Genomic DNA, 72089 nt, shown 5'->3' with positions numbered 1-72089 from the left:
ACATGAAGCACTAGTATGTGTAGACACATGCAGATAATACAGCTTTTAAGAGGTCCCTCCAATTCAAATTCCTAGTAGGGAAAGGGAACTTTCTCAATTGCTGTGTTTATTTGCAGGTTGAAATATAGAAAACCTGACGTGCTTTCCATGGATAGTGCTATTTTATAATGGCACTTTGTAAATAAATTTTCTTTCTCTTCATACCTTGTATACACAAGCCTTAATGTACTGTAAGTTGGGTTAGTTTTTTTCTACAACAGGCTGGTGTATCACACTTTATTGAGGCTCATGTAGTTCACACAATATATGTTTAAAGAAAAAATAAAAAGTATGGTTGAGGTAGTTACATGAAATATAAGGATTTTTGTTGAATAAATGAAGAAAAATATTAGGTTTCTTTACATTAGACTAGTTTAGCAAGGTTGGGCTTTTTATACACTGCACTTTAGGACCGTTAAGCTTTCCCTGTGAACACTGTTGTCAAAGCGTCATTGTGCCAGTAAATCCAAATTCATTTTAATTCAATAAACACTTGATTTTTAAAATGAAATACATAGAGCAGAGGTAAACAAGACATTCTATGCTTTGACCTAGAAGAATTTAATAAAAATAATGGCAGTGTGGAAGCAGAGGTACTACTGAACAGCATTTCTAAGATTTAAGATCTTGTAGTACTACTTATTGCTCTCTGGACAGTCAAAAATGCATATTCAAGTTTCTATGCATAATTTATCCGTGTGCCCTGGTGTTTCATTTGTATTCTTATAATGTTCTTCTTAATTAAGATTGTGTCTTAACTTGGTGGTTGAGGTGAATGAGGAAGGATTTTAAGATAATGTATAGTTTGTGAAGTCTGCAACATAAGTTTAAGTATCAATTAATAGAACTTCATTCTCGGCTTATTTCACAGATTCACCTTTGGGGAACAATGTAAATGAAATTTCTAACAAAATCATAAGAATGATAGACTGAATATTGAACTAAGCCAACTAGAATGAGATAATTTTCCTCTAATGTAGTAAATTATAATTTTTATAATAATTTTAAATTATAATTTTTATAATAATTTTCCTAACTTATAATAATTCCATTTTTTATAACCTGGTGGGGTTACTACAGCACAAAACAAAGTCAAGAGCGGTCCCTATTAAGAGTTCCAGAAGTTGGACCCTAAGACTGTAATGGTATGAGAGGGGCTCTGTGATCAAAATGAGCTGGATGCACTAGCTGTCACACGAAACTAGAATGATAAACTTGTCTTTGCTGTAGTTTACAGATGATCTGATCAAAATTAAAATGTTTGAACTATGTGGAGACCCAAGTGTGCTCAATTACCTCCAAACTGGCTTTATTTTTTCTCAGATGGAGGACTCATTGCTGTGACTGTTCTGACTGTACGTAAGTGTCCCAAATTTGGATGCCACTTAAATCAAAATATTAATGTGAACAAGTGCATTTTAATAACTTTTTTAGTTTCTATAGTTTTCATAGCTTGAAATTAAGTAAACCAGTCTTGAAATACCTGACCTTTCATATGATTCTACCCTGTGTTGGTATTGTATATTCTTTTGTATTCTACATGTCCATGTAGTAACAAATCTTAAATCCCAAATATGCTTTGAGTAATATTCCAAATTAGTGAGGACTCTTGCCTGACTTACTGCAGACCCTAAGTGATAACCAGGAGCTGCATTTAGACAGTGAAGAGTCCAGATAGAATATGAATGAATACGGGCTAAGTAAAATGATATTTATGCCCACTGAAATGTAGCCAACATTAATCTCTTCTCCTGGATTTTGAAACTTGGCGTTAGTTTTTAGGATTACATGTCACTTGTTTTCTGGTTTCTTGTAGTTGTTGGCGATGCAGTGGCTGGCACCTGTGTCTAAATGTCGTCACATCGGGGAGAGTAAATTAAACATGTTTCTTGAACCTGTTGTTGCTTCTCATCTTGATGTACTTGTGCAGCTTTTGCTTGCATCTGTATTGCGTGCTGCCTTGTTTTAAAGTGTGCTTGTGAGAGTGTGCTGTCAGAATTGCATTTCCTGCTAAAATATTTTCACCTCCTTTTCATCTTATTGTAACAAGGCTAATCTGTGCAGAGTTGTTTTAGCTTTTATGACCGTCAGAAAAATTCCTGTGGGGGTTTGAGATTTAAGTTCTACCAAAAATCATGGATCTTTAAAGTGCCTCCCCTGCCCTAGGTTGACCCTCTTCCTACAGTGGATCGGGAGCCAGGACTAAACTTACAATAGTTCACTGTGGAGACTTTGACAGTTCTATTCACTGCAATCTTTAGGATGAAAGCTTCCTTGTGTCTTTATAGCATAAATAGTTGTAAGAAGATATATAGGTGTCTTCTTCAGATTGCCAATTTGATTTCTTTTTATTTAGAGCTGTTATTTATGGATATTAAAGGGGGATTTAAAGCAACATTGCTCGACTTTCCTCTTTCGTTCTCTTAATTTACTAGCTTGTAGTAGTAAAGCTCAAGGTTGCTGAGATAAATTGACTTTTAAGATGGTTTCTACTTCAGACTATTTTTATATTTGAATATGTTTGCATGTGAGATTGATGTAAGTATAACTATCATTTATGTTCTCTTGTTAAATAGTCTCTCAATTACTGAAATATGTAGGAAAAGCAGTTCATTGTGGAAAAGGTTGTTTAAATGACAGAGATGGAAGGATATTTCCATTACAAGTTTCTTAAAACTAGAAGAATTGGGAGCCCCATGTATGGTTTATTTTCTGAAAAATATAATCTTCAAATCTGATAATATAAAAAGGAGGGTGGTTGAAGTGTGCTTTGTGTCAATGTGTTCATTTCCAGGGTGCCTGATTTCAAATCAGACTATGTTTCTAATGGGGTCCCGCCCTCTCTAACCTTCCCACTCTCAGATTCATGACTCCTGCTTCTCACATCTCAGAGCCTGACATACATCCGGGCTTCTCCACTCCCAGCCCATCGTGTGCCTCTCATGCTCACAGGTGTTCATGACACCTACAGCAGAAGTCCAAGTTCCTCAGCATGATGCTCAAGACTTTCTACAATTAAATCTCAAGTTTTCTCCCCAAGGCTCCTCTTTCTGCTGCATTTCTCTAAGGAACGTACTGTTGGTCAAGCTGTGCCGTCTGCCCTGTGCTGTATTCCTGCTTCACTGGTGCCTGAGAGGCCTGTGGTCCTGTCAGATCCTGGGCATCTTCCAGGGCCAGCGCCTCATGCCCATCGGGCGAAGCTTCTCCCGATTGCTGCCCAGGTGTCCTATTACCCAGATGAGGCAACCACATCTGAGTATCTGTGGACACTGTCTGCTAGGAGACATACCTTCCACATCAGCTTAATGTGCGGCTATGGCTAAGTACTTCAATCCCAAGTCCAACAATGAAATTATATAGTTTGTGTAACTAGGAAGATGTTTTCTTATTTATGCAAAATCTCTTACCCTTGGCATTAAATCAGATTGCTGAACCTCTGAGATCAGGCTCCGTGGGACTCAGCCATGGCTGCAATCACTGGCAGAGCTCCCTGGCAGCGTTTCCCAGCACAATTGATCTGCTCTGTGCCCTGGGCAGAGGGATTTTTTAAAGCTCCCCAAGGGCTTCTAATATGCAGCTAAGGTGGAAAACCTCTGCATTAGTGACTCTCATCCACAGTCCATTTCTACATGGAAACTTATAAACACAGGAGGTAAACACATATATTTACCAGAGAAATTTGAGTGTTTATTAAATCAGCCTATGAAAGAAATCAGAAATGCCTAAGACTCGAATCAAGCTCTTGTTGCATGCCTAACCAAACAAGATTATCTGTGGTTTAAAAATCTTTTTAATACTAACACTGAAGGAAAATTAGCTTGATGACAAGTAGGGCATTTTATCAAATTTTTTTTGGCTTCAACTTAAGGTTATTTTTTATCCTATATCATAATAGAGGAATATGCAAATTAGCCCAGATGCCATAACATCACAATGGGTCAGCAGGAGGCATGCACAGCAGGAGCTGGTGGACAGGTACTGCCATCACCTGGAGGGCCTCTGTGTGGCCCGGGGCGGCCCTCCTCTGGAGGTGGCCCCCCCATGGCCCAGCCTGGAGGCCACCCGGCCCAGGGGCGAAACCCGGCAGAGGCGTCCACAGGCTAAGGCACACAGAGGCTCACCACCCTGCCTGGCCCGTAGGCTGCCCAGCTGGTGGTGGCCATCAGGGGAGGCGGCCCCTGCGAGGCCAGGCCCTGAGGCCACTCGGCCTAGGAATGGAATCCGGTGGAGGCACGCACAGGCCCGCCGCACTGCCCATCCCGGAGGCCGCCCAGCCCAGGGGCGGAACCTGGCCGAGGCAACCAGCGGCAGAGGTGCACACAGGCCCACTGCACTGTCTGAACCAGAGGCTTCCTGGCCCACAGGCCCACAGGCAGACCCTGGCGGAGGCAGCCTCCCGCTGAGGTGCGCACAGGCCAGCCTTGCTGCTGGGCTTGGAGGCTGCCCAGCCCAGTGAAGGCCCACCCACCAGCAGAGACAAGCACAGGCCCACCACACTGCCAGGCCTGGGGGCCGTCCGGCCTGGGGGTGGCCCCCAGCTCTGCTATCTTGAGTTTGTGGTTTCCAAGGAAACAGCCAGAGGGATGATAAACCCTCTGCAAATGGCTCAGCCTGTGCCTATCTAAGCGGCGGCAAGTGGAGGCCTCGTTTAAATCGAGCCTTTCCCGCAGTGAATGACCCCAGCCCTCCCTGGATCAGGCAGTTTTATGTGGAGTGCAATCTCCAGGCAATACAACTGGGCCCCAGTTTCATCCCTGGTGATCTCATGCGCATTAGCTCGGGGCAGCTGGGAAGGAAGGGAAAAGGCATCACGTGGGGCAGCTCTGGTGAGTAAGCAGAAGGAAACCTGTAACAAGAATCAAATAAACTAATACAAACACCCCTCCCCCACCCTGGGAGAGATTCCAGAATGAGGGGCGTCCTGCCCAGGCATTGCGTACCTGCTTCCCACCCCCTTCATCCAAATGGACAGGTTAGGGGGTTAAAGGAGGAGGAGGAGCCTTGCAGGAAGGGGATCTCTGGAACCACACCCCTGCCCTCCCTCCAGACCTGACCTCTCAGAGCTCAGGGCTTGACCCTGCTCCCAGCAGATTAGCATATCCCAGACCCTCCAGTACTTCCAGGCACTGCGCATTCCGCGTCTTCCCTGCCTCCCAGCAGCTGACCCTCACAGTCTCCTACCCCAGAAGCACTCTGTCCTCCCCAACTTTGGGTCTTTATAGCCTAAATGCATGGTGGGCGTAGGTGCTTCTCCAGGGATTTTATTGGATAGGAACCCAGCAAAGTCACTTAGCAACTGAGCTGCTCAGTCTTCATCAGGGATAATGAAAGACACACCTTAGTTGGCTTTAATAGCAAAGCAATCTTATTTTATATTTTTAAATAGAGTTTTATTGATTTCAGAGAGGAAGGGAGAGGGAGAGAGATAGAAACATCAATGATGAGAGAGAATCATAGATAGGCTGCCTCTTGCACTCGCCCTACTGGGCGATGGAGCCCGCAACCCAGGCATGTGCCCTTGACCAGAATTGAACCAGGGACCCTTCAGTCCTCAGGCTGAAGCTCTAGCCACTGAGCTAAACCAACTTGGGCAAGCAATCTTATTCTTAAAGAATTGATTTTTGTCATAAACAAATGCATTTTAATCATATCAAACCAATATATATTATTTTATAAAATATCTCTTCATTTCTACTAATGCAATTCTACCTTAAAGCTTATGTTGTATAATCTATACTAATAAAAGGGTAATATGCTAATTACACCAGACATCCATCCGGATGTCCTTCTGCACAAAGCCATCATGGCAGGGGCCGAAGCATAGGCGGTTAGGGGTGACCAGGCCAGCAGGGGAGGGCAGTTAGGGGAAATCAGGTCGGTAGGCAGGTGAGCAGTTAGGAGCCAGCAGTCCCAGATTGCGAGAAGGATGTCCGACTGCCAGTTGGTTTAGGCCCGTCCTTGTGGGAGTGGGCCTAAACTGGTAGTCAAACATCCCCCGAGGGGTCCCAGATTGGAGAGGGTGCAGGCCGGGCTGAGCGACACTCCCCACCCTGTGCATGAATTTTCATGCACCGGGCCTCTAGTATTTTTATATTGGTATAAAATATACTGAGAGAACATTCAAGGTGATTAACAACACAAGTCTTCTGCAAAAATGCTAAAAAACCTGGGAGAGGAGGAATTTTTATTTGCATTAAGTAGATTGTTGATTTAAAGAAAATAGGTAACTGTGGTAATTTAAAATTTAGTAATATCTGACAGCTAATATTGTAACTCAGAATGAAGTTTTTTACATGTTTTAAGAATTTGCATATTTGTACTTAAGAGCAGGATTAACCTGGTGTACTGACTTCCTGAAATCATGCAAAATTGAATGAGTGTACCCATTTTTGTTCTAACCTACATTGTTTTCATCATTTCCAGTCTCATCCATGAAAGGTGACACTGATATGAAGCTGTCCTTTAAAAAAACAACCGACAACAACAATGTTTTTTATTGAATTTTTACAGAGAGAGGAAAGGAGAGGGATGGGGAGATGGAAACATGGATAAGAGAGAAACATCACCATTGGCTGCCTCCTGCACACTCTCTATTGGACATTGAGCCCTCCCTCCCTGTATGTGCCCTGACTTGGAATCAAAGCAGTGACCTCTTGGTTCCTGGGTTGACTCTCAACTGCTGAGCCATCCAGTCAGGCAAAGCTGTCCTTTTTGTAAATCATAGCACTGCTGCCCTCATATAGATGGTTAGAGCATTTGACAATCCCTTAGCCTTTAAAATTGTCTTTATTCAGAGGTTTGTCATTACTTTCATTACTTTATAATGTCACTTTGAATGTGGTATTGACAACTCTTTTCTGGTTTCCTTTTGTGAAATTAACATTATAAAAGGTTAAACTGTCCCTTATGAATACTGGGGACTGTTGTCTGTAAAGTATTTTCCCTCTCTCTCATTTATATATTAGCAGAAAGTGAATAGACATGAGTACAGGTCACATTGAGAAAGTTACCCACCCTGGTTCCTGAATTCTAGATCAAGAAACATGCAGAGGGGTAGTAAAATCCATGTTAGCAGGAGGAGCCAATTGTGGTTTTATTATTTTATGTAGCTTTAAAAAATTGAATTATTGTATGTTGCAGTGGAAAGCCTTGTAGTGAATGTCAGAAACAATCAACAGCTCTGCTATCCTGAGATTTAGGGTATGTGGCTTCAATTCTGTAATCTACTGATGCTTATTTTTATTTATATATACATATATATGTAAATATATATGTATATATATATTTTATTGATTTCAGAGAGAAAGGGAGAGGAGGAGAAAGAGATAGAAACAACAATGACAGAGGATCATTGATAAGCTGGGAATTGAACACTGAGAATTGAACAGTGATTTCCTGGTTCATAGGTTGATACACAACCGATGAGACACACCTGCTGGGTATAATCTCCTGATGTTTAGATGAGCAGTTATTTATGGTGTAGGGGAAATGATTGGTAGTTGATCATCTGCTACCACATGAAAAGGCTCCTAGAAAAATACTCCTTCATCTGCATTTAACATGGGACTCGATAATGAGAGAACATTTGGATAAGATGCCATATTACAATGCTTCTCATATTCTAGTGTGTAGATCAGTGATGGGCAACCGTTTGAGCTTGGTGTGTCAAACTTCGCCAAAAAACTGAGCATAACTCGGGTAGTGTGTCACTTTGAGGAAAAAACATTATTTCGCAAATGTTTCATCCTCAGGAGCAGCAAATGTTTCATCCTCGGCATGTGGCTGCCTCAGCGGCCGCGTGTCATCAGAAATGGCTACGAGTGTCAGTGCTGACACGCGTGTCATAGGTTCGCCATCACTGGTGTAGAAGAATCACAAGTAGTTCTTCATAAAACGGCAGATTCTGATTCAAATGAGTCTCAGGTGGGGCCCTGTGTTTGCATTCCTGTGAGTCCCACATTCTGCAGTTTGTGGTAGGCTGCTGTATCATGGCCCCACAGATATCAGGGTCCTAACGCCTGGGACCTGTGATGTTACCTGCATGGCAAAGGGTCTTCAAAGATGAGACCTTGGGTGGGGAAATTACCCCAGATTATCCAGGTGGGACCCTAAGTGTAATCACAGTCTCCTTCTAAGAGGAAGGCAGAGGGAGATGTGACTACAGCACCAGGCAATGTGACCACTCAAGCAAAATGCTGCTGGATGGAGGATGCAGGCAGGAGCCAGAAAGCAAAGAAGGCAGCTCCAGAAGCTGGAAAAGACAAGGAAACAGCTTCTCTCCCAGTCCCCCTGGTGGACGGGTGGCCCAGCCCACACCTTCATTTCCACCCAGTGAAACTGATTTCTGACTAAAGACTTCCAGAACGAAAAGAATAAATGTGTGTTGTTTTGAGACACTGTGTGAGTGTCTGTGTTCCTCCAAAATTCCTGTGTTAAATCCTCACCTCCAAGGGGATGGAACTAGGGGCCACTGGGAAGTTATTAGGTGATGGGGGCTCAGGCTTCACAATTAGGATTAGTGTCCCTATAAAGGAATCCCAAGAAAGTCCCTCAGCCCTCTGCCACGTGAACTTACACTAGAAGGCACTGTCCATGAACCACAAAGCTGGCTCTCACTAGATGCTGACACTGCCAGGGCCTCGATCTTGGACCTCCCAGCCTCCTGAACTGTGAGGAGCTGTTGATCACCAGCTACCCAGGCTGTAGGATTTTTATACTGACCCGAAGACACTGAGACTCCCAACCTGCTGTGACTTGTTACCGCAGCCACAGGAAAGGAGCCACCAATGCCTTTTAGAAGCAAAGCCACAGAGGAGTGGTTCTCAACCCAGGCTGCACATTAGAATCACCTGGGATGAGTTTAAAAAACAGCGAAAAGCAATGCCAGGTCCCATTGCTGGAAGAGTCAAGGCAGAACTTGTAAGGGTTGTGGATAAGAATCACTCTGTAAAGGCTCCTTGGGTGAATCTGATCAGAAAGTAGACTGAAGCTGTGCCATTAGAATAAGCCTAAAATACAACATTTCTTGTGGGTTTTTTTTAAAAAAAAACACCTCTTAAGCGCCCCAAATTACGGACACACTATGTTCCCAGGACCCCCCTGAAACTATATGCCAGCTTCTCAGTGTGGCCTGGCCGAACACCTCACAGCAAGAATTACCAGGTTAGAGATTCCACACTTGATATCTCCCTCTCTAGGGTTGAAGCACAGCCCTGAGGCCTAAGCCCCGCCTTGCAGGCCGCATTGGCCCCGCCCCACCTCTATGACCCAGGCCACGCCCACTGGGTGTAAAGCCCTGGACACTTTGTGAGTCTGGGATTGTTGCTTCTGGGACCTGCACTCAAAGAGACAAATACTCACTGTCCCTGGGGTTTCCCCGCTGATTTCTGGGAGCATGAGGGCCTCTTACCAGCCGCTCAGGACATCTTCCCGCCACCTGGAGAGTCCCTTTTCGTGGGGCTTCCTGGGGGTCCTTCTGCTGGCCCTAGAGCTCCTGCTACCCATGTGCTCAGGTAGGGGAAGGGAAAGGGGGTCAGCTCTGGAGGGAAACTAGAGCGGGTAGGGGAGCTGGCCCACCAGAGCAGAGGGCGAAGGGAACTTTGCTTGGTGTGTGGGGTAGGGGATCAGGGCTTGGTGGACCCAGGTGATGCGGGGTTAGGGTAGCAGCCTTAGCCACAGATCCTCTGGGTTGTTCCGTGGGGGACCCAGAAGTGAGGGGGACTTCAGAGGGCCCGCGGTGAGGGTTGGTAGGTGGTAGGTACTGAGCCTCTCAGAGAGCTGGGTGCAGTCAGTGTGTGCTGGGGGCCACGCTGTGTCCCTAGCAAAAGCTTGCAGGTGTTTGGGGACTGAGCTGATCAAGATGTCAGAGATTAACCAAAGAACATGTATGCATATATGCATAACCCATGGACACAGACAATAGTGTGGGGAAGGCCTGGAGTGGGGCAGGTGCTGAGTGGATGAGGGCAAAGGGGTGGGGAAATGAGGGACATGTGGAATACTGTCAACAATTAACAAAAGGAGATGGGAAGCCCTGACCAGGTTCTGAAGGTGAGGGCTTGCTCTTCAATGCCCAGCTGTGTGTGGGGATGTTGCTTGGGGAGTGCTGGGCCCGTGGGGAGGCTTTGCCCTGTGTCGCTGGGCTTAGTGAAGCCTTGGTGAGTGGGCGCTGTACTCCACTGGGTTGGGCTGGGGGATCCCAGGACAGGTGAACCAGGTGTCTGCTTTACAGAAGGGTCCAGGCCTCAGGTGCAGGGTGTGGGGCAAAGAAGCTCACTGCTTGCTTTTTATGGGGTTTGGGGAGCCCGTGTTGCCCACAAGCCCTTAGTGAGTGAGAGCTAGCTGCAGGGCCTGGGATTTAGAAGGATTGGGAAGGACACGCAGTGCTTTTTGTACAAAAAGATAACCTGCTGTTTGTTGCCCCCAAATCATATTGGTATTGCTCTCCAGGCTGTTGCTTGTTTTTAAGCATGGAGACACAGTCCTATTGCCATCCCATAGAGATAATGCCCTACGCTATTCGCAAATGTCATGTGTGCAATCTTTTTCCTTTTTTATTAGCTTGGTACCCATTTGAGGGGAGATTAGAAGCAACTTGGTAGCCAAACCCAGTGAGAAATGAGTCATAAGGAATGAACAATAAATGGCATCCATGGGCTTTTCCCCTGTAGCTGATAACCTGAAGCTGAAGGCCATCCACTATCAAAATTCAAGTTTCACTGAATGCAACCAATACATATATACATACATATATGCTCACTGTATTAAACATATGTGATCAAAGGGCAACAATTGAATATTATGGTGTATTACCAACTGTTGTTGTAAGCATGTATATTTCTATACCGCAAGCGATTTTTAGTATCCTATTACATAGACAGTTTGCATGCTGCATTCTCTCCTTAGGAGAATTCATTTAATAAAGATTTGCCTTGTATGTGCCAGGCCCTGTGCTGGTTCTGGGGACACACTAGTGACCAATAACAAGCCATTCCTACTTTCATGATCCTTATTTCACTCTTGGTCTGTTTGCACACGCACACACATGAACATAAACAGCGACTGTGTTTTGCTCCCTGTTAGATCCCCAGTGCCAGGTGTACAGTAGGCAATCAGTAAGGATTTGCTGACATTTACTGGGACTGGTGGACAGTAACCAACCCACAATGCTAGTGTTACAGCCCCAGTCAGCTGCCCTGGAGGAAGGGGCCTGACTCTCTGAGAGCCTTTAACAAATGGCTGGTGGGAGGGAAGGCTTTTCTGCTCAGAGGCCACACTCTGCCACTTCGGGGCTTCTGCACTTGCTGTCCCCCAGGCTCCTCTTTTCTCACATAATTGGCTCCTTGTCCTTCAAACTTAGGTGTGAGGACATCCCCTCAGACACCCTCTCTGAGCAAAATATCTCAGAGACCCACACACTCCAGCTCAAATTCCCCTGACTGTTGTTCCTCTTCCCAAACTACCTTTTCTGTCCTAGCTCTATTAGAATGCAGAGATCCTTTCTGTCTTGTCTCACTGGTGTTTGCAAATGCCCCATGTTTTTGCCATGGTACCACCACTCTTTTCTAACTACTGAGTTCCAGAAAAATTAAGTATAATATTCAGGGGCTCAGCAGCCCAGTAAAAATTCAAGTCAAACAGGAAAAAAACACTTCCTTGAAAAAATGAAAATGACAAGCAAAACCTTACAAAATGTATGAGATACAGCAAAAGCAGTTATAAGAGGAAAGTTTATAACTATACCAGACTTCATCAAGAAGCAGGAAAGATCCCAAATAAACAATCTAATTTATGTCTAAAGGAACTAGAGAGAGAAGAGCAAACAAAATCCTAATAAGTATATGGAAGGAAATAATAAAGATCAGAGTGGAAATAAATGAAACAGAAAATAGTAAAACAACAGAAAAGATCAGTGAAACTAAGAGGTGGTTCTTTGAAAGGATAAATAACATTGACGGGTCTTTATCAAGAATCATAATGCATAAAGGGAGAGGACACAAAATAAAATCAGAATTGAAAAAGGAGACATTGCAGTAGACCACCCTAATTACAAACGATCATAAAGAATACTAGGAACAATAATATGCCTACAAATAAGATAATCTAAAAAAATGGATGAATTTTTAGAAACATACATGCTTCCATGAGTAAACCAGGAAGAAACAGAGAATTTGCATAGACCAATTCTAGCAAATAAATTGAAGCGTAACAAAACAAAACAAAAAAACTAACAAGAAACTGAAGCACTGGAACAGACAGCATCTAAGGTGAATTCAAACAAATATTTAAAGAAATAGTACCTATTCTTCTGAAACTATTTCAAAACATTGAAAAGGAAGGAACACTTCCAAACTTATGCTACCAGGCCAGCTTTAGTCTGATAACCAAAACCTGAGGGAGACACTACCAAAAGGAGGATTAGAGGCCAATATCACTGATGAATGTAGATACCAAAATTCTCAACAAGACTTCAGCAAACCAAATACAACATACATTAAAAAGATAACATACCATGATTAAATGGGATTTATAGCAGGGATGCAAGGATGATTCAACATCTGCAAAACAATGCATGGGATTCATCACATCAATAAAACCTATGGTGAAAATCATATGGTTATCTCAATAGATGCAGAAGAAGCTTCTGTGTTGCCACCACCTCCCTGGGGCCCACACACTGAAGTGTCATTGGTTTGATTCCTGGTCAAGGGCATGTATTTGGGTTGCAGATTTGATCCCCAGCCCTGGTCGGGGAACATGCAGGAGACAACCAATTGTGTCTTTCTCAGATCCATGTTTTTCTCTCTCTCTCTCTGTCTTTCTCTTCCCCTGGTTCCAGCCCTTCCTCTCTGTCTAAAAATAAATGGAAAAAAGTATTCTCGAGTAAGGATTAACAAAAGCAACCTGAAATAAACTGAAGAAATATTTGTAAAAGATACCTCTGATAAGGGGCTAATTCCCAAAATACATAAAGAACTCATACAGTTCAACAACAACAAAATCTGATTAGAAAATGGGCAGAGGACCTGAATAGACAATTATCCAAGGAAGACATACAGATGGGCTCCAACCAGTTTGGCTCAGTGGATAGAGCGTCGGCCTGCACACTCAAGGGTCCCAGGTTTGATTCCGGTCAAGGTCATGTACCTTGGTTGCGGGCACATCCCCAGTAGGGAGTGTGCAGGAGGCAGCTGATCGATGATTCTCTCTAATCAGTGTTTCTAACTCTCTATCCCTCTCCCTTCCTCTCTGTAAAAAATCAATAAAACATATTTAAAAATATATATATATATATACAGATGGCTAACCAACATATTAAAAGATGCTCAACATCAGTAGTTATAAGGGAAATGCAAATCAACACCAAAATAAGGTACCACTTCATACCAGTTAGAAAAGTGGTTCTCAACCTTTCTAATGCCGTGACCCTTTAATACAGTTCCTCATGTTGTGGTGACCCCCCAACCATAAAATTATTTTCGCTGCTACTTCATAACTGTAATTTTACTACTGTTAATGAATCATAATGTAAATATCTGTGTTTTCCGATGGTCTTAGGCTCTACAGCAGCGGTTCTCAACCTGTGGGTCGCCTCCTGTACCTGAGAGCTCCCAGATTGTGACAGGGGATAGGCCGGGCTGAAGAGACGACCCCCCCCCCCCACCACCACCACCACCACCACCTCCAGTGCATGAATTTTCATGTTCCGGGCCTCTAGTCTTTTTATTTATTTATTTATTTATTTATTTATTTATTTATTTATTATAAATATATGTTATTGATTTTCACAGAGAGGAAGAGAGACAGATAGAGAGTTAGAAACATTGATGAGAGAGAAACATTGATCAGCTGCCTCCTGCACACCCCACACTGGGGATGTGCCTACAACCAAGGTACATGCCCTTGACCGGAATCGAACCTGGGACCTTTCAGTCCAAAGGCCAATGCTCTGTCCACTGAGCCAAACCAGTTAGGGCATAATCTTTTAGAAAAGCCATGTCTACACCCAGCAGAAGCCCTAAGTGGAAAATAGCCCATGTTAATGGGACTACCGATTGGTGCACATTCTCACCATGTTTGTAATGAGGGGTAAGTTGCTCCTTAGAGGAATGAGGTAAATGTTGCTAGTTCCATTTTTGGTTTGGTGCTCTTCTTGTGTTTGAAACTGTGGAAGAGTAATCTGGTGGAGGGATATATACTATAGAAGTCTTAGGGGCCAGGTGAGTGTGGAATAAACTCAGAAAAAAATGGGAAGGGCACATATCTATAAATAAATTTTTAAACCAAAAATATTGATGCTCTCTCTTCAATTTACTGTTGAAAGAATATTCAGGTTAATCTCAAAGAAACCAAAGCTAATAGGATGTTGTTTAAAGCAAGCATAGCTCATCATCTGGTAAAAGATCTGGCACAATCACTGAAAATCTCACTAAGGACTTTCCATTTATTCTGTACAAGCTGCCTGCTGCCAGGCCATAATCCGTGGCTGGTGGAAAAGAAACTACTTTACTTTCATGTTCTTATTCTCTCATGCCCAGGTGCCTGTGGTGAGCCACCAAAATACAAAACTATGAGACCCAAGTATGATCTTATACCTCCTATTGGTGAATGGTTCGCAGTAGAATATATATGTAACCAAGGATACAAGCCTCTTGTTCCTCCTGTTCAACCCACTGCTACTAGTTGTCAGCCTGATGGATCATATCACCCTCCTCTCCAGGAGGCTTGTACAGGTAAGTACACAAAATTTTTATTTTTATTGCTCTAAAGATTTTCATACATTTTAGACTGCATATTCTACTATTACCATGATGGTTTTCTCAGATGGATATAGATTTTAGGTAGCAAGATATTTATTCAGGCTTTGAAGATCTCCAGGAAATTTTTATTTTGGCCATTGATTCTCTGGGTGAATGTGAATCTTTACCAGTTAACTACCAAGCATCCAAAATGAAAACCATCCCCACATGCCACGATACTTTGAATTTAATTTAAAAAAATCAATTTGCAATGAATATTATAAAAATATATATATTACTCACAGTTTGGGTGTTCTTGAATATTTTCAGCTGAAAATTCTCATGAAAAATTATGTTAAAGTTGGTCAGGGCTGCCACATAGCGAAAACATATTTTATAGACGCATGTGGCCTGGGGGAAGGTCCGCATCTTGCGTCTACAGACGCTTATGGCGTACAATGGGTTAAGTTTGGCCATTAGCAGCAACATGGATGGAGCTTGAGAATAATATGTTAAGTGAAATGAGTCAGTCAGAAAGCGTTAAGGACCAGATGCACGTAAAACTGGAACTCATAGACACAGACAACAGTTGGGTGGTTACCGAGGGAAGGGTGGGTGGTCGCAGGGGTAGTCATGAGTAAAAGGGACCAAGTATACGTGGAAGATGATTTGACGTTGGGTGGTGGGCACACACCCAAATAAAGTAATATAGATCATGTGTCATAGATGTGTACACTTGAAGCCTATGTAAGCTTATTAGCAATTGTCACCCCAAGAAATGCAATAAAAATAAATAAGAAAGTATTCCCATCAGTTTAATAGCATAATGTAGAATTTTTATTTTGATTCCAATCTATTTTGACATTGCATAAAACAGCAAATTTGAAATTTTACTTTTAGAAGCGTATTGTCCACAGCTAAAAGAACCCCCAAATGGCAAACTAGTCTCTCAGAATGGAACTTACAACTTTGGTGCACATGTTCAGTATGTTTGTACTGAGGGGTAAGTAAGCTGCTCCTTGGAGGAAGAAGGTAAACATTGCTGGTTCCATTTTTGGTTTGGTTCTCTTCTTAAGCATTTCTCTTATGTTCATTTCATCTTGCTGTCTGTGGAACAAGTTGTACTTACAGCCAATCAACCCTTGGGTTTTTTGTGGAGACTGAAAAGATGTGCAGTGAATAGAAAAAAATTTAACTTGAAGGAAAGCAAAATTGTATCATATGGTAAGTAACAATAAGCCTATCATAGACATTAAAAATGTAGTAATCCTGGTGACATGGGCCTACATTAAATTATAAGAAGCAGGAGGGTGGGAAAGAGAGACAGGGAGTTCATCAGTTAACAAAGCCAAAGGCAGAAACTAATGAAATGTATGTTGAGACTTTGAATGAACGTCCAGAGGTGCTTCAGAATCGTGTGAATATAAGAGCTAGTAGTGTAGCTGTCTTTCAATAAGGGCTAGCTGATCACCAGATTTCAGCGCATCCTGCTTCCACATGAACTTATCAGACTGTCCAGCAAACTGTTCAAAAGCAGCAAACACTTCTTCCTACCATCTATGCACTGATCCCAGAACTAGCCCCACTTACCCTTCTTCTGCCCCCTTATCTATAGCCCATGTAACTTACTTCAAAATAACTTACATCTTTCTACTCAAAGCTGTAAAAGGACCCCATTACACCAGGATGGCGGAAATGTTTGCCTTCATCTGTTCCTGTTGCTGGTGGTTTAGACTGCATGCCCCACAACCTGGTTCTTTTTTCTGGTGAGCGGATGGCTAGTCAGTAAACCTGTTCCTTCAGAAAATCTGGCTGTGAAGGTTTTTGTTTCACAACTTTATCCCATTGTGGTTAGAGAAGATACTTTGTACCATATTAAAACCTATTGATTGGCTAATATTAATTTGTGGCTCTTTGTATGGTCTATCATGGAAGATGTCCCATGTGCATTTGAAGTGAATGTATACTCTGTTCTATGGTGCTCTGTGTCTATGAGATCTAGTTGATTGTGTTGTTGAAATCTTATATTTTCTTGCTTATTTTCAATCTAGTTGTACTATCCTTTATTGTGAGCGGGATATTGAAGTCTCTACCTATTACTGGAGAAATGCCTGTTGCTTAGAAATGTGTATTTCTCTCTACAGTTGTGTCAGCTTTTGCTTCATGTATTTTGAAAGTGTGTTATTCGGTCCTTTAATGTTTATAATTATTACTAGTGTCCCGGTCATGAAATTCATGCACGGGTGCAGTCCCTAGGCCTGGCCAGCAATCACAACACGAGCGACTGGCGTGGAAGGGTAGGTCCCAGCTGATCTCTGGGCCCAGGGCAGCACCTGGGCCCCCTGGAACCAGTGCGCCCCCCTCCGCCTGAGTCATCGGGCCCCTGCCCGGCTCCCTCAATGCCTGGAAGCAAGGCAACTGCTTAAGTGATTACTGACAAGGAGGGAGCTGTTTGTTTTCTTAAAGCTTTTTCCCCCCTTTGTGCACATTCCTATTTTCGTTTGCTAGTTGATTTTTCTAATAAAGTGTTGGAATACCTTTCTCATTTCCTTTTGTGTGTATTCTATGGTGATTTTGTCTCTAGTTCCCATGGAGTTTGCACTTAACATCCTAGAGCTATAATGCTACAATTTGAATTTAGGCCAACTTAAATTCAATAAATTCCAATAATGAATGCTTATCAGCTCCATCCTCATCCATTTGGGTTGCTAGTGTCACACTGCCATCTACAAAAATAATTGAAATCCTGGCTTCTACGCTATTTATTTTCATTGTATGCTTTGTTTCTTAATTTACATAGAAGATAAACATATATTTGCATGCCATTGTTACAATGAGACTAGCTTTAATAATTACACATGTATATACCCACATTGAGATGTTGATCCATATGGCATGACTTACCGAAAGCAAACAACATGGGTTCGGCTGCCTGCTGCAATGTATGTCAAACTGGTGAGGCAGGTGCTGATGGAAAAGGAAAGAGGTTTTATTCAAGTGCCTGAGACCAGGAACTCCCAGCTCAAACACGACCCTCACCCCCTTTCTTGCTCAGGCCCTCAAGTCTTACATAGTTAGGGAGGGGAGGGCTTTATTTTCTATCCAATTACCTTGCTATCTTTGGCACACTTGTGCCTGTCCCTTCATATTTATAGGTTTTGGTGTGCTTAGGGTAAGAATCTCTCCCTATACCACCTTGGCTAATGGGCGAGACTCGGCAGCACTAGGACTGACTGTCCAGGTCATATTATTTACTCTCTAGTGTACTTTAGGACAGCCTTGAGCTTTTATTGTAGGTGAGGTATAGTGGTAACAAATTCTCTCAACTTTAATTTCTGGGAAAGTCTTAATATTTCCCTCAATTCTGCAGCACAGTTTTATTGTGGAGAGCATTTTTGGCTGAATTTCTTTTTATTTGTATCTGTTATTAAATGCCTTCTGGCCCCCAAGTTCCTGATGAGATCTCTGCTGACTATTTAGCCTCTTTTTCTTAGATTTGGCTTTGACATTCTCAGTGGTATCACTGGGCTCAACCTGGAGAGCGATGGTCTTGCCCATCAGGGTACTCACAAATACCCGCCTCTCTGCAGCTGCCACTCAGCTGCCCCATGAAGGAAAAGAGGAATATGGAACTGGAAACTGCAGATCTGTCCCAAGAGGGCCTGCAAAATATGTACATGCAGTTTCTCTGACTATTTTAGGGTATTTTGTCTAGTACGTGTTCCCTCTGTCCTTTTGCAGGAATAATATTTGTTGGTTTATGTTTTCCATTGAATGGGCCATATATTCCTATTACTTTATATACCTTATAATTTTTTTGTTGAACTGGACATTTGAATCGAATAATGAGGTAACTCTAAATATCAAATTCTCAATGTTTCCTAGGGTTTATTATGTTATGTTATTGTTTTGTTTTTTGACTGTTGAAGCGTGTCTCTGTGCTGAGGATCAGCCTGCCATGTAAACTGAGCCTTCTTCTGGGCATGCGCATTCCCTCTTCTTGTCCCAGAAATGTTCGGCATTGGGCCGGGGTCACACAAAACGGACGCGGGGCTCAGTATCATCAAAATAATATTTACTCCAGGCACCTGGGTGCAGGTGGTCTGACTCGAGAAAGAGTCAGCGGTGAATTGGGGAGGAAGCAGGCGTTTATGCGCTCAGGGAGAGCTGCAGATGGGGCTTGTCTTGACCCAGGTATCAGGACCGTCCCCCGTGTAGTTTCACGACCTTGCCCTTTGTCCTTCTGCTGGCTCCAGACGTCCTTTCTCCAGGCGCTGTGCAGGGGTTACGGTCATCAGGAATTTCTGTAAAATAACCCCTTAAGAGGAGCATGTTTGTGCAAGGCTTAGGCTAGCAGAATGAGCTTTCGTTTATTAGCCCCTGCTAAAGTAGAGCCCTGTATCTTCATTCACCCTTTCAGTCCCCATATATGCAGTTAGTATTTAAATTCACATTGTTATTGTCAGTCTCCTGAAAGGGGAAAAGTGAGAAATGAAGGATGGAGCGATGATCTCTGGATCTGTGATTCCCCTGGAAGGATGGTCTTGCAACTTTGGGGGAGGTGTGACAACAATGGCTGCCAGCCCCTGTCTGCCTCTCTGTGATCATAAACAGCAGTTGATTATGAGAGCACAGATCCCCAAGGACATGGTCTTTTTGCTCACCCTGGGTCCCTCAGGCTGCCTATAAGCTGCCAAAGGACACATGCATAGCTGCCTGCTGTGAGAGTGTCATGGTAACTGCCACTGTGCAAACAGCTGAAATTGACCAATGTTCCTGCATTCTACCTTTCTAAGAATTTTCTGGAAAGTGCAAGCCTTCAACAGACCTGAGGGTTCAAAACAGTGACATCAGGCAGATTCTAGCAGTGAAATTGTTGTCTATTGGAGAAGACATATGTTTGGTGCTTCCTACCCTGCCATTATTCCAGAATTCTCTCCTAATCCTATCTAATAAAAGGGTAATATGCAAATTAACCATCACTCCATTACAAAGATGGCGGCACCCATAGACACAATATGGTGGCGCCCAGTCCTCTCAGCCCCGCTGGAGTCCTCCAGTCCTGGTGGAGCGGCCCCTGAGAGCAGGCAGCGTGAGCAGCCTGGTGAAAGGTTTGCTTCATTGCCCTGGAGACAAGGCAAGCATTTCGTGCCTGGTCTCCGATGGGCCTCTGGGCCAAGGAGAGCCTCTGAGCAGCGAGCGCGGAGTGGCCAGGCCCCGCAGAGAGCTATTGGCACACGAATTCATGTGCAGGGCTACTAGTACATTATAATATAAGTCAAGGACTTAGCCTTGGAGGAAAACTCAGCTGGGAGCATGTACAGGCAGTTTTACTGACTATATTTTAACTTGATCAAGTGAGAATATCTAATCAATAGTTAGAGAAAGAGAGCCTGCTAGGCACCTTATGGAGTACCAAAAGGTTAGGACATAGACCAGAGCTTTTTGACTGGTGTGCCACAAAAAAAAAAAAAAAGAAAAAGAAAAAAAACAACATACAATACCTGACTATTTACTTGGGACACTGGCCTCTTTTCTCTTAGATGTTCAAATGAAAAAATAGCTACTGCCAATACAATAATAGCCATCCCATATTAATAAATCAAAATTATACCAGTTTCTTGCCAGATGGAAAATATATATATATATATATATATATATATATATATATATATGCCTCAGAATTTTAGTAATTTGTTATGTGTGCCATGAGATGAAACAGGTTGAAAATGGCTGACATAGGTTATTCTCAAAGAAGTTTTAGCTTCATTGAGAATCAAGATATATATAGAGAGAGGTGTCCAAGTACCACAGAAATAGGGTTATTCATGATCATTATAAGGAGAGTCGAGAGGGAGGACAGAGTTCTGTGAATTACAGTCATCACAGAATTCATCAAGGAGGGGTCTCCCTGAGCTGTACCTAGGAAGATACTCTAATCTGGAGTATTCATAACATCAAAAACTTGCCTAGCTCTCACTCTGTTTCAAATCCAAATTCACCTACTACTTAAAGCAACCCCACAACATATATACTTTTCCACAGATGAGGAATTTAAGAAAGGGAAACATTAAGGGTCTCTTCCTAGCTCAACAAGCAAGTCAGTCTTGGAGCTGGGACCCGAATGCAGTCAGTTCAGCTCTTGGGCCAGATCTCTCTGCTCAGTAGTTGCCCTGACAGAGCAGAATGGCATGAGCAAGGACATAGATGTGACAGTGTGATGTGCCTGCCAGAGGTAGCAATCACCAGATTGTCAGGCAAGACAAGTTTGTTTGTTTTTTTGTTTGTTTGTTTATCATTTTTAAAAATATATTTTTATTGTTTTCAGAGAGGAAGGGAGAGGGACATAAAAATATTAATGATGAGAAAGAATCACTGATTAGCTTCCTCCTGCACTCCCCGCACTGGGGATCGTGCCTGCAACCTGGGCCTGTGCCCTTAACTGGAATGGAACCCAGGACCCTTTAGTTCACAGGCCGATGCTCTATCCACTGCACCAAACCAGCTAGGGCATGACAGGTTTATTTAGACACTTTGCTCTAGGCCAATTTGAAGAATCTCTCCATTTCATTAAATTGCAGATTCAGTTAACACATTCAATACCTGTCACTTCAGAAACTTCTCCCTGAAGCTACTGTAGTGCAGAAAAACAACTGTATAAAAACTTCGTCATTATTGGCCAAAACCGGTTTGGCTCAGTGGATAGAGCGTCGGCCTGCAGACTGAAAGGTCCCAGGTTCGATTCTGTCAAGGGCATGTACCTTGGTTGCGGGCACATCCCCAGTAGGGGGTGTGCAGGAGGCAGCTGGTCGATGTTTCTCTCTCATCGATGTTTCTAGCTCTCTATCCCTCTCCCTTCCTCTCTGTAAAAAATCAATAAAATATATTTTAAAAAAACCAACTTCGTCATTATTATGTGTTCTTGTTAAGTGGTAAAGAAAACAATCATCATTTCTTTTCTCATTTAGTTATTATGTACTTGGACCAGATGTGCTAGTATGTCAAGACTCTGGTGGGAATAATTTGGCATGGAGTGAGGCACCACCAAGTTGTGAAAGTAAGTACATTCTCTCTTTAGAATTTACAGCAGCAGTTCTTAACCTTTTTGGCTTGGGGACCCCTGTATGCTTTACAATTAACAAAGACACCACAGGGCTTTTCTGTAGGTGGGTTAGTGCTACTGATATTCTTTACGTTGGGATTAAAGCAGAGTTTTTAAATAATTATTTACTAATTCATTTTTAAGAACAATAATCTCAATAGGTGTTAACAAATGCAGCATATTTTTGTCCTTAGATCAAACATTTCCAAAACAGTGGGAAGAGTGTCATTGCTTTACATTTTTCTAATCTCTTCAGTATCTGGCTTAAAGGAAGACCTCCAGATTCATTCTGCGGCATTATCAGTCTGAAGGCATAGGAAAATTTCACGGTACACTCTAAGGATGACAGTGAGAAAAGACAAAATCGTGGTATACCTGTGAACCACTGATTCAGGAAAGGATGTAGCATTTCTCATCTAGTACTGAGTTTTCCTAAGTCATAAGTTTATTTTCTCATTAAATTGTCAGTGTCCCTTATGATTAGGAAAACTTAGCACAGTATTACAGATAAATACAAGCGTTCCTTACAGGTATCTTCTATGGGTATTTAAGAAAATGGGCTTTATTTTAAAATTTTATTTTTCTATTTATAATTTGAATCGGGATAATACATTTTTTCATAGAAACTAAGTTTCTAATGAATATTAGATTTGCAACTAGATTGTAGAAATCATATGATAATGAACTTATTGAATACAGTTCATAGGACATTACTAATGCTATCTGAATCTTTCACTTTTTCTTTTGCTTTTCCTTTTCTCTTTTTAAGAGATTGTGTGTCAGCCACCTCCGCAAATATCAGATGGAAAATTCACCAATGACAAGAAGGATACATATGAATATAATGACACAGTTATTTATAGTTGTATGCCTCCTGATGGACCAGATGGATATACACTTATTGGAGAGAGCAAGCTTGTTTGTATTGGGTATTACCAATGGAGTAGTCATGCTCCTGAGTGTAAAGGTAATAACTTTTCCATTTCTTTCCCTCTCATTTGTAAATCGTGTGGAAAGATTTACCAACTTTAATTTTATTTCTTTAAATATATTTTTATTAATTTCAGAGAGGAAGGGAGAGGGAACAGAGAGATAGAAACATCAATGATGAGACAGGATCATTGATTGACTGCCTCCTGCACGCCCCTTACTGGGGATCGAGCCCACAACCCGGGCATGTGCCCTTGACTGGAATGGAACCTGGGACCCTTCAGTCCACAGGCCGATGCTCTATCCACTGAGCCAAACCAGCTAGGCTGATTTACCAACTCTTAAATACTTTGGCCAACACTTGAAACAAAAAAAATCCATATGTGTTTGTTTCCCCTGTTAAATAGTTTCTAATCTAATTGTTTATGTGTCAAATAATAAAAAATAATTCTACTTATAGAGTTTCTCACCCTTCATCCCACATGTTCTTGGCATTGCTGTTTACGCATTATTAATTACTATGTATATGCATGAATTAAATTTTCTTTTTGGCTCAAGAGCATCAAAAAACACATACTGGCTTTAAGAAAGATTTTTTCTTCATTTTTCTTTAAATCTTAATTGTTGAGAGCATTACAGCTATCCCCCTTTTTTGCCTCCATTGCCCCCATCAACCCGGTTTTCACCCCAAAATGCATAAACAATTACCTATTGTTTGTGTCCATAGGTAATGCATATATATTAATGAAAGGGTAATATGCTAATTAGACGGAACATCTTCCAGACGATCTTCCAGATGTCCTTCAGGACAAAGCCATAGTGGCAGGGCTGAGGTAGAGGCAGTTAGGGGCGATTATGCTGGCAGGGGAGAGCAGTTAGGGGGATCAGTCCAGCAGGCAGGTGAGTTGTTAGGAGCCAGTGGTCCCAGATTACAAGAAGGATGTCCAACTGCCGGTTTAGGCCCCATACTGCAGAGATTGGGCCTAAATCGGCAGTTGGACATCCCCCAAGGGGTCCCGGATTGGAAAGGGTGCAGGCCGGTCTAAGGGACCCCTGCCCGCACATGAATTTCATGCACCGGGCCTCTAATCTATATATATAAACACCTAAGTGACTGGCCAACCAGCCAGTACCTATGATGCCCAATGGCCACTAGGAAGCAGACGGTCCGACTGTTAGCTATGATGCGCACTGATCACAGGGCAGATGCTCAACACAGGAATTGCCGAGCTGTTGTGACTTGACAGCTGCAGTTCTCAGGTGACGCACCTAGAACCAGAGAAGAGGGAGCCTGATTCTGGAGTGGGTCACCCAAGAACCACCCTCTTGCAATCCCAGTCTCCTCAGGAGATGTCAGACAGCTGGTTTTGGCTCGATCCCTGCAGGCCAGGCCAAAGGACCCCACTAGTGCATGAATCTGTGCTCTGCGCCTCTAGTATGCATATAAATTTTTGGTTAATCTCTTCCTGCCCACCTCCCCACTTCCCTTTAAGATTCCTGAGTCTGTTACATGTTTTGATGTCTTTGGTTCTATTTTATTCATCAGTTTAATTTTTTCATTAGATTTCTTGTTCATTTAATTTGATTTTTAGTTTCAATTGTTAATAAATATGTATTTATTGTATTTCTTCTTATTCTTATTCTGGTTCTTGTTCATCTTGTTGTTGTTGTTTTCTTCTTCTCTTCTTCTCCTTCTCCTTCTTCTTCTTCTTCTTCTTCTTCTTCTTCTTCTTCTTCTTCTTCTTCTTCTTCTTCTTCTTCTTCTTCTAGAATATCCTTCAATATTTCATGTAATATTGGTTTGGTAGTGATGGATTCCATTACTTTTTTTCCTCTGGGAAGCACTTTTTCTGACCTTCAATTCTAATTCATAGTTTGCTGGATAGAGAGTAATATTGGTTGTAGAACCTTGCTTTTCATCACTTTGAATATTTCTTGCCACTCCCTTCTGGCCTGCAAAGTTTCTGTTGTGAAATCAGCTGACAGTCTTATTGGAGCTCCCTTGTAGGTAACTAACTACTTTTCTCTTGCTGCTTTTAAGATTCCTTCTTTGTCTTTAACCTTTGGCATTTTAATTATGATGTATCTTGGTGTGGGCCTCTTTGGCTTCCTCTGGTTTGGGACTCTCTGTGCTTCCTACACTTATAAATCCATTTATTTTCACCAGGTAGGGGAAGTTTTCTGTCAACGAAAAATGTTATGTTTTAATATCTGACAGAACACTTCCTTTTCAGAAATGTTTAAGCCACTCTCTATGCTAATTTTTGTACCTGAACTTTTATTGTATTTTATTTTTACCATTTTCACCCTTTTAAGTGTACATTTCAATGATATTAGGTATATTCATATGGTTGTGCAACCATAACTTCTATATATCCAAAACTAAAACATTGTACCCATTAAACAACTCTCCATTTCCCTCTCTCCCCAACATTGGCAATGGCTATTCAGTTTTCTATGAACTTGACCATTTTAGGTAGCTCATAGAAGTGGGATCACTTCTGGCTTATTTCACTTAGCATAATGTTTTCAAGGTTCATCTACCTTGTAGCAAGTATCAGCAGTTTATTGCTTTTTATAGTTGAGTAATATTCCATTGTCTGTTGTTTCCACCTCTTTTATTTATTTTTTAATCCATTCACCTCATGATAGACACTTGGTTTGTTTCCAACTTTTGGCTATTCTGAATATGCTTCTCTGAAAATTGACATTTGGGTAACTATTTGAGGCCTGTTTTCAATTTTGGTGGGTATATGCTCAGGAGTAGAACTTCTGGGTTATGTGTTTACTTTTTGAGGAGCAGCCATACTGTCTTCCATGGCAACTGCACCATTTTACATTCCTACCAGTGACCCAAGAAGATTCCAATTTCTCCACCGCTTTACCAATACTTGTTTTTTTATACTAGGCTTCCTAATGTATATGAAGTAGCACCCATTGTGGTTTTATTTTCATTTCCTAATGGTTAGTGATCATATTTTCATGTGCTTATTGATATTTTATATTGGTTAAAATGTCTCTGCAAGTCCTATGCACATTTTCTTTTCTGTCACTAAATTTAGGTGTTCATTATATCTTTTGTATATTAATCCCTTAGGTGATGTATTATTTGCTGATGTCTCCTCCTATTCTATGGATTGCCTTTTCACTCTATTTATAATGACCATTGATAAAAGTTTTAATTTTACTGAAGTCCATCCAATTTATCTATTTTTTCTTTGCTGCCTATGCTTTTGCCATCACACTCCAAAAATCACAGTCAGATCCAACATCATGAAGCTTATCCTCTGTGTTTTTTTCTGAGTTTTATAGTTTTATTTCTTTGATCCACTTTGAGTTCTTTTTTGTATATGATGTAAGGTAAGGATCCAACTTCATTCTTTTGTATGTAGATATTCAGTTTTCAAAAAACCATTTGGTGAAAAGATTGCCCTTTCCCATTAAATGTTCTTAGCACCCTTCCATACCATCATTTGCACATATATGCAAAAGTTTATATGTGAGCTCTGTATTCTATTGCATTGGTCTGTCTGTATTTATGCTGTAGCACTGTGTTTTGATTATTGTAGCTTTTGAGTAAGTTTTCAAATCAGAAAATGGGAATTCTCGCAATTTTGTTCCTCCATTTCAAGCTTATCCTGGCTCTTCCTAGTCCCTTGAGGTTCCATATGAATTATATGTTGGATTTTTCTATTTCCGCAAAATGCATATTCAAGAAGGTGAGGGGATTGCATGTAATCTGTAGGTTGCTTTGTGTGGTATCAACATCTTAACCATATCAACTCTTCTAATGTATGAACACAGGATGTTTTTTCATTTATTTATACTGTCTTCTATTGGCACTATTTGGTAGTTTTGCAGAGTAGGAGTCTTTCACCACCTTGGTGAAGTTTCTTTTCATGTATTTTTACCTCTTTTGTATCCCCCAAAAAAGATCAAACCAGAGACCTAGAATATGTTCTCTGACCAGGAATGAAACCTGTACTTTTGGTGTATGGAACTATGTTCCAAACAACTGGGCCACCTGGTCAGGGCAGTATTTTACTCGTTTTTGATGCTATTGTAAATAGAATAGTTTTCTTCGTTTCCTTTTGGTTTGCTCATGGTTAGTGTCATGAAACGCAACTGATTTTTACTTGGTTTCATAGACTGTAACTTTGCCAAATTTATTTATTAGCTCCAACAGGTGAGTGTCTGTGCATGTGTATTTTTGTAATCTTTACAGTTTTCTACTTAAAAATCGCTGATCTAGAACAGCGCTATAATTTTATTTCTCCCTTCCCAATTTGCTTTCTTTTCTTGCCTAATTGCTCTGATAATCATTGTTGCTATTATGTTCAATAGAAATGCCAAACACAGTCTTCCTGTCTTGTTCTTGATCTTAAAGGGAAAACTTTGTCTTTCACCATTGAGTATGATGTTACCTATGAGTATTGCATGAATGGGCCTAATTATGTTGAAATTTTTTATTTATTTATTTATTTATTTATTTATTTATTTAATACATCTTTTTTGTTCAGATTATTACAGTTGTTCCTCTTTTTCCCCCCATAGCTCTCCTCCACCTGGTTCCCACCCCACTCCATGCACTTACCCCCCACCCCTCATCCATAGGTGTATGATTTTTGTCCAGTCTCTGCCTGCACCCCCCATGCCCCTTTCCCCACAAGGATTGTCAGTCCACTCCCTTTCTATGCCCCTTATTCTATTATATTCACCAGTTTATTCTGTTCATCAAATTTTTTTATTCACTTGATTTTTAGATTCACTTGGTGATAGATATGTATTGTTGTTCATAATTTTTATCTTTACCTTTTTCTTCTTCTTCCTCTTCTTAAAGAATACCTTTCAGCATTTCATATAATACTGGTTTGGCAGTGATGAACTCCTTTGGCTTTTTCTTATCTGTGAAGCTCTTTATCTGACCTTCAATTCTGAATGATAGCTTTGCTGGGTAGAGTAATCTTGGTTGTAGGTTCTTGCTATTCATCACTTTGAATATTTCTTGCCACTCTCATCTGGCCTGCATAGTTTCTGTTGAGAAATGAGCTGACAATCGTATGGGTACTCCCTTGTAGGTAACTAACTTTTTTCTCTTGCTGCTTTTAATATTCTCTCTTTGTCTTTTGCTCTTGGCATTTTAATTATGATGTGTCTTGATGTGGTCCTCTTTGGATTCCTTTTGTTTGGGGTTCTCTGCACTTCCTAGACTTGTAAGTCTATTTCTTTCACCAGATGGGGGAAGTTTTCTGTCATTATTTCTTCAAATAGGTTTTCATTATCTTGCTCTCTCTTCTTCTTCTGGCACCCACATAATTCAGATGTTGGTATGCTTAAAGTTGTCCCAGAAGCTCCTTACACTATCTTCATATTTTTTTATTCTTTTTGCTTTTCCAGTTGGGTGTTTTTTTGCTTCTTTGTATTTCAAATCTTTGACTTGATTCTTGCAATTCTCTAGTCTGCTGTTGGATCTCTGTATATTATTCTTTATTTCAGTCAGTGTATGCTTAATTTCTAGTTGGTCCTTTTTCATATCCTCGAGGGTCTCACTAAATTTATCAGTGGTTTCTAGAAAATTCTTGAAAAACCTTATAACCGTGGTTTTGAACTCTATATCCAGTCGTTTGCTTTCCTCCATTTCTTTCATTTATGACCTGTTTCTTTGTCTCCTCATTTTGGCTGCTTCCCTGTGTTGATAGAGTGGCTTTGTGTGCTAGGTGTCCTATTGGGCCTAGTGGCTCAGCCTCCCCAGTTACCTGAGGTGGACACTCTTGGTGCACCCCTTTGTGGGCTGTGTGCACAGTCTTGTTGTAGGTAAGCCTTGATTGTTGTTGGTATCACTGGGAGGAATTGACCTCCAGGCCAATTGGCTATGAGGATCAGTTGTGTCTACAATGGGAGAATTTCTATGCAGGAGACACCCTTATGGGTCAGGACTTGCTTCAGTGGGGCTTTCGTGCTCACTGAGTCTGCCCCCTGAGTGTGTCCCTTATGGATCTGAGCAGTTGTAATCTGGATGGTCCCACTCTGACCACTGGGTACACTGGCTCTTGGATCTCCAAGGAGGTGCTAATTTAGCCTCTGCCTGAGGCCACCCGGCAGAAGCTATGGAGAGATCTGCAGATTCCTCTTCTTTGTTTGTATTTTGGAGGTGCCCAGATGAGGCCCAGCTGTGAAGCAATGCAAGCTGCTATGGGGCCTTGGGCCTTCTATTGGATGTTCTGGGTCTCACTGACTCAGCTGCAGTTTGTTAGGTAATTTCAGATTTCAAAGGACCAGGCCATTCATATGCAAAAGCCTCTGCGCACAGATTGGGTGGGGCAGGGTCTCAGGGCGGAGGAAACAGCAATTGCTTCCCGTCAGCCCTGCCCTAAGAGGCCCCTGGGTCTCAGTGTCCTGCAGTAATTGCTGCAAGCACCTCTGAGAGAAAGCCACCCCTGTGTTCAGCCCGATGCCAGACAGTCCAGTTTCTCCCCATATGAGTCTTGGTCCCCAGAGTCTCACCTGGAACTGGAGTTCAGAGCAGTCAGGAGCTTGTGTCTCCCTCCTGATTGAAAAAGACAGCTGTGTACTCAGTTACCAGTCCTTTCCGTGCATGCCTCCGTACCTCTGCCTTTACTTCCGCAGCTCCTCTGAGTCTCAGTGTGCTTTTCTCTTTCCTTCTAGTTGTAGAATTTCCACTCACCCAACCTTCCTGTGGTTCTGGATGATGTCCGTTTTGTCTTTTAGTTGTAGTTTTGAAGTGGTTGTGCAAGGCAGCAAGTTCAGGTGTTTACCTATGCCGCCATCTTGGTTTCTCATCTATGTTGAAATTTTTCTGCATTACAGAATACCCTCAAAATCACTTATTAAGCTCTCCTATATCTTTTAATTATAATTAGAGTCCCATTGAATCCCTAGGCTAATATTGAGGATACACTAATGATAAATTTGCATTCTGTACCACAGAATATTGTCACAGGAAATGTTACTGGAGAGAAAGAAGAATGCTGATGACTGAATATAAATTTATAATTGTTATGATACTACTTTAAATGAGAAACATTAACATTATTTATATAAGGAAAATAAATTATAAAAGATTTTGTGAAAAGACAAACACTGCAAACCTATGAATTTAGGAGTCTGTAAGCTTTAGTATTTTTTTACTTCTTTTAAAAATTATTCCTTTTTTTTTCTTCTAGAAAATAAAAGACCCTCTAATGAATCACCAACTACAGCCAATGATTTAGGTATTATTTTGGATATTAATAACCCTCCATTCTGAGACCTTAGAGTTCTCCATGAAAATATATTTCAAATATCTGCAGTTAGAGAAGAAACAACCTGTCATGTGAAAATTGGTGTTTGTATTTATTCTTACAGCACAGATATGATAAAGGGAAGCAGTGGTATGTGTAGATACATGTAGATAATACAGTTATAAGAAGTCCATCAAATTCCTAGTAGAGTGAGGTAACTTTCTAAATTGCTGTGATTATTTGTAGATTGAAATATATAAAAGCTAACTTGCTTTCCATGTGATAGTGTTATTTTGTAAAGGCAATTTATAAATAATGTTCTGTCTATTCATACCTTATATATACAAGCCTTAACATACCGTAAGTTAGGTTAGTTTTCTTCTACAATAGCTGGTATATCACACTTTATGTAGATGCACATAGTTCACACAATATTTGTTAAAGGAAAGGGTAAAGTATGGTTGTGACAGTCACATGAAATATTAGGATTTTTGTTGAAAAAAATGGATATTACTTTTCTTTACATTAGACTAGTTTAGTAAGGTTAATCACTTTAGGCCTATTAAGCTTTCCCTCTGAACACTGTTGTCAAAGGTTCATTGTGCCAGTAAATCCAAATCCATTTTAATTCACTAAAAAAATTGATTTTTTTAAATGAAATTAAAAGAGCAAAGGTAAACAAGACATTGTATGCTTTGACCGAATTTAATAAAAATAATAGTAGTTTGGGAACAGAGGTACTACTGAACATTTCTAAGGTTTAAGATCTTGTAGTATTACTTATTGCTCTCTGCACCATAAAAAATGCATGTTCAAGTTTTCATGCATAATTTATCCATGTGCTCCGGTTTTTTCATTCTTAGAATGCTCTTCATAATTAAGATCTTAACTTGGGGGGGTGAGGATGCATGAGGAAAGATTTTTACGATAATGTATAGTTTGTGGTCTGCAAAATAGATTTATGTAATCAATTAATAGAGTTTCATTCGTGGCTTATTCCACAGACTCACTTTTGTGAAGCAATATAAGTGAAATTTCTAACAAAAAAATCATAAGAATGATAGACTGAATACTGAACTAAGCCAACTAAAAAGGGCTAATACATTCTTAAAATGATTTTCCTCTAATGTAGTAAATTATAATTTTTATAATAATTTATTGTAATATTTTTAATAATTCCAATTTTTAAGAACCTGGTGGGGCTACTACAGCACAAAAACAAGTCAGGTCCTAATAAGAGTTCCAGAAGTTGGACCCTAAGCCTGGAATCATATGAGAAGGGTTCTATGACCAAAATGAGCTGGATGCACTAGCAGTCACACTAAACTAGAATGATAAACTTGTCTTTGCTGTAGTTTACAGATGATCTGATCAAAATTAAAATGTGTCAACTATGTGGAGACCCAAGTGTGTTCAATTACCTTCAAACTGGTTTTATTTTTTCTCAGATGGAGGACTCATTGCTGTGCTTGTTCTGACTGTACGTAAGTGTCCCAAATTTGGTTGCCACTTAAATCAAAATATTAATGTGAACAAGTGCGTTTTTAATGATGTTTTAGTTTCTATTGTTTTCATAGCTTGACATTAAGTAAACCAGTCTAGAAATACCTGACCTTTTATATGATTCTACCCTGTGTTGGTATTGTATATTCTTTTGTATTCTACATGTCCCTGTAGTAACAAATCTTAAATCCCAACTCTGCTTTGAGTAATATTCTAAATTAGTGAGGACTCTTGCCTGACTTACTGCAGACCCTGAGTGATACCCAGGAGCTGCATTTAGACAGTGAAGAGTCCAGATAGGATATGAATGAATACGGGCTAAGTAAAATGACATTTCTGCCCACTGAAATGTAGCCAACATTAATCTCTTCTCCTGGATTTTGAAACTTGGCGTTAGTTTTTAGGGTAACATGTCATTTGTTTTCTGGTTTCTTGTAGTTGTTGGCGATGCCGTGGTTGGCACCTGTGTCTAAATGTCGTCACATCAGGGAGAGTAAATTAAACATGTTTCCTGAACCTGTTGTTGCTTCTCATCTTGATGTACTTGTGCAGCTTTTGCTTGCATCTGTATTGTGTGCTGTCTTGTTAAAAACATGCTTGCATGAGTGTGCTGTCAAAATTGCACTTCTTGCTAAATATTTTCATCTACTTTTAGTATTATTCTAACAAGAGTAATCTGTGCAGAGTTGTTTTAGCTTTTATGACTGAAAAAATTTCCCGTGGGGGCTTGAGATTTAAGTTCTGCAGAAAATCATGGATCCTTATAGTGCCTCTCCTGCCCTAGTTTTACCCTAAATCCTACAGTGGATTGGGAGCCAGGACTAAATTTAAAATAGTTCACTGTGGAGGCTTTGACAATTCTATTCACTGTAATTTAGGTTGGGGCACATGGCTTCAATTCTGTAATCTACTGATGTTTAGAAGAGAACTTATTTATGTTGTTTGGGGAAATGATTGGTCATTGGTCATCTACTACCACCTGAATAGGCTCCTAGGAAAATACTCCTTCATCTGCATTTGACATGGAACTCAATCATGAGAGAATATTTGGATAAGATGCCATAGTACTATGCTTCTCACATTGTAGTGTGTAGGTGAACCACAGGTTGATCTTGATAAAATGCAGATTCTAATTCAAATGGGTCTCAGGTGGGGCCCTGTGTTTGCATACCTGTGAGTCCCACATTCTGCAGTTTGTGGTAGGCTGCTGTATCATGGCCTCACAGATATCAGGGTCCTAACGCCTGGGACCTGTGATGTTACCTGCATGGCAAAGGGTCTTCAAAGATGAGACCTTGGGTGGGGAAATTACCCCAGATTATCCAGGTGGGACCCTAAGTGTAATCACAGTCTCCTTCTAAGAGGAAGGCAGAGGGAGATGTGACTACAGCACCAGGCAATGTGACCACTCAAGCAAAATGCTGCTGGATGGAGGATGCAGGCAGGAGCCAGAAAGCAAAGAATGCAGCTCCAGAAGCTGGAAAAGGCAAGGAAACAGCTTCTCTCCCAGCCCCCCTGGTGGGTGGGTGGCTCAGCCCACACCTTCATTTCCACCCAGTGAAACTGATTTCTGACTTATGACTTCCATAACGAAAAGAATAAAGGTGTGTTGTTTTGAGACACTGTGTGAGTGTCTGTGTTCCTCCAAAACTCCTGTGTTAAATCCTAACCTCCAAGGGGATGGCATTAGGGGCACTGGGAAGTTACTAGGTGATGGGGGCTCAGGCTTCACAAATGGGATTAGTGTCCCTATAAAGGAATCCCAAGAAAGTCCCTCAGCCCTCTGCCACGTGAACTTACACTAGAAGGCACTGTCCATGAACCACAAAGCTGGCTCTCACTAGATGCCCACACTGCCAGGGCCTCGATCTTGGGCTTCCCAGCCTCCTGAACTGTGAGGACCGCATTTCTGTTGTTCACCAGCTACCCAGGCTGTAGCATGTTTTCTAGAGGCCGGAAGACACTGAGGCTCCCAACCTGGTCACCGCAGCCACAGGAGACCGGCCACCAATGCTGTGGGTCCTCAGAACACACTGTGAGGAGCAACGCCGTGTAGGAGCAAAGCCACAGACGCGTGGTTGTCAACCCTGGCTACGCATCAGCATCACCTGGGGTGAGTTTGAAACAAACAGCGAAAAGCGATGCCCAGGTCCCATTGCTGGAAGAGTTAAGGTAGAACCTGAAAGGGTGGCGGCTAAGCATCCCTCTGTACAGGCTCCTTGGGTGAAACTGATCAGGAGGGAGGGAGGAGCTGTCTCAAGAGAATAAACCCAAAATACAGCTTTTCTTGTGTTCAAGGAAAACTCTTAAACTCCCCAATCTATGGACACACTAGTCTCCCCCCTTCTGTCCCCCGCCACCCCTGCTCCTCCCGAACTATATGCCGGCTTCTCAGTGAGGCCTGGGCCAACACCTCACATGAGGAATTACTGGGTTCAAGACTTAACACATTATTTTACCTAAATTGTGTTCAGATTTGTGTCTCGGGCTTATTAAGGACACCTCAGCCTGCTCTAACCGGTTTGGCTCAGTGGATAGAGCGTCGGCCTGAGGACTCAAAGGTCCCAGGTAGTTTCTGGTCAAGGGCATGTACCTTGGTTGCTGGCACATCCCCAGTAAGGGGTGTGCAGGAGGCAGCTGATAGATGTTTCTCTCTCATCGATGTTTCTAACTCTCTATTCCTCTCCCTTCCTCTCTGTAAAAATTTAGTAAAATATTTTTTAAAGAAAAAGAACTCCTCAGCCTTTATTTTCACAGGCAGGAACTATTGCCAGTACAGCCTGCAGGAGGCCCGAGTGAGCCCTGAGTTCAATGGGCCTTCCCACTTACACACCTACAGCCAACCAGGTGGTATCATTTAGCTAAGAGGGACACACAGCTGCCAGCGCATTTTGTATCTCATTGGAGAACATGGCCTCGAAAACCAGATTCAACATGTGTCCAAAAGAAACAGACTACAAAGACACAGTCACATTTTAAAGGACATGAGAATTCTCAGTGGTGATGTACTATGTGTCAGATGATGTTGGGAAGTCTTGTGAGATAGAGAACAAGAATGAGGGATCAATTGGCAGTAATTGCTTGGGGTGTCTGGTGAACTGATGGGGCTCATCAGGGTCTGTCCCTTGGTGGAAATGGGGTGTCCACTGGCAGAAGTGGGGGATCCCTTTTCCCACTGGGTGCCTGGGGCCGGGTCCCATGATATCTCGAGAAAAAGAATTTCCTGAGACTCCAGCTGCGTGCTGGTCTCTAGGCAACCTTCTGTCTGGACTCTGACTTTCTATTTTCAGGTCAATTCGCTTTATTCTTCCATACAGGTGTCCCGGAAAGGTGCAATGATGACTGGGCCAGCTCTCGTTTCCTTTCCGCCCTTTCTACCGGGGGTGGTAACTGCCTGTTTAGGGACTTGGCCTTGCCCACCATGTCCAGCAAACCTAGGCAGGTAGAAGAATGGTCCGCCCCCACAGGCCGGGGCGGAGACTGAGCAGCGAGCGGACATGATTGGGTTAGACCTCGGCCAGGCCACGCCCCGTTCCTTTGCAGCCAGCCATTGGCCCCGCCCTACCGTGATTCAAAGTCCAGGCCACGCCCACCAACGGTAAAGAACTTGACATCTTTGGAGTCTGACGATTGTTGCGTCTGGTTCACGCACTCGAAAAGGCAAATACTGTCCCTCAGGTTCCCCGCTGATGTCCAGAACAATGAAGGCATCTTACCAGCTGCGCAGGGCACCTTCCCGCCGCCTGGAGAGTCCCTTTTCGTGGGGCTTCCTGGGGGTCCTTCTGCTGGCCCTAGAGCTCCTGCTACCCATGTGCTCAGGTAGGGGAAGGAAAGGGGGTCAGCTCTGGAGGGAAACTAGAGCCGGTGGGGGAGCTGGCCCACCAGAGAGGAGGGCGAAGGGAACTTTCCTTGGTGTGTGGGGTAGGGGATCAGGGCTTGGTGGACCCAGGTGATGCGGGTTCAGGGTAGAAGCCTTAGCCACAGATCCTCTGGGTTGTTCCGTGGGGGACCCAGAAGTGAGGGGGACTTCAGAGGGCCCGTGGTGAGGGTTGGTAGGTGGTAGGTTCTGAGCCTCTCAGAGAGCTGGGTGCAGTCAGTGTGTGCTGGGGGCCAAGCTGTGTCCCTAGCAAAAGCTTGCAGGTGTTTGGGGACTGAGCTAATCAAGATGTCAGAGATTAACCAAAAAACATGTATGCATATATACATAACCCATGGACACAGACAGTAGTGTGGGGAAGGCCAGGAGTGGGCGGGGGCTGAGTGGATGAGGGCAAAGGGGTGGGGAAATGGGGGACATGTGGAATACTGTCAACAATTAACAAAAGGAGATGGGAAGCCCTGACCAGGTGCTGAAGGTGAGGGCTTGCTCTTCAATGCCCAGCTGTGTGTGGGGATGTTGCTTGGGGGAGTGCTGGGCCCGTGGGGAGGCTGTGCCCTGTGTCCCTGGGCTTAGTGAAGCCTTGGTGAGTGGGCGCTGTGCCCCCCTGGGTTGGGCTGGGGATCCCAGGACAGGTGAACCAGGTGTCTGCTTTACAGAAGGGCCCAGGCCTGAGGTGCAGGGTGTGGGGTAAGGAAGCTCACTGCCTGCTTTTTATGGGGTTTGGGGAGCCCGTGTTGCCCACAGAGCCCTCAGTGAGTGAGAGCTAGCTGCAGGGCCTGGGATTGAGAAGGACTGGGAAGGACACGCAGTGCTTTTTGTACAAAAAGGTAACAGGCTGCTTGTTGCCCCCAAATCATATTGGTATTGCTCTCCAGGCTGTTGCTTGTTTGGTTTTTTTTTAACTGTGGAGTTCCCTTCTCATTCTCATCCAATATCCATAATAAGCTATGCTATTCCCTAATATCTTTGGGCAATATTTTTTTCTTTTTTTCATTAGGTTGGGTCCCATTTGAAGGAAGACTGGAAGCAACCTAAAAAATACTGGTAGCAAAACCTAGTGAGAAATGAGTCATAAGAAATGAACAATAAATTATGTCAATAAGCTTCCCCACTGTAACTTGATAAACTTAAGCTGAAGGCCATCCACTATGTTTGATTTGTGTTTCACTGAATACAATCAATACATATATACATATATATGCTTATTGTATAAAACATATACAATCAAAGGACAAACATTGTGAATACTTTATATTTCCAACTGTCGTTGTATGCATGTGTGTTTCTATGCCCAAGTGACTTTTAGGATCCTATTACATAGACAGTTTGCATGCTGCATTCTCTCCTGAGGAGAATTCATTCAATAAAGATTTGCCTTGTATGTACCAGGCCCTGTGCTGGTTCTGGGGACACACTGGTGACCAATAGCAAGCCATTCCTACTTTCATGATCCTTATTTCACTCTTGGTCTGTTTGCACACGCACACACATGAACATAAACAACGACTGTGTTTTGCTCCCTGTTAGATCCCCAGTGCCAGGCTCACAGTAGGCAACCAGTAAGGATTTGCTGACATTTACTGGGACTGGCGGACAGTAACCAACCCACAATGCTAGTGTTACAGCCCCAGTCAGCTGCCCTGGCGGAAGGGGCATGACTCTCTGAGAGCCTTTAACAAATGGCTGGTGGGAGGGAAGGCTTTTCTGCTCAGAGGCCACACTCTGCCACTTCGGGGCTTCTGCACTTGCTCTCCCCAGGCTCCTCCTTTCTCACATAATTGGCTCCTTGTCCTTCAAACTTAGGTGTGAGGACATCCCCTCAGACACCCTCTCTGAGCAAAATATCTCAGAGACCCACACACTCCAGCTCAAATTCCCCTGATGTTGTTTCTCTTCCCAAACTACCCTTTCTGTCCTAGCTCTACTAGAATGCAGAGATCCTTTCTGGCTTGTCATACTGGTGTTAGCAAATGCTCAATCTTTTTTCCTTGGTACCACCACTCTTTTATAAGTGCCAGAAATATGAAGCATAATATTAAGTGGGGGCTGACAGCCCAGTTAAAATTCAAATCCAACAGGAAAACAAAAACTACCTTGAGAAAAATGAAAAAAAAAAAACAAATCCTTTCAAAATGTATGGGATACAGCAAAAGCAGTCATATGATAAAAAGCAGTCATATACCTATAAGGGCCTTCCTTCAGAAGCAGATACAATCCCAAATAAACAATCTAATTTACATTTAAAGGGACAAAAGAATGGGAAGGATACATACCTACAAATATATTTTGAAACCAAACTTATTGCTGCTGTCTCTTCAATTTGCTGTTGAAAGAATATTCAGGTTATTCCCAAAGAATCCAAATGCTAATAGGATGTTATTTAAAGCAAGCTCATCATCTGGTAAAAGCCTGGCACAATCACTTAAAATCTCACCAAGGACTTTTCATGTATTCCATACAACCTGCCTGCTGCCAGGCTATACTCCCTGGCTGGTGGAAAAGAGAAAATACTTTACTTTCATGTTCTTACTCTCTTATGCTCAGATGCCTGTTGTGACCTACGAAGATTTGAATCTATGAAACCCAAGGGTGATCCTGCACCCCCTTACAATCCTGGGTACCAAATAAAATATGAGTGTCGCCCAGGATACAGGCGGCGTTTTCCTGTTCTTCCCACCTCTGCTGTTTGTCAGCCTGACAACACCTGGGCACCTGCTCTCCAGGAGGCTTGTACAAGTAAGTACACAGCATTTTTTTTTATTGCTCTAAAGATTTTCACACACTTTAGATGGCATATTCCCCCATTACCATGATGGTTTTCTGAGATGGATGTAAATTTAGAATCTATTTTTTCAGGCTTTGATAATCTCCAGGAAATCTTTTATCTGGCCATTGATTCTTTGCATAAATGTGAATCTTACGTTTGACCATTAACGGCAACATGGATGGACCTTAAGAACATTGTGCTAAGTGAAACAAGTCAGTCAGAAAAAGCTGAAAACTATATGATTTCACTCATATATGAGATATAAAACTGGAACTCATAGACACAGACAACAGTTTGGTGGTTACCAGAGGGAAGGGTGGGGAGTTGCAGGGGTAGCAATGAGTAACGGGGACCAAATATATGTAATGGAAGATGGTTTGACTTTGGATGGTGGGAGCACAATGCAATATACACATCATGCATCCTAGAAATGTACACTTGAAACCTATATAAGCTTATTAACCAATGTCACCCCAATAAATGTAATAAAAATAAATGAGAAAGAAAATATTTCCATGAATTTAATAGAGCAATGTAGAATTTTCATTTTGACCCAAATATGTTTTGACATTGGTATAAAACAACAAATTTGCAATTTTCTTTTAGAAAAGTCATGTCCACAGCCAAGAGAACCCCCAAATGGCAAAATAGTCTACGTTAGTGAAACTATGGAGTTTGGCTCACAAGCTCACTATGCTTGTAATCAGGGGTAAGTAAGTTGCTCCTTGGAGGAAGAAGGTAAACATTGCTGGTTCCATTTTTGGTTTGGTTCTCTTCTCAAGCATTTTCATTATGTTGACTTCATCTTGATGTCTGTGGAACAAGTTGTACTTATAGCCAATCAACCCTTGGAGACTGAAAAGTTGTGCAATAAATAAAAAGAAATTGAAATTGAAGGAAAGCACAATTTATCTATCTATATAAAAGGCTAATATGCTAAGTGTTTGACCATCCGGTAATGACATCATGTAGCAATGGCCAGCTTCCTCTCCCAAGTGACGACTAGCCTCCTTGTAGTTTCTTCAGCCCAGGAACACCCAGGGGAAAACATTTTACACTGTAACCAAATGTCTGTGAAGTGTTTTCCCGGGCTTCATCTCATTCTTCTCACAGAAGTCCTGGAGTAGTAGAAAGGAGACTCGGTGGAATCCTATTTTCTTTTCATTAGCCGGGAAATGGAGATTTAGAAAGCTTAGAAACTTGACCCAATTGAAAGGAAGTAGAAATGGTGGACCTTGGAAATGACTTCAGGTTTTCTCACTGTGCAGAATGTAGTCAAACACTGCTGCAGCCCTAGCCGGCTTGGCGCAGTGGAAATAGCTTTGGCCTGCGGAATGAAGGGTCCCGGGTTCCATTCCAGCCAAGGGCACATGCCTGGGCTATGGGATCAATTCCCAGTAGGGGGTGTGCAGGAGGCAGCCGATCAATTATTCTCTCTCATCATTAATGTTTCTATCTCTCCCTCTCCCTTCCTCTCTGAAATCAATAAAGAAATATATTTTTTTAAAAACAAACACTGCTGCAGTTAAATATTTTACCCTTTGTTCTCCCTGCATGATCTACAATAATAATCTGCTTCATCTTGATATATTTACTCCTGTGTTGCTGACAATTATCTGAAAGAGAAGTTGAGGTGCTTCACTGGGCTGGAAAAAAGTTAGCTAAATCAGGAAGCCGTTTATTATATACTAGAGGCCAGGTGCATGGAATTCATGCATGGGTAGGGTCCCTAGGCCTGGCCAGCGATCAGGGCTGATCTCTGGGGTGACCAGCAGGGCGATTGGGGGGCCCCCCACTGGCTCCCACCTTGGCTGGCCTGGGGGCCTGCAGGCTGGAGGCAGCTCCTGCTTTGAGTGTCTGCCCCCTGGTGGTCAGTGCATGTCATAGGACCGGTGGTTCCACTGGGCATTCTGCCATTTGGTTAATTTGCATATTAGGCTTTTATTATATAGGATAATTAATTAAGCAAGTTTATTCTATATCTATAAAAGGCTAAGTTGACTGGTGCATGCGCGATATATATAAAGCTCTCACTGGCGCCAATCTCATGCATGTGTTTCCATCAGTCATTGTTGATTGTGAATTTGGTTTACATTTCTATTATAGAGAAGGGGCAAATAGCAATATTAAAATATTCCTTCTAATTAATTTCCTTTCAATGTGCATGGCTTCGTGCGCTGGGCCACAAGTCATTAATAAGTAATAATAAGCCTATCATAGTCATTAAAAATGTAGTAATCATAGTGACATGAACTTTCAGGCTGTTGTCAACAAACAGTCCAAAAGCAGCAAACACTTCTTCCTACAGACTATGCACCTATCCCAGAACTAGCCCCACGCACCCTTCTTCTGCCCCCTTATCTATAGCCCATGTAACTTCCTTCAAAATAACTTACATTTTTCTACCCAAAGCTGTAAGAGAACCCCATTACACCAGGATGGCAGAAATGTTTGCCTTCATCTGTCCCTGCGGCTGGTGGTTTAGACTGCATGCCCCATGACCTGGTTCTTTTTTCTGGTGAGCGTATGACTCGTCAATAAGCCTGTTCCTTTTGGCTGTGAAGATTTTTGTTTTGCAACTGTATCCACTTTGTGGTCAGAGAAGAGACATTGCATGATGTATATATTTTTAAAACCTATTGATTAGTTAATATTAATTTGTGGCTCAAAGTATGGTCTATCCCAGACTATGTCCCATGTGCATTTGAGGGGAATTTGAATTCTGTTCTATGGTGCTCTATGTCTGTGAGATCTAGTTGTTGAAGTGTTGTTGAATCCTCTATTTTCAGTCTTATTTCAGTCTAGTTGTGCTATCTATCATTGTGAGTGGGATATTAAAGTTTCCAACTATTACTGGAGAAATGCCTGTTTCATAGAAATGTGTATTTCTCTCTACAGTTGTGTCAGCTTTTGCTTCCTATATTTTGAAGGTCTCTTATTTGGTGCATAAATGTTTATAATTATTTTATCTTCTTGCAGCATGTGAAACTGATTAAAATATAAGATAGCCAGCAGGCAAGCAGTTGGGAGCCAGCAGTCCTGGATTGTGAGAGGGATGTCCGACTGCCCGTTTAGGCCCAATCCTACCTTGAGTGGTCCCAGATTGGAGAGGGTGCAGGCTGGGCTGAGGGACACACAGCCCCATGCACGAATTTCGTGCACTGGGCCTCTAGTTGTTACAATAATACTAGATATAATAATTGCCCATGTATATACCCACAGTGAGATGTTGATCCACACGGCATGACTTAATGTAACCAAAATATGTAGGGTTGGATGCCTGCTGCAATAAAACCCAAACTTGTGAGGCAGGCACTGGTGCAAAAGGAAAGAGGCTTTATTCAAGTGCCCAAGTCTTGGAACTCACAGCTCAAAGATCATCTGACCATACTGCTCAAGCTCCCAGAACTTACATGGATAGGGAGGGGACTGATTTTTTTAATGCAATTATCTTGCTACTTTTTGGCACACTCAGGTCCTGTCAATTCATCATTATAGCTTTTGGTGCGCTTAGTGGAAGAATCTTCCCCCAGGACCATCGTGGCCAATAGGGGAGACTCCCTTATACTAGGACTGACTCTCTAGATAACATTACTCACTAGTGTCCTTTAATTTCATCTTTTAAAACGCACTTGAGCATTTTTGCAAGTGAGGTATATTGGTAACAAATTCTCTTAACTTTCATTTCTGGGGAAGTCTTAATATTTCCCTCACTTTTGCAGCACAGTTTTACTGCCAAGAGGATATTTGGTTGAATTTTTTTTTATATGAGTCTATTAGTTCAATGTCTTCTGGCCCCCAAGTTCCTGATGAGATCTCTGCTGACTATTTAGACTTCTTTTCTTGGATTTTGGCTTTGACATTCTCAGGGGTATCACTGGGCTCAACCTGGAGAGCGATGGTCTTGCCCATCAGGTACTCACAAATACCCGCCTCTCTGCAGCTGCCACTCAGCTGCCCCATGAAGGAAAAGAGGACTATGGAACTGGAAACTGCAGATCTGTCCCAAGAGGGCCTGCAAAATATGTACATGCAGTTTCTCTATTTTAAAGTCTTTTGTCTAGTACGTGTTCCCTCAGGCCTTTTTCAGGAATAGTTTTTGTTGGTTTATGTTTTCCATTGAATGGGCCATACTATCCTATTACTTTGTATGCCTTATAATTTTTTGTGGAACTGGACATTTGAATCTAATAATGAGGTAACTCTAAATATCAAATTCTCACCATTTCCTAGGGTTTATTGTGTTATGTTATTGTTTTGTTTTTTGATTGTTGAAGCGTGTCTCTGTGCTGAGGATCAGCCTGACATGTAAACTGAGCCTTCTTCTGGGCATGCGCATTCCCTCTACTTGTCTTCAGATATGCAATTGTTGTTTAAATTCACAGTGTTTATTGTCAGTCTCCTGAAAGGGGAAAAGTGAGAAATGAAGGATGGAGCGATGATCTCTGGATCTGTGATTCCCCTAGAAGGATGGTCTTGCAACTTTGGGGGAGGTGTGACAACAATGGCTGCCAGCCCCTGTCTGCCTCTCTGTGATCATAAACAGCAGTTGATTATGCGAGCACAGATCCCCAAGGACATGGTCTTTTTTGCTCACCCGGGGTCCCTCAGGCTGCTTATACGCTGCCAGAAGGACACATGCACAGCTGCCTGCTGTGGGAGTGGGGTGGTAACTGCCACTGTGCTTACAGCTGAAATTGACCAATGTTCCTGCATTTTACCTTTCCAAGAATTTCCTGGAAGTTGCAAGCCTTCAACAGACCTGAGAGTTCAAAACAGTGACATCAGGCAAATTCTAGCAGTGAAATTGTTGTCTATCGGAGGAGAGATATCTTTGGTGCTTCCTACCCTGCCATCATTCCAGAATTCTCTCCTAATACATTGTGATATAGAATCAATGAATTAGCCTTGGAGGAAAAGTCAGCTGGAAGCATGAATAGGCAGTTTTACTCACTATATTTAAATGAGATCAAGTTAGAATATCCAATCAATATTTAGAGAGAGAGAATCTACCTTGTGAGCTCCCAAAAGATTAGCACATAGACTAGCAATTTTCAACCCGTATGCCACAAGAATTTTTAAAACATGCAATGCCTGAATATTTAGTTGGCACACTCACCTCTTAGACTTTCAAATAATAAATGACAGCTGCCAACACAATAATAGCCATCTGGTATGAATGAATCAAAATTAAACCTATTTTTTGTCCAGATGGGCAAAAAATATATATTTTGGTGTACCTCAAAATTTTACTAATTATTTTATGTGTGCCATGAGATGAAGAAGGTTGAAAATGGCTGACATGGATTATTCTCAAAGAACTTTTAGCCTCATTGAAAAGCACAATATATACAGAGAAGTGTCCAGTAAAATAGTAAGTGGGCCCTAACCAGTTTTGCTCAGTGGATAGAGCGTCGGCCTGCAGACTCAAGGGTCCCAGGTTCGATTCCGGTCAAGGGAATGTTCCTTGGTTGCGGGCACATACCCAGAAGGGAATGTGCAGGAGGCAGCTGATCAATGTTTCTCTCTCATCGATGTTTCTAACTCTCTATCCCTCTCCCTTCCTCTCTGTAAAAAAAGAAAATCAATAAAATATATTTTTAAAAAATAGTAAGTGGAATTACCACAGAAATAGAGTTATTCAGGATCATTATAAGGAGAGTCCAGAAGGAGGAGAGAGTTCTGTGAATTTCAATCATCAGATTTAATGGAGGAGGGGGCTCCCTGAGCTATCCTAGGAAGATACTCTAATCTGAAGAGTATTCATAACATCAAAAACTTGCCTAGCACTCACTGTGTTCCAGATGCCAATTCACCTGCTACTCAAAACCACCCCACGAAGTATATACCTTTCCACAGATGGGGAATTTAAAAAAGGGAACCAGCCCTAGACTGTTTGACTCAGAGGTTAGAGTGCCAGACTGTGGACTGAAGGTTCCCAGGTTTATGATCAAGGGCACATACCTGGGTTGGGGACTCGATCTCCAGCCCAGGTCAAGAGGCAACCTGATGGAGGTGTCTTCCTCACATCCATGTTTCCCTCTCTCTGTCTCTCCCCCTGCCTTCAAGTCTCCCTGAAAATTAATTTAAAAAATATCATTAGGTGTGGGTTAACAAAAATTAAAAGTTATTTTAAAAAATTAAGAGAAACATTAAGCAACTTGTCCAAGCTCAACAAGCAAGTCAGCCTTGGAGCTGGGACTCGAATGCAGTCAGGTCAGCTCTTGGGCCAGATCTCTCTGCTCAGTAGTTGCCCTGACAGAGCAGAATGGCATGAGCAAGGACATAGATGTGACAGTGAGATGTGCCCCATCAGAGGTAGCAATCACCAGACTGTCAGGCATGACAGGTTTATTTAGACACTTTGCTCGTGTGTTCATATGAAGAATCCATTTCATTACATCGCAGATTCAGTTAATGCATTCAATACCTGTCACTTCAGAAACTTCTCCTTGAAGCTACTGTCGTGCAGAAAAACAACTGTATAAAAACTTCATTATTATGTGTTCTTATTAACTGATAAAGAAACAGTAATCATTCCTTTTCTCATTTAGTTATTACTTAGTTGGAGCAAAAATTCTACATTGTGAACTCTCTGGAAATGATGTGGAATGGAGTGAGGAGCCACCACGTTGTGAAAGTAAGTACATTCTCTCTTTAGAATTTACAGCAGCAGTTCTCAAACTTTTCGGCCTGGGGATCCATGTATTCTTTACAATTAACCAAGACCTCAAAGAGCTTTTCTGCATGTGGGTTAGTGCTACTGATGTTCTTTACATTGGGATTAAAACAGAGAAGTTTTTAAATAATTATTTACTAATTCATTTTTAAGAACAATAAGCTTAATACATATTTTTGTAAGATCAAACATTTCCAAAACAGAGGAAAGAATGTCATTCCTTTACATTTTAAAAAAAATATTTTTTGTTGATTTCAGAGGAGAAGGGAGAGCGAGAGAGAGACAAAAACATCAATGATGAAAGAGAATCATCAATCAGCCCTGACCGGTTTGGCTCAGTGGATAGAGCGTCGGACTGCAGACTGAAGGGTCCCAGGTTCGATTCCAGTCAAGGGCATGTACCTTGGTTGCGGGTACATCCCCAGTAGGGGGTGTGCAGGAGGCAGCTGATCGATGTTTCTCTCTCATCGATGTTTCTAACTCTCTCTATCCCACTCCCTTCCTCTCTGTAAAAAAATCAATAAAATTCTTTAAAAAAAAGAAAAGAAAGAGAATCATCAATCAGTTGCCTTCTGCACACCCGTCACTGGGGATCGAGCATGCAACCCGGGCAAGTGCCTGACCGGGAATCGAACCATGACTTTCTTGTTCATAGGTTGATAATCAACCACTGAGCCATGTTGGCCAGACACTTTACAGTTTTTCTAATCTCTTCAGTATCTGGCTGAAAGGAAGACCTCCAGATCATTCTGCGGCATTATCAGTCTGAAGCCATTGGAAAATTTCACTGTAAACTCTAAGGATGACAGTGAGAAAAGACAAAATCCTGGTATACCTGAGAACCACTGATTCAGGAATGGATGTAGCATTTCTCAACTAGCACTGAGTTTTCCTAAGTCATAAGTATATTTTCTCATTAAATTGTCAGCATCTCTTATGATTAGGAAAACTTAGTGTGGCCTCACAGATAAATGCAAGTATTTCATACAGGTATCTTCTAAGGGTATTTAAAAAAATGAGCTTATTCTAAATTTTCAATTCTCTATTGATGGTTTGAATTGGGATAATACACTTCTTTCTATAAACTTTGTTTCAAATGTATATTGGATTTGCAAATAGGTGTAGAAATCATATGATGATGAACTTATTGAAGGTAGTTCACAGGCTCTTACTAATGCCATCTTAATCTTTTACATATTCTTTTGACTTCCCTGTTCTTTTTTTTTTTTTTTCCTCTTTTTAAGAGATTTTGTGTCAACCACCTCCACAAATCACCAATGGAGAATTCACCAATAGCCACAAGGATACATTTGAATATAATGAAGTAGTAACTTACCGTTGTAAACCTTCAAATGGACCAGATGAATATTCACTTGTTGGAGAGAGCAAGCTTGTTTGTTCTGGGCCTAACGGATGGAGCCCTGACCCTCCTGAGTGTAAAGGTAATAATATTTCTACTTTTCCCCTCTCATTTGTAAATAGTGTGGAAAGATTTGCCAACTTTTAAATAACTTGGCCAACATATTAAAAAAAAATAAAACAAATTTGTTTCTAATCTAATTTTATGCGTGTCAAATGATAAACACCAGTTCTACTTGTAGCGTTTCCCACTCTTCATCCCAAATGTTCTTAGCATACTTGTTTATATATTGTTAATTACTATGTATATGCATGAGTTAAAAAATTTTTGCCTTCAGAGTCTCAAAAAACATAGTGTCTTTAAGAAAGTTTTATCCTTCATTTTTCTTTAAACCTTAATTGTTGATAATACTACAGATGTTCCCTGTTTTCCCCACTGTTGCCCTCTCCAAGTTCCCACCCCACCCCAGGCTTTCACCATCTGTTGTCTGTCCATGGGCTTTGCATATGTGCATATAAGTTCTTTGGTTAATATCTTTTCGTCTACCTCCTCCTCCCTTCCCTCTGAACTTCATCATTCTGTTCCATGTTTCCATACCTCTGGTTCTATTTTACTCATCCGTTTATTTTTTTCAATTGATTCATTGTTTGTTTATTTTCATTTTTAGTTTCAATTATTGATAAATCTGTATTGTCATTTAGTTGTTCATACTCCTCCTCCTCCTCCTCCTCCTCTTCCTTATTCTTCTTCTTCTGGAATATCCTTCAACATTTCATGTAATATTGGTTTGGTAGTGATGAATTTCACTACTTTTTCTCACCTTCCAGCTCTTTATCTCACCTTCAATTCTAAATGATAACTTTTCTGGGTGGAGTAATCTTGATTGTAGAATCTTTCTTTTCACCACTTTGAATATTTCTTGTCACTCCCTTCTGATCTGCCATGTTTCTGTTGGGAAATCAGCTTATCATCATATTGGTGCTCCCTTGCAGGTAACTACCTGCTTTTAAGATTCCTTCTTTGTCTTTAACCTTAGACATTTCAATTTTGATGTGTCTTCACGTGAACCTCTTTGGGTTCATCTTGTTTGGGACGCTCTGTGCTTCCTGGACTTGTAAGTCCATTTTTTTTTCTACCAGGTAGGAAAAGTTTTCTGTCATTATTTCTTCAAATAGCTTTTCAATAATTTGCCCTCTTCTTCTTCTTCTGGCACCCACATGATGTGAATGTTGGTGTGCTTAAAGGTTGTCCCAGGGGCTCCTTACACTATCTACATATGATTTTTTCTTTTTGCTGTTCTGATTGTTTTTTATTTCCTCATATTTCAAATCACTTATTTGATTCTCAGCATCCTCTACTCTACTATTGATTCCCTGTAAACTATTCTTCACTTCAGATCATGTATTCTTTCATTTCTGTCTCGTCCTTTTTCATTCTTTGATGTTCTCAGTAATTTCCTTGAAATTCTCACTAAGTCCCTTGAAGCTATCATTAAGATCCTTAAACATCCCTATAACCATTGTTTTGAACTCTGTATCTAGTGTTAGCTTGCTTCCATTTCATTTAGTTCTTTTTCTGGATATTTCTTCTGTTCTTTCATTCGTGACATGTTTCTTTTTCTCTGCATTTTGGCTTCATCCCTGTGTTTGTTTCTATGTATTAGGTAGAGCTGCTATGTCTCCTGGAATTGGTAGACTGGCCTTGTGTAATAGGTGTTCTGTAGGGTCCAGTGGCTCAGCCTCCCCAGTCACCTGAGCTGGGCACTCTATGTATGCCCCTGTGTGGGCTGTGTGCACTGTCTTGTTGTAGTTGAGACTTGACTACTGTTGGTGTCATTGGGACAAACTGACCACCAGGACAATTGGCTGTAAAGACCAGCTGTGAATACAGTGGAAGAGTGGCTGTGCAGAATACACTCCTATGGAGCAGGACTTGCCTTTGTGGGGCTTGGGTTCTCACTGAATCTGATCCTTGAGAGTGTTGCTTGTGAATATGTAGGGTTGTAATCTGGCGTGATTTGAAGCTGTCCACTGGGTGCACAGGCTCTGATGGCCCCATGAAGGTGCATCTGTGGCTACCTGTCAGGAACTACAGAGCAATCTTCAAATGGCTGCTACTTGTGTTGGGATTGAAGTGCCCAGGAGAGGCCAAGATGTAAAGCAAGGCATGCTAGTGCTAGTGCTAGTGCCAGGCCTGGGGCCTCTTATTGAGGAGTATGGGGCATGCTGACACAGCTGCTGCTTGTTTGAGAGATTATAGAAAAGTCAGAAGCCTGAGCCAGGACAGGTGATCCATATGGAAAAGTTCCTGCAAACTGTTTGGGTTTGCAAATCGAGGTGCAAATTGCATGTGGTGAAATCTAAGTGAATCAATAGGGAGGAGCAAACAGTGTGAGCAGGTTGATGGAAATTCAGATCCACATTCAAGGAGAAAGAGCACTCTTCTGATTTAAAAGCAGTGCATTATGGACCCTATGTATTGCTAAGATTTAATCTCAAAAGATGTTCTCTTGTATATACTGCCCAGCCCAAAGTTTTGTTTGTTTTGTTTGTTTCTGATTTTTCCTCAAGTCTGCCAAACTAATTGATGGATCCTGAAATCAATCTAGAAGAACATACCCAGCACTTTACTTTGTAAGAAGTAGAAGAGAATGGGAAATAACTGAGTACATGGGTACGAAGGCTAACTATGAAGTTTTAATTTTATCACAGACCTGTGAGATTACAATATAAAATGTGGTGGTTGATCTCTGAGTTCCAGTCCAAAATATTTGGAAAACACGACCTTAAGTTCACTGGCCTTTCTATTTCTTGCACATCCCAGTTCTTGTATGTTGTTGATACCTGATAACTTTCTCTCTACATATGTTTGCATGACTAACTTCTTTTCTACTTTTTACCTTTGAGCTCAAGTATTACCTTATTGCAAGACCCTTTCCTGCCTTTTTAGAAGATCAGGGTACCAAGTCAGGGTCAGCCTGAAATTTGAAAAATTCCTAGCACTAAAAGGCATCAAAATTGCTTTTGAACTTATCTGAAAATTGTATATGGTAATCAGATCTTTCTCAAAACTTGTCAGTAATGGGAAAACTTACAGGAAACCATTCATCTATAATGGCAGTCTGTCCTAGGTGGGAAAAGGTTATTAGATGTCTCTATATCTGTTTACCTGGAAATAAAATGCACAAATAAAGTGGGGGTTTTTGTTTGTTTGTTTGTTTTTTAAGTTAACATTCTGTCTTCCATTCCTTGCCTCTTTGTTCCCAGGGGAAATTACTAATTTACACTAGTTTTTCTTTCCCCTGTTAAAACAGCTTTCCATTAATTCTGGAATATCTTCACTTTTCAGTGGTCAAATGTGAATATCCAGCACTAGAGAATGGGAGACTGGTGTCTGGATTTGGAAAAAAATTTCAGTACAAATCAAAGGTTACGTTTGAATGCCTGGAGGGATTTTCCCTTGAAGGCAGCAGCACTATTGCCTGTGAAGCTGACAGTACTTGGGAGCCTGAGATCCCAAAATGTATTAAAGGTACAAAGGGGGTCTTTTTTCTTTTTTGTTTAGAATTTATTTCTTTGACATTAAATTTCAATGATATGGAATAATGAAAAATAAACAGTTTTGTAATTAACACTATCTCATATTCATTTTAATGACAGAAGTGGGACTTAGATTTATGTTTTCATAGTGTCTTCACCTATTATGTATATTACACAAGTGTTTAAATTTCTGTTTTCTGGGATTTCTTATGTTTAAAAATGTATAGCAATCATTTTTTAGAGAACATTGAAGCAGGAGAATTTTTATCTAAAAAGATTAAGATCTAAAGGCATAATTCATTATATAAATGAAAAAAAATGTAGAAATTACCAAGTAGTTGGTCTCATCTTTGTTATATATTTTTTAGTGTCAATACCTCTCAATACAAAACCTACAATTACTAGTCTCAGGTTTAGTAACTTTCTGTTTACATACATTTTAATATAGGTTTATTGATTTTAGAGAGGAAGGAAGAAGGAGATATAGAAGCATCAATGGATCGGTTGCCACCTGCAGGCCCCTGACTGGGGATTGAGCCTGCAACCTGGGCATGTGCCCTGATCCAGAATCGAACCTTGACCTTCTGGTTCATATGGCAACGCTCAACCACTGGACAACTCTGATCGGGCTCTGTTTTCTTTTAAGATTTTATATGGTTGAATATAGATTGCACTTTATAACTTATACTAGAGGCGTGGTGCACAAAATTCATGCACGGGTAGGGTCCCAAGGATGGCCTGGCAATCAGGGCCAATCTGTGGGGAGACTAGAGGGGCGATCAGGGAGGCCCCTGCTGCCATCCACCTTGGCTAGCCTGGGGCCTGTGGGCTGGGGGAAGCTCCTGCATTGAGCATCTCCCCCCTGGTGGTCACTGCACATCGTAGCAACCAGTCCTTTCGACAGTCATACCACCGTTCAGTCAATTTGCATATTAGGCTTTTATTATATAGGATAAGTAGTATACAAATATAGATTAGTACAATTTCAAATATTACAGAAAAGTGTACAGAGAAAAACATTAGTCTCCTGTTTCTCTACTTCATTTCCTGAATTAATCACTTAATAGTTTAGTTGTCTTTTTATCTGTTACTGTACATTAATATCCTTATATAACTAGATATACATATTTTATCATGTTTTTGTTGTTATTAACCAGAATTGGAATCATGCTGTTCATATTTTTTTAACTCTCACATTTTACATTTATAGTCTTAGATTGGGATTGCATTTAGATTTATTCCTATCCTTTCAATGATGACTATAATATATACTATATTTATTTAGCTATTTTCTTATCAGTGGTCATTTATATGTGCAGAAGTTTTACATTAATAGGTACTTGGATGTATTAATTTTTTTCTCCAATGGCTATACAAAAGCTGTAGGTCTTCCCCATGCTGAAATTATATAAAAAATCCAGCCATATGTTCTGATTGCATTCTTTACATTTAAATCACTGTTTCATCTGAAATTGGCATATACATCTATTGTCTTCTCTCCAACTGTTCGAAGTGCCAGTTTTTAACATACAGTAAATTCATAGGAGTTATAGTTGTCTCTCTGTTCCTATGAACTCTGTCCATTCCTATCCCAACAAAAAATCTTTTATTTTTCACTGTATTACAATGATATGTTAAAATTTTTATTAAATTTATTGGGCTGACACCGGTCAATGTGATCCTGTAGTTTTCAGGTGTGGGTTTCCATGTTACAAGATCGGTATATTGCTCCATGTGCCTATTGCTCAAAGACAAGTATTCTTCTGTCACCTTATATGAGGATCCCCTTCTCCTCTCCCTACCTCTTTCCATCTGGCAACCACCACACTGCTGTGTGTTTTCACGAGTTCCAGTTTTATATCCCACATATGAATGAAATCATATGATTCTTAGCTTTTGCTGTCTGACATTTCATTTAGCATAATATTCTCAAGATCCATCCTCTTGGTGTTGCAAATGTCAGTATTTCATCCTTTCTTCTGGCTGAGTAGTATTCCATTGTGTATATGAACCACATCTTCTTTCCCCACTCCTCTATGGCAGGACACTTCGGTTGTTTTCTTCCTTTCCTTTTTGGTTTGCTCATTGTTAGTGTAATGAAATGGAACTGATTTTTACTTATTGATTTTGTAGACTGCAACTTTGCCAAATTTATTTCTTAGCTCCACGAGGTGAGTGTGTGTGCGTGTCTGTGTGCAATCTTGACAGCTTTCTAGTTTAAAAAATCATGTCATCTTCTAGGACAGAGGTAATTTATTTCTTCCTATCCAATTTTGATGCTTTTTTTCTTTCCTAAATGCTCTGATTATAACTTTTGATGTTATGTTAAATAGAAATGTCAAACACAGTCATCCTGCCTTGTTCCTGATCTTAAGGGAAAAACTTCCAGACTTTTACCATCAAGTATGATGTTAGCTATAGGTTTGTCATAAGTGGGCCTTATTATATTGAAATTACTCAGCATTACAAATAACTCCTAAATCATTTATTAAGTTCTCCTGTATTGCCTAATTGTAAGTAGAATCACATTGAATCCACAGGCTGATATTGAGGATACATTGAGGATAAATTTGCATTCTGTACCACAGAATATTGTCACAGGAATTGTTACTGGAGAGGAAGAAGAATGCTGGTGACTGAATATAAATTTATAATATTTATGATACTACTTTAAATGAGAAATATTCACATAATTTTATAAGGAAAATAAAATTATAAGATATTGTATAAAGCCAAAACCCCAAACCTATGAATTTAGCATTATATAGCATGTAAGCATTACTATTTTTTTACTTCTTTTTAAAATTATTTCTTTTCTTCTAGAAGATTCCAAGAAAATGGTGAATCACCAACTGGGGCCAATGATTTAGGTAATATTTTGGTTATTAATAACACTCCATTATGAGACCCTAGAATTCTCCACGGAAATATCATATTTCAGTTACGTGAAGTTCGAGAAGAAACAACCTGTCATGTGATAATTGACATGTGTATTTATTTTAATAGTGCAGATACCATGACAAATGGAAGCAGTAGTATGTGTAGACACATGCAGATAATAAAGTGTGTTTTTTTAATATATTTTTATTGACTTCAGAGAGGAAGGAAGAGGGAGAGAGAGATAGAAACATCAATGATGAAAGAATCATTGATCGGCTGCCTCCTGCATGCCCCCTACTGGGGATCAAACCCCCAACCTGGGCATGTGCCTTTGACTGGAATAAAACCCGGGACCCTTTAGTCCACAGGCCAATGCTCTATCCTCTGAGCCAAACCTGCTAGGGCGATAATACAGTTTTTAAGAGGTCCCTCAAATCCAATTCCTAGTGGGGTGAGGTAACTTTCTCAATTGCTGTATTTATTTGTATGTTAAAATATAGAAAACCTAACTTGCTTTCCATGTGATAGTGTTATTTTTGTAATGGCAATTTGTAAATACATTTTCTTTCTATTCATATCTTATATACACAAGCCTTAACCTACTATAAGTTGGGCTAGTTTTTTTCTATAATAGTCTGGTGTATCATACTTTATTTAGGCTCACACAGTTCACACAATATATGTTAAAGGAAAGAATCTAGTATGGTTGTAGCAGTTACATTAATATAAAGATTTTTGATGAATGAATGAAGGAAAGTATACATTACTTTTTTTACATTAGACTAGTTTAGTAAAGTTAGTCTTTTTATAAAGTCACCTTAGGCCCGTTAAGCTTTCCTTCTGAACACTGTTGCCAAAGGGTCATTTTGTCAGTAAATTCAAAGCCATTTTAATTTATTAAGTACTTAATAATCTTTTTATGAAGTAAAAAGAGCAGAAGTAAACATGACACTCTGCTTTGACCTAGAAGAATTTAATAAAAATAATGGCAGTGTGGAAGCAGAGGTACTACTGAACAGCATTTCTAAGATTGAAGATCTTGTAGTACTACTTATTGCTCTCTGGACAGTCAAAAGTGCATGTTCACGTTTCTATGCATAATGTATCCGTGTGCCCTGGTGTTTCATATCCTTTCCTAGAATGTTCTTGGTAATGAAGATTGTGTCTTAATTTGGGGGTGGCTTTGCATGAGGAAGGATTGATAAGATAATGTATTGTTTGTGAAGAGTGCAAAATAGGTCTATGTAATCAATTAATAGAACTTCATTAATGACTTATTCCACAGACTCACTTTTGGGGAACAATGTAAATGAAATTTTTAACAAAATCATAAGAATTATAGATTGAATAGTGAATTAAACCAACTAGAATGGTATAATATATTCTTAAAATGATTTTCCTCTAATATAGTAAATTCTAATTTTTATAATAATGTTTCCTAATTTTTATAATATTCCAATTTTTATAACCTGGTGGGGTTACTACAGTCCAAAACAGTGACAACTGAAGTCCCTATTAAGAGTTTCACAAATTGGACCCTAAGCCTGGAATCGTATTAGAAAGGATCTATGGTCAAAATGAGCTAGATAAACTAGATTGATAAACTTTTTCTTCACTGTAGTTTATAGATGATTTCATCAAAATTGAAATGTGTCAACTATTTGAGACCCAGCATGTTCTCTCTCTCCCTATCTCTCTCTCTCTCTCTCTCTCTCTCTCTCTCTCTCTCTCTCTCCTTCTCTCTCTCGTTCAATAACTTTCAAACTTGTTTTATTTTTTCTCAGATGGAGGACTCGTAGCAGTGGTTGTTCTTACTGTACGTAAGTTTCACAGACTTGGATACCACTTAAATCAAAATAGTAATGTGTACAAGTGCATTTTTAATGATATTTTTAGTTCCTGGAGTTCTTATGGCTTGGAATGAAGTAAACCAGTCTAGAAATCCCTGACCTTTTATAATGATACTAGAGGCCCGGTACATGAAATTCGTGGGGGGGCGGGGGGGGGGTTCCTCAGCCCAGGCTGCACCCTCTCGTAATCCAGGACCCCTCGGGGGATGTCCGACTCCTGGTTTAGGCCCGATCCCTAAACCGGCAGTCAGACATCCCTCTCACAATCTGGGACCTCTGGCTCCTAACCACTTGCCTGCCTGCCTGATCACCCCTAACCACTTGCCTGCCTGCCTGCCTGATCGCCCCTAACCAATCACCTGTCTGTCTGATCTTCCTAACCACTTGCCTGCCTCCTAATTGCTACTAACCCCCTGCCTGCCTACCTGATCACTCCTAATTGCTCACTTGCCTGCCTGATCACTCCTAACCACTTGCCTACCTGCCTGATTGCCCCTAACCACTCACCTGCCTGCCTGATGGCCCCTAACCATTCTGCCTGCCTGCCTGGTCACCCCTAACCGCCTCTGTCTTGGCCCCTGCAATGGCAGCTTTGTCTGAAAGGTTGTTTGGCTGTCTGGTCTAATTAGTATATTATGCTTTTTTTATTACAGATTCTACCCTGTGTTTGGTGATTTATATTCTTTTGTAGTCTATATGTCCACTTAGTAACAAATCCTAAATATCCCAAATATGCTTTGAATGATATTCTAAATTAAGCAAGGACTATTCTCTGGCTTACTGTGCACTTTTTTTTTTAACATTTTTTATTTTCTTCAGAGTGGAAGGAAGAGGGGAGAGAGAGATAGAAACATCAATAATGAGAGGGAATCATTGATCGGCTACCTCCTGCACGCCCCCTACTGGGGATCGAGCCCACAATCCAGGCATGTGCCCTTGACTAGAGTTGAACATGGGACCCTTCAGTCTGCAGGCCGATGCTCTATCCACTGAGCCAAACCAGCCAGGGCTATTGTGCACTCTTTAAGTGATTCCAAAGAATTGCATTTTGAGAGTGAAGAGTCCAGATAGAATATAAATATATATGGGTTTAAATAAAATAATATTTCTGGCCACTGAAATATAACCAACATTAATTTCTTCTGGATTTTGAAACTTGGTATTCGTTTTTAGAGTGACATGACATTTGTTTTCTGGTTTCTTGTAGTTCTTGGTGTTGCAGTGATTGGCACCTGTGTATAAATGCCTTCACCTCAGGAAAAGACAGTACATTAAACATGTTTCTTGAACCTGTTGTTGCTTCTCACTCTTGATGTACTGGTGCAGGTTTTGTTTGTACTCTGTATTGCGTGCTGCCCTGTTTAAAATGTGCTTGTGTGAATGTGCTGCATTTCCTTTCTACAATATTTTCACCTACTTTTAATATTATTGTAATAAGACTAAGCTGTGTAGAATCGTTTTAGCTGTTATGACTGTAAGAAAAGTTCCTGGGGCGGGGGGGGGGGGTTGAGGTTTAAGTTCTGCAGAAAAATCATGGCTCATTATATTGCCTTCCCTACCCTAGGTTTACTCTATTCCTTCAGTGGATTGGGAGGCAGGACTAAATTTAAAATAGTTCATTGTAGAAACTGACAATTCTGTTCACTGAACTTGTTAGAATAAAAGCTTCCATGTGTCTGTATATATCTGAAGTCGTTGTAAGAAGTTTTGTAGGTGTCTTATTCAGATCCCCAATTTGATTTCTTTTCACTTAGAGCTGTTATTTATACATGTTAAACTGGGGAATTAAAAGCAACATTGTTTGACTTTCCTCTTATGTTCTGCTACCTAATGAGGTAGCAATAAAGCTCAAGGTTAAACCTAAAGTTGCTGAGAGTGGTAAATTATCAAGGCACCTCATTAACTTTATTTGCCTTTTTATCTATAAAAAATGGAAAAGTGGGAAATTTCAAATAGGAAAAAAGTACAAATATATATTTTCTAAGGAGAATAGAATTGATAAGCCTCACACTTAAGTTTTAATTAAATAACTTGCAATGTAATAAAATATTTAGAATAAGTCCTCAAGTCTAGACCAAGACTGAAATATTTGACTTTCAGTCCTTTGTTTTCCCCTGTCATTTTGGAGATAGTTTTGAAATAAAACTAATATTTTTTAAGACTTCTTGTATGTCTGGTTTTATCATGTATTTTTCTTTTATATTAATCATTGGCTTTGAGCTACATAATAAGAGTACATTCTTCACTCATAAAGGGCTAAAACTTTTTTTTATATTATTGGTTATCTTTTTAAAATACCCATGGTGCCTTCATTTGAATCTTATATCATACTATACAACTCATGACTCCCTAATTGTAGTGTATTTTTAACATTACATACATACTGCAGTCTAAGTAGGCAGTGCTCTCAATGGAATATTTTTACAGTTCCAAACGGTTCACATTGAAATAACTTCTAAAGATAGCATAATAGCTTTGTGTTCCTCACTTTCTTTCTTTAAAACATCACTGCATCAAAATACTTTAAAGTTCTTAAACAAACACGAATCAAACCCTCTAGCTACCAGTCAAGGGCTCTATTAAAGGTGAAGAGGTATCTGAGCGCTGTAGCCCTGGATTCAAGGTTCAGTCCCACAACTGACCTGAGGTTCCATGTCTGCTGAGCTCCAAGTGCTGCTGCTGCTGGGCCTGGGCTACTGTGAGTAACCAGGGTGAAGACTGCCATTGATGTGCGTGTGTTCTTGAAATATGAATAAGCACCTTCAAGTTTATGAGCAACTTTTACTTCTGTTTTAGGTAATTGGATTGTTTTCAAGATTCCTCATCCTATGTACATACTCCAGAAAGGATGTGGGGTAACACTTGGCTTTACCTCCAAAAAAATTGGCTGCCATCGCCTTATAAACTAATTTATGTGACTCTAACATGTATAGAGATACTTGTTTATTTCTAAGGGTAACTCTAGAAGTAGGGTACTGGGCATAGATAAGCAAACATTGCTGTTCAAATTTGGTACCAAATGCCTTGATGTAAACTTGCACTTAGGATGATTTGGAATACAATTTCCCTTCTACAGTCTTCGTACTAAGGTGGAAAACTAGCATAAGGACTCATTTATAAGGTTAGTAAACATATTTAAATCACTTGTTGAAAATGGCCATGTGGTAAGAGATATATATCCTACCACTTACAATATGGGGAGCTACTTACTCTAAGTTATAATCAAGAGTTTGGGAGCAGAGTCTACAAAGGCCAATGGGAAAGGCAATTTCTTGGTAAAAGCAAAGTTGTGTCTTGAATCTCAGGGACAAAGGGGAAGACAAACATTCCTACTAGAAGGGCAGTCAGGGCCTCCCAGTCCTCCCTATCTGCTTGATCTCTGGGATTCCTTGAGGCTCAAACCAACCAGTTTTCAGACTGTTGTGAGTTTCAAGGTATCTGAAGCTCTCACCATTACTTTAATGAATGCTGAGGTTAATATAAAATAACTGTAGTGAGAAATTTAGTTTTAGATTTTCATTGTCTTCAAATAGCTTCATGGTTTTATCAAGTAAATGTTTATTAAATTTATATCAGTGCTTATTTATCTCTTTTATATATTAGATTTCTATTTTAAAATGTATTTGAATAAAAAGATTCTACTAGTATAAAAAATAAAATGAATTGACTTTGAAACACAAAAAAAAGAAGTGGTGTTGGAGAATTCAGTGACAGGCCTACCCATTGCCTCCCTCCCCACAACAGTCCTCGGGACCTGGCTCTGTCCCAAGGGCAGTCCTGTGACAGGGGTGGTTCACAGAGGTGGCCGCCCACCAAGAGAAATATTCACGTGTGCAAACCAGCCTGGAGCTCTTGCCCTGGGTGGGCGTCCCTGAAGGGCCTGCTGTGAGGCGCAAACTGTGACTCTGGCTGGGCCATTTTAGCTTTAGTCTGTCTGCTGAGGTCCTTTCACTGAGGCAGGGACTACGGCTGCATTTTCCAATTTAATGGTTATTATTAGTTAACCATCCCAATTTAATAGTTAATAATCCCATCGGGACTGCAAAAGATGTGCTGTAAGTATAAAATACACACCAGACTTCAGAGTTAGTAAGAAAATGTAAACTGCATGTATATTGAGTCAGATAAAATATATTGAAATTCACTTTCCCGTTTCTTTTACTTTTTAGATGTGGCTTCTAGAAAATTTAAATTACCCAGGCGACTCATTATATGTCTCGGACAGCGCTGGACTAGAATGAAAGATTTTAGAAAGATGCCCATTATTACAACTAAAGGGCAATCTCTACTTTAGGTTTTTTAGGAGGATCTCTTGTCAGAACACATGATTTCCCTCACAATGGGGGTAAATGAGGCATTACTGAGCTTGAATATTGTTGAAATTGGTACCGTCTTAAAAGTTTATCTTAGAGCCAGATTTTAAATTGTGATATTAGGAAAGCACATGTTTCTCTCCAGTCTTTCCCATTGGAACTAATTAAAATGAGAAAACATGTGCTAACTGCTTAAATGTAGCAGCTCTATTTCTTGGAATAAAAAAATACAACACAGTATAGAAGAAGAGTAGGACTAGTTAACCATTGAAATTACTTAGAAAGAATGATTTCTTTCTAGTTCAGGACTCAATAATTTCTTTTCCATTGTCCATTCTCTAAACAGGCTTCTGGAATTTAATTTCTGCTCTTCATTATGTTTGTCTCCGATGCTGTCTCTTTACCTTGCCTTGTAGGGAAACAGAGGTCACTGCTGCATACAGCACTTAGCAGAATAAATCAACCACTCCAGCACATTATTTCACATTATTTCAGCAGACACACTAAATGGGTTCCCAATCCAGTGTATCAGTTTATCTTCTCATCTGTTAAAATGTTAAGATCTACAGTTAATTTGTATAGCTAAAAATTTTTTTAAAGCATGGAGGACACTCATAAAATTAAAAATACAGCTACCAGATGACCAGCAATTCCATTTCTGGAAATATATCCAAAGGAAATGAAGTTGCTATGTGGAAGAATAGACATCTGCACCTCCCTGGTTAGTGCAGCATTATTCACAATAACCAAGACATGGTACCACCTGTGTCCATCAAAGTCTGACTAGATAAAGAAAAGGTTATTTATGTGTGTCCTGCCATTTGCAACAACATGGCTGGACCTTGGGGGCATTATGTTAAGTGAACTGAGTCCTACAGAGAACTACAAATACTGTTGACCTCACATGTAGGAATCTGAAAACCAAACTCCTACAAAAAGAAATCATATTTGTAGTTGCCAGAGCCAGGGGCCAAGGGGCCGGGGAAATTGGATGAAGTTGGTCAACAGTTATAAATGAAGCAGGTACTGGAATGTAATGTACATCATGGTGACTATAGTTGGTAATACAGTATTGTGTATTGGCAAGTTGATAAGAAAATAGATACTAAATACTCTGATCACAGGGAAGAAAAATGTTTTTGGTAAGTATGTGAGGTGATGAATGTTACTTAAATTTACTGTGGTAGTTATTTCACAATATACACATTATCAGATCATTATGCTGTATATCTTAATTTCATACAATGATATGTGGAGATTATATCTCAAGGAGTCACCGATGCCGTGGGTCCTCAGAATACACGTCGAGAAGTGAAGCCTTGTAGAAGCAACTCTAGACAAGTGGTTCTCAACTCTGGCTACACCTGGGATGTACACATTAGAATCACCTGGGGTGACTTTAGAACACACAGCAAACCACAATGCCCAGGCCCCGTTCCCAGAAAAGCTAATCCAGAACCTGTAAGGGTGGCCGCTAAGCATCACTCTGTAAAGGCTCCTTGGGTGAATCTAATCAAAATGTAGGAAGGAGCTGTCACATTAGAATAAACCCAAAATACAGCTTTTCTTGCGTTCAAGGAAAACTAGCTTCCCCCAAATATGGACACACTAGTCTTGCTGGTGTCCCCCTGACGGTATGCCAGCTTCTCGGTGAGGCCTGGGCCAACACCTCATTGAGGAATTACCAGATTCGAAACTTAACGCATTATTTCATCTAAGTTGTGCTCAAATTTGCTGTCTTGGGCTTATTCAGAACTCCTCAGCCTTTATTTCCACAGGTGGGAACTATTGTCAGTACAGCCTGCACAAGGCCTCGGTGTGCCTTCGCCCAATACTCCCTCCCACTGACTCACCTACAGCCAATTATATGGTACATCTTAGCTAAGAGGGACCCACAGCTGACAAAACATTTTCTATCTACTTGGAGAGCATGGCCTCGAAAACCAGATTCAACATGTGTCCAAAAGAAACAGAATACAAAGACATAGTCACATTTTAAAGGACATGAGAATTCTCAGTGGTGATGTACTATGTGTCAGATGATGTTGGGAAGTCTTGTGAGATAGAGAACAAGGATGAGGGATCAGTTGGCAGTAATTGCTTGGGGTGTCTGATGAACTGATGGGGCTCATCAGGGTCTGTCCCTTGGTGGAAGGACAGTGTTCCTGGCCTTAAGAAAGAGGAGAGGCTTCATCCTGGCCAAAAAAGCATTTGGATACCCTAGACCAGTGGTCGGCAAACTGCGTCTCACGAGCCACATGCGGCTCTTTGGCCCCTTGAGTTTTTAGCAAAGGCCAGCTTAGGAGTACCCTAATTAAGTTAATAACAATGTACCTACCTATACAGTTTAAGTTTAAAAAATTTGGCTATCAAAAGAAATTTCAGTTGTTGTACTGTTGATATTTGGGTTTGCTCTGTTGACTAATGAGTTTGCCTACCACTGCCCTAGACTATGCAATACCTCCTTTCAGTCTTGACTGTGTTAAGTGCAGGAGGACATGCCTGCTCCAAACTACTGGGTCCTGTGTACTTCCCATGCCACAGCCATGGTTCAGAAATAGGGCTGAAGGAAAGAATCCGTGTGTTACAATGGGCCTGTAGGTTTTCTGGAATAAGACTCTTTTTATTTAGTTGCTCGCTTCCGAGAACACCTTTCCTTTGACAAAAGAATGGGGAATGGTTAAGTAATATTCATCAATCTCTCTCTTATCTACTCAGTACTGCAATTTATGCCACACAGTCTTATGCCCTACATAGCTACCACAACCGCAGGAAGAAAACATTCTTGTGAACTTGTAATTTACATGTAATGCTAGCACTGTGATCATCAGCAAGTGCATTCTGGGTAGTTCAGGTGTCGAGCATCCTGCAATGCAGAGTGCAAGAGGTGCCTCTGTAAACAATGGCTGCTAGACTCTGGTTGTAAATTGGCTCCCAATTAACCACAAGGAGTCCTTTGGGGCAGGTATATTTTTCTCATGGTCAACAGTTTTACACATCACCTCCACAACTGAGGGACTTATATGCTCAGCTAAGAATTAAAACATTGTGTTGTTCGGGGAGGAAGAGGAAAGTCCATGATTTGTTGAACTCAGAAGTCTTCAGTACATCTCAAATGCAGAATTGTGTAAATATATATGAAGTTTTATAATTCCAGAAGGAGCATTTGAGTTTTGTACTGAGAGCTTCCATTTCCTCACCAACCTCTCATTCCTTAACCCTGCGTGATACGTGTTCTATCTGCATCATTCTATGAACAAAATAGACGTGGATACAGAAACAGGATTATTAAAATTTTATTCATTTATAAATGTTTTCTTCCTGCGGTTGTGGTAGCTATGTAGGGCATAAGACTGTGTGGCATAAATTGCAGTACTGAGTAGATAAGAGAGAGATTGATGAATATTACTTAATATTATTAAAATTTTGTTCATTTATACACACAGATGTAACCTGTGTGTATAGAGAAAATTGAGAAAGCACAAAGAAAAGAAAATATGCATAATCCTTTCAACTAAGTTAATTTTGGTATATTTCCAACCTATATCTTTTATGTGTACCAATATGCACTCTGTTTTATAAGGAAAATGCCAAAGGTCACATGCTGATTTAGAGTCTGTTTTGTACACTTACAAATCTATCAGTTACATTGATATTTTTACATGGCATGCTGCATAGGATTCCGAAAAATTCCTCAATACTGTTACCAGACAATTAGTGTTTTATATTTTGCCAAAATTTTACATCTTTGCTCACAGCTTTGATGATTTCTTTGGGATAAACTCTAAGTGGAGGTGTAAAAGTCATGTCCATTGTAAAACTTTTAACATACAACAGAGTCATATTAAAAACTAAAAATTTGAGGGTGTTGCTGCTCCCAATACGTTTACTCACAATTGCTGACATTTTGATTCTTTGCCAACTAAAGAACAAAATGGCAGCTCTTTTTAAAAAATATATATTTTATTGATTTTTTACAGAGAGGAAGGTAGAGGGATAGAGAGTTAGAAACATGGATGAGAGAGAAAAACATCAATCAGCTGCCTCCCGCATACTCCCTACTGGCTATGTGCCTGCAACCAAGGTACATGCCCTTGGCCGGAATCGAACCCGGGACCCTTGAGTCCACAGGCTGACACTCTATCCACTGAGCCAAACCAGCTAGAGCAAAATGTCAGTTCCTTTTGTATGCACTTTAATATCCCTCCTTACTCTTTTTAAAAACTAGTCTTTACAATTTACTCACAACTCTACACGTAAATCTTGCTCATTCTTAATGTTCCAGAATTGAGATGGTTTCCCCACAAAGGTTCTCCCTCTTATCAATTTCTACTCATCCCACCAATCATGGCATTAACCACATCCAGGAATCTGACACTTAATATAATACACACTTAATCCTAACCCTTTTCCAAACATGTGTATTTTGTCTTCAATAAATCATTTAGTTCCAAAATGGCAAGGGTCCTATAGGTTGAGACCCAACATTCTTAATGGCATGGTGTTTAATAATGTACCTTCCCAGGGGCCTCTCAAGGGACTAGGGGCAGAGGCATTTATATTGGGGCTGGGGGGTGCAGTGGCCAAGCCATCTTGGTGATTTTGAAATCTAGAAGGCCTTGAGAGGATTCAGCGGCAGACCTTCAACCACGGAAATCTCAACTATTACCTTAATTATGCCGGATTAATGTCAAATTGGAGTGAAGGCTCTGGCTCTGTTATGGGTGGAAGTGGGGTGTCCACCAGTGGAAGTGGTGAAGCCCTTTCCCACTGGTGGACACCCCACTCAGTCTAGTGTCCTGAGACTAGATCTGGAGGCCTCAGGACAAAAATGGAACCGGAGGGGGGGGTGGGGGGGACGGGGGTTCTGGCACCTAGGCAACCTGCTGCCTGGGCTCTGGGTTTCTATTTTCAGGTCGGTGCGCTTTCGTCTTCCTTCCAGGCGTCCTGGAAAGACGCAAGGATGACTGGGCCAGCTCTCGTTTCCTTTCTACCCTTCCTGAGTGGGGTGCTAGCTGCCTGTTTCAGGACCAGGCAGGGACCCACATTTCCAGGAAACCTTGGCCCTGCCCCCGCAGCTGGAGCCTGAGCTGCCAGTGGACCCAATAGGATTAGACTTTGGCCAGGCCACGCCCCGTTCCCTCCTCAGCTAACACAGGGCCCTGGGGCCTACGCCCCGCCTCTGAGCCGGCCTTTGGCCCCGCCCCGGCGTGACGTAATCTAAAAACCACGCCCACTAACGGCAATGCACTTGACACTTTTTGAGTCCTGGGATTGTGGTGCCTCCTAGCCTCCCTCAAAAGCAGAGAGACTCACTGTCCCTCAGGTTCCCCGCTGATGTCCAGAACAATGACGGCACCTTACCAGCCGCGCAGGGCATCTTCCCGCCGCCTGGAGAGTCCCTTTTCGTGGGGCTTCCTGGGGGTCCTTCTGCTGGCCCTAGAGCTCCTGCTACCCATGTGCTCAGGTAGGGGAAGGAAAGGGGGTCAGCTCTGGAGGGAAACCAGAGCGGGGAGTGGAACTGGCCAACCGGAGCGGAGGGCGAAGGGAACTTTGCTTGGTGTGTGGGGTAGGAGGCTCAGGGCTTAGTGGACCCAGGTGATGCGGGTTCAGGGTAGAAGCCTTAGCCACAGATCCTCTGGGTTGTTCCGTGGGGGATTCAGGAGGGTGGGGACCCCATAGGGCCCGCGGTGAGGGTGGTTAAGGTGGTGGGCACAGAGCCTTGCAAAGCGCTTGGTGCAGTCAGTGTGTGCTGGGGGCCAAGCTGGGTCCCTAGCAAAAGCTTTGCAGGTGTTTGAGGACTAAGCTAATCAAGATGTCAGAGATTAACCAAAGAACATATATGCATATATGCATAACCCATGGACACAGAAATGCCTGGAGTGGGGTGGCGGTGGGGGGGCAGGATGGATGGGGGCAGAAGGGCAGGGGATAGAGGAACAACAATTAAAACAAGATGGGAAGCCCTGACCAGGTGCTGAAGGTGAGGGCTTGCTCTTCAATGCCCAGCTGTGTGTGGGGATGTTGCTTGGGGAGTGCTGGGCCCGTGGGGAGGCTGTGCCCTGTGTTCCTGGGCTTAGTGAAGCCTTGGTGAGTGGGCGCTGTGCCCCACTGGGTTGGCCTGGGGGATCCCAGGCCGGGCGTACCAGGTGTCTGCTTTACAGAAGGGTCCAGACCAGAGGGGCAGGGTGTGGGGCAAGGAAGCTCACTGCTTGCTTTGTATGGGGTTTGGGGAGCGCGTGTTGCCCACAGAGCCCTTAGTGAGTGAGAGCTAGCTGCAGGGCCTGGGATTTAGAAGGACTGGGAAGGACACGCAGTGCTTTTTGTACAAAAAGGTAACAGCCTGCTTGTTGCCCCCAATTAATACAGGTTGGTTTCCAGGCTGTTGCTTTTTTTGTTTGTTTGTTTTTTAACCATGGCGTCATGTTCTAATTCCCATGCAATATAGATAATATCCTATGCTATTCCTAAATGTCCTTTGGGCAGTGTGTTTTCTTTTGTTCATTAGGTTGGGGCCCATTTGAGGGGAAGTTAGAAGCAACCAAGAAAATACTGGTAGCAAAACCTAGTGAGAAATGAATCATAATAAATGAACAATAAATAACATCAATAGGCTTTTCCCCTATAGCTGGAGGCCATCCCACTAAGTTTGATTCGTGTTTCACTGAATGCAACATATATATATATATATATATATGCTTATTCTATAAAACATATACAATAAAAGGACAACCATTTTATACTTTGATGCCTTTCAAACTGTCTTTATATGCATGTGTGTTTCTATGCCCAAGTGATTTTTAGGATTCTATTACATAGACCAGTGATGGCGAACCTATGACATGCGTGTCAGCACTGACACGCGTAGCCATTCCTGATGACATGCAGCCGCTGAGGCGGCCGCATGCCGAGGATGAAACATTTGCTGCTCCTGAGGATGAAACATTTGAGAAATAATGTTTTTTCCTCAAAGTGACACACTACCCGAGTTATGCTCAGTTTTTTGGCGAAGTTTGACACACCAAGCTCAAAAGGTTGCCCATCACTGACATAGACAGTTTGCATGCTGCATTCTCTCCTGAGGAGAATTCACTCAATAAAGATTTGCCTTGTATGTGCCAGGCCCTGTGCTGGTTCTGGGGACACACTGGTGACCAATAACAAGCCATTCCTACTTTCATGATCCTTATTTCACTCTTGGTCTGTTTGCACACGCACACACATGAACATAAACAGGGACTGTGTTTTGCTGCCTGTTAGATCCCCAGTGCCAGGCACACAGTAGGCAACCAGTAAGGATTTGCTGACATTTACTGGGACTGGCGGACAGTAACCAACCCACAATGCTAGTGTTACAGCCCCAGTCAGCTGCCCTGGCGGAAGGGGCATGACTCTCTGAGAGCCTTTAACAAATGGCTGGTGGGAGGGAAGGCTTTTCTGCTCAGAGGCCACACTCTGCCACTTCGGGGCTTCTGCACTTGCATTCGTCTGTAGACTAAATGGTCCTGGGTTCGATGCTGGCCTAGGCCACATACCCAGGTTTCAGGCTCAATCCCCAGTAGGGGGTGTGCAGGAGGCAGCTGATCAATGATTCTCTCTCATTATTGATGTTTCTATCTGTTTCTCATTCCCTTCCTCTCTGAAATCAATAAAAATGTATTTTTAAAAAGATATATGGAACCCTAGCCGGTTTGGCCCAGTGGATAGAGCATCGGCCTGTGAACTGAAAGGTCCCAGGTTCGATTCTGGTCAAGGGCACATGCCTAGGTTGTGGGCTCGATCCCCAGTGGAGGACTTGCAGGAGGCAGCTGATCCATGATTCTCTCTCATCATTGATGTTTCTATCTCTCTCTCTCCCTCTTCTTTCATCTCTGAAATCAATAAAAAAAATATATTTTTTTAAAAAAAGATATATGGAACAGTATGTTCATTGCAGCATTATTTGCAATAGCTAAGACTTGGAAACAATCTAAGTGTCCTTCAACAAATGATTGGATACAGAGGGAGAGGTACATATATACAATGGGATACAACTCATCCATAAAAAAAAGATTACTGCCATTTGCAACAACATGGATGGATCTTGCGAGGATTATGCTAAGGAAGTAAGTCAGCCAGAAAAGGACATGATAACTAGTAAGTTCCAGAAAAATGAACTAAAATATGCAGCAGAAGCTAACAGCTGTTTTTTGGTTTTTTTAAAGCAACAAATGAAAAAAGCAAAGAAACAAAACAACTCACAAATGGTAACATGGTGGTGGGAAAGAGGTTAAAAGGAGGTGAAGGAAGGAGACTAAACTTCACAATAGAGTATACAGATGTCCTATTACAATGTTGTGCCCCTGAAGTTTACATAATGTTTCTAACCAGTGTTAACCCAATCCATTTAATTGAAAAGAGTCACATATTTTTGGTTATTTGATAGAAGTAAAAATATATATATTAAAGTTTCACATCAATCTGACATAAGACCAATCCAGGGCATAAGAAAAGAGAGCTTCCTCGGGGATCAGCATAGATCTAGCTCCTTTCTTAGATCCTTAATCTTATAGGAAGGACCTCTGCATGCTTTTAGCCCTTCAGGACTTTACTTGATGTGTCTCCATCACATTATTTTATATACTAGTTCCATCAGATTTGTTAGGTTTTCAAGCCCACAGACAATTTAAAGGAAGAGGGATGTCAGAAGTAGGAATGATACTATTCTAGAAAGAAAAAAACTACCAAAAAAAATCCAGAAATAAAAAATTCTAACAGCATAGCAATATAGTAACACAGCTTAAACAGCTACCTCAGAACTTTTGTGGCCAAGCATGATCCATTGATTAGTGAAGGAAGAATAGATTATATTTAAAATAATGTGAAAGTTATAAATTTTGACATTTAATTAACCTTTATTCATTCAACTCACTAATATGAAACATGAAAATGAAGTCTTATATTTTAAAATAGTTTAGTCCATATTTATTTTGACCTATGAAATCCATGATGCTTATTTAAGAGTCAGCACCTACTATAGCATTTCTTGAGCACGTACTGGGTACAGAGTGTAGTAAGAAAAGAAGGCATATGATCCTGACCTCTAGGAACTTGCCTCCTGAAAGGAGACTGAGCCTGAGGTAATAAGCCATCATCAGTTTCTGTTTCAAACTGTGTAACAGATCAATAAGCCTGTGTAACAGATCGAGGGCTATAAAGCCTTCTTAGGGGGAGAGGTGAGTGTGAAATGAACTCAGAAAAAAAAATGGGAAGGATGCATATCTATAAATATATTTTAAACCAAAAATATTGCTGCTGTCTCTTCAATTTACTGTTGAATGAATATTCAGCTTATGCCCCCAAAATTCAAAAGCTAGTAGGATGTTATTTAAAGCAAGCACAACACCTCATCTGGTAAAAGCGTGTGGCACAATCACGTAAAATCTTGCCAAGGACCTTCCATTTATTCTGGAAGGCCATATTCTGTGACTGGTGAAAAAGAGAAAATACTTTATTTTCATGTTCTTATTTTGTTATGTCCAGATGCCTGTGATGACCTACCAGCATTCCAATCTATGAAACCCAAGGGTGAATCTGAACCCCCTTATCATCCAGGGAACACAGTGGAATATGAATGTCGCCCAGGATACAAGCATCATTTTCCTGATCTTCCCACCTCTGTTTGTCAGCCTGATGGCACATGGGCACCTGCTCTCCAGGAGGCTTGTAGAAGTAAGTACACAACATTTTTATTTTTATTGCTCTAAAGATTTTCACACATTGTAGACTGCATATTCCACTATTACCATGATGGCTTTCTCATGTGGATGTACATTTTAGGTAGCAATGTATTTTTTCAGGTCTTGAAAATCTCCTGGAAATTTTTTATTTGGCTATTAATGCTCTGGGTCAGTGGTCGGCAAATTCATTAGTCAACAGAGCCAAATATCAACAGGACAACGATTGAAATTTCTTTTGAGAGCCAAAAACCGACTTCTGCGCATGGGCCACGAAGTTTCAATCGCACTGTACGTGCGCGCCCGCACGTGGTATTTTGTGGAAGAGCCACACTCAAAGGGCCAAAGAGCCGCATGTGGCTCGCGAGCCGCAGTTTGCCGACCACTGCTCTGGGTAAATGAGAATCTTAAGTTTGGCCATTAGCAGCAACATGGATGGACCTTGAGAATGTTATACTAAGCGAAGTAAGTCAGTCAGAAAAAGCTAAAAGAACTGTATGATTTCACTCATATATGAGATATAAAACTGAAACTCATAGACACAGACCACAGTTTGGGGGTAACCAGAAGGGAGATAGGGGGTTTGCGAAAGTAGTATGTGGTGACCCACATCCCGCATGGTTCAGGGTTTGGGATCTGGAGAAGGGGCCGCACGCAAATGAAAGAGACAAGACAAGAAATAATACTTTGGAAATACTGGGGGCCAGGCGGGCAAGCCCAATGTAAGAGAAAGGACTTCCATGGGTGCCCAGGCCTCGCCAACCTTTTATTCAATTTTGGATACACATCTAGCTCTTAGGCAGGTAATTGCGGTAACAGACAGACTATCTTAAAGGTCAGTAAATATTAGAAAGATTTACTCTGAGACTATTTGGTCAGGAAATAGCTTGAGCCCCCATTGTCTGGACTAAACAATCGGTGCACAGCTCTGGCCCTTGCCAGGGGCTCAAGGGTCACCAGCGTTCTGGGATCCTTGTTTACACTTCTCTGATAGTGAAGACAATGGGTGGTTTCCCACAGTAGTACAGGGTAAAGGGGACTAAATTTATGTGACAGCAGATGGTTTGACTTTGGGTGGTGGGCACACAATGCAATATACAGATCATGCATCATAGAAATGTATACTTGAAACCTACGTATGTATGCTTATTAACCAATGTCAACCCAATAAATGTAATAACGATAAATAATAAGAAGAATATTTCCATCAATTTAATAGTGCAATGTAGAATTTTTATTTTGATTCAAATCTGTTTTGAAATTTGTGTAAACAAATGTGAAATGTTTTCTTTTAGAAAAGTCATGTACACAGCTAGAAGAACTACTAAATGGAGAAATAATCTACGTAAATGGGAGTCAGGAGTTTGGTTCACAAGCTCACTATGTTTGTACTGAGGGGTAAGTAAGCCACTTCTTGGAGGAAGAAGGTAAATGTTGCTGGTCCCATTTTTGGTTTGGTTCTCTTCTCAAACATTGCCATTATGTTGATTTCATCTTGCTTTCTGTAGAACAAGTTGTACTTACAGCCAATCAACCCTTGGACTTTTTATGGAGACTGAAAAGATGTGCAATAAATAGAAAGAAATTTAACTTAACGGAAACAAAATTGTATCATGCTAGGTTGTATAAGAAAACCCTAATATGTAAATCGACCAAACAGCGGAATGATAGGTCGCTATGATGCGTACTGACCACCAGGGGGCAAATGCTCAATGCAGGAGCTGCCCCCTGGTAGTCAGTGCACTCCCACAGGGGGAGGACTGCTCAGCCAGAAGCCCGCTGATGGCTGCGGTGGAAGCCTCTCCTGCCTCCCCTGTAGGCGGGCAGTAAGGAGCGAGGCATCCCGGACTGCGAGAGGGCACAGGCCAGGTTGAGGGACACCCTCCAGTGCATGAAATTTCATGCACCAGGCCTCTAGTAAGTAATGATAAGTCTATCTTAGTCATTAAAAATGTAGTAACTGTGGTGACATGGTCCTAAATTAAACTATAATAGCCCAAAGGGTGGAAAGAGAGACGGGGAATTGATCAGTTAACAGAAGAAATGGCAGGAACTAATGAAATATCTGTTGAAACTTTGAATGAACTTCCAGAGCTACTTCAGAATAGTGTGACTATAAGAGCTAGTATAGCTCCTATTCATTAAGGGGTAGCTGACCATCAGGTTTCACTGAATCCTACTTATACATGAATTTTCAGGCTGTTGCCAACAAACAGTCCAAAAGCAGCAAACACTTCTTCCTACAGACTATGCACCTATCCCAGAACTAGCCCCACGCACCCTTCTTCTGCCCCCTTATCTATAGCCCATGTAAATTCCTTCAAAATAACTTACATCTTTCTACTCAAAGCTGTAAGAGAACCCCATTACACCAGGATGGCGGAAATGTTTGCCTTCATCTGTCCCTGCGGCCGGTGGTTTAGACTGCATGCCCCAGGACCTGGTTCTTTTTTCTGGTGAGCGTATTGCTAGTCAATAAGCCTCATTCCTTTTGGCTGTGAAGATTTTTGTTTTGCAACTGTATCCACTTTGTGGTCAGAGAAGAGAAATTGCATGATGTATATATTTTTAAAACCTATTGATTAGTTCATATTAATTTGTGGCTCAAAGTATGGTCTATCCCGGACTATGTCCCATGTGCATTTGAGGGGAATTTGAATTCTGTTCTATGGTGCTCTATGTCTGTGAGATCTAGTTGTTGAAGTGTTGTTGAATCCTCTACTTTCAGTCTTATTTCAGTCTAGTTGTGCTATCTATCATTGTGAGTGGGATATTAAAGTTTCCAACTATTACTGGAGAAATGCCTGTTTCATAGAAATGTGTATTTCTCTCTACAGTTGTGTCAACTTTTGCTTTCCTGTATTTTGAAGGTCTCTTATTTGGTGCATAAATGTTTATAATTATTTTATCTTCTTGCAGCATGTGAAACTGATTAAAATATAAGGTGCTTCTTGTCTCTTATAACCTTTTCTGATTCAAAGTCTATTTTGCCTAAATTAGTATAGTGATCCTACCCTCTTTTGGTGACAATTTGCATGGAAGATCTTTTTCCATCCTTTCACTTTGTCCTTGTTCATTTCTTTGAATCTCAAGTGAGTCTCCTGTAGACAGCATATAGTTGGATCTTTTGTTTTTATCCATTCTGCCCATATCTGCTTTTAGATTGTGGAATTTAATCCATTTAAATTTAAAGTAATTATTGCCCGGCCAGCATTGCTTAGTGATTGATTAAATGTCAAACTGTGAACCAGGAGGACACATTTCCATTCCCTGTCAGGGCACATGCCTACGTTTCAGGCTTGATCACCAGTGAGGGGCACATAGGATGCAGCTGATGTTTCTCTCTCACATTGAGGTTTCTTTCCCTCTCTCTTCCCCTCTCTCTAAAATAAAATAACATATATTTTTTAAAATTTTAAAATAATTATGGACAAGGAGGAAGCTATTTGTTTTTTAAAGCTTTTTTTTTTTTTTTTTTGCCCCTCTTTTTGTGCAATTCTCTTTTCATTTGCTGGTTAATTCTTATAATGAAATGTTGTAATCCCTTACTCA

The 72089-nt window shown here is 41.2% G+C and overlaps 1 protein-coding gene across 1 annotated transcript; it reads left to right on the top strand.

The window, feature by feature from the left end:
- Positions 1-35254: 35254 nt before the first annotated feature.
- LOC307093783 (membrane cofactor protein-like) lies at positions 35255-52251 on the top strand (the record flags this gene model as incomplete). Its single annotated transcript, XM_079762066.1, has 5 exons — positions 35255-35372; positions 37978-38169; positions 46124-46321; positions 49588-49770; positions 52154-52251. The coding sequence occupies 5 exons, from the start codon at positions 35255-35257 to the stop codon at positions 52249-52251; spliced, it is 789 nt and encodes a 262-aa protein (XP_079618192.1).
- Positions 52252-72089: the final 19838 nt, after the last annotated feature.

Source organism: Cnephaeus nilssonii (genome assembly GCF_951640355.1).
Source record: "Cnephaeus nilssonii genome assembly, chromosome: 21".
Lineage (NCBI taxonomy): Eukaryota > Metazoa > Chordata > Mammalia > Chiroptera > Vespertilionidae > Cnephaeus > Cnephaeus nilssonii.
This window is presented reverse-complemented; position numbering and strand designations above follow the sequence as displayed.